This window comes from Hydractinia symbiolongicarpus, chromosome 12 (assembly GCF_029227915.1).
Source record: "Hydractinia symbiolongicarpus strain clone_291-10 chromosome 12, HSymV2.1, whole genome shotgun sequence".
Lineage (NCBI taxonomy): Eukaryota > Metazoa > Cnidaria > Hydrozoa > Anthoathecata > Hydractiniidae > Hydractinia > Hydractinia symbiolongicarpus.
This window is the reverse complement of record NC_079886.1, coordinates 10,798,310-10,869,885: the sequence shown is the minus strand read 5'-3', so window position 1 is coordinate 10,869,885 and position 71,576 is coordinate 10,798,310. Positions and strand designations below refer to the sequence as shown.

Sequence of the window (71,576 nt, the reverse complement as noted above, 5' to 3'; positions counted from 1 at the left end):
TCCCCCAGTCAGTAAGTTGATTCTTCTGCGATTGTAAAATTAATAAATTCAAGAAATACCTGTTTTCCAATCAAAGATTTGAAACTTCTTTCTACTTTCGTCAAACATCAGTAACTCATTTGTTTGTCTTAACAATACCCAAGTATTATTATAAAAAGATGGCGGGTAGTCGCCTAACGGCAAAGTCGTTGCACCGACGACTCGACCTTCAACAAAATCGATTGTTATTACAGATTTTTTATTATGTTCCCAGATAAGCATGTGTTTGTCATCAACGAGATAAAGAAATGTAGGGAACAAGCCCTGCGTCGTTATTTTTCTCGTTTTGTTGTACGTGGTAGTGTCATAAAAAGTGAATATGGGGTCCATGGGAGGTATCGAAACAGCCATGTTCAACTCTGTTGGGTGGACGAACATTTCCCGCTCACCTAAATTCAATTAAAAAAAAGAGAAGAAAAAAGTGAATACAAAGAAAAAGTATGCTTCATATTTTACATTATTAGTTAAATGAGTAACCTTTTCCAACGTAATCTTTAGCCTTCTCAATATCTGTTTTGTTTATATTTTCCGCAGTTATTTCATTAAACTCGATTAAATTGGTATCATATACTAGCATGGCCGTATTATTTTGGTCCATCGAGACGACAATAAGAGTGTCCTGTTGACCACTGATGGCTTGCTTATATTGATTGCCTTGATAACCCTGTTAAAAGAAAAGGCAAATAATTATTTCATGCTGTTTTTAAAGGTATCTGTTACAAAAAGATACGTTTTTCCTTAGCGAGGTTTTGTGGAAGTAACGTTTGGCCTAAAAGATTACGCATATCTTTGCAACAAAGGTTAAACGTGGAGTTTCGCAATTTCAACACAAGGTGGTCACGGAAGTTAAAATTTCAAAATTTCAGAATTTCTGTCCGCAAGAAAAACGTCATGCAACAGGCACACAAAAAGCGTGTAATTTAAAGACGGGCGACCTCGTGGATATTTCCACGGGTTAACGACTAGTCCTTATTAATAATCCCCGTATTTTTTCAGCAATTGTGCAAAATGGTACTACAGTAACGATAGCTGCTGATTTTGTAGCTGCTCCACAAATATGATATAATAAAGAACGGACGAACCCGTGGATTTATCTTTCAAATTCCCTTTTATAGATGGCCTCCACATGTTTAAATTTAAGCAAATTTTAACATTAGAACATTAAGGCTTCAGATGGTTAAAACGTTAAAATATGTAAAAAATATTCAAGTACATTTGTCAACACTAAGAAATACTGAAAGCTTCTTTAAACTTCTTAACTTATTAAAAAAAATTAATTACATTAACAAAATTAAGAACATTTTGGAGCTTCAAAAGGAAAAGTTAAAAACATTTGAAGGCTTCGTTTAAGTTAAGTGTATGCTATAGAATTATTAAGAAAAACACAGCAGTTTACTCACACTTTTCATAGCATGCCTTTCACGACCTGTTTGAACGTTCCAAAAGTTAATCTGAAGCATAGTTGGCCATATTAACTCATCACCGCTCATAGACACATTTGTAACATATAATATCGTGTGTGAGTCCATGCCTTCAAGCTTTTTTACTATGTTCCATGTAACAGGATCATAGATATGCAACCATACCGTTTTATACGTTTCATTTACACTCGAGGGCGAATTTAATAAGACGAACTTGCTTCTGTCTTCAGAGAATGTAAAGAACACTATAGAGCTTGGGCTTTTGATTTTCTTTTTATATTTGTGATCTGCGATTTTCCCAACAAAGAATCGATCTTTCACTTTCCTTGAGTACACGAACTGGTCCGTACCAGCCATGATAATGTCAACCAAAGGGTCCTTTGATTCTGTTGGCTTGTCTTCTATCTTGTGTTTTAAAGCCTAAAAATAAGTTCCTTATTTGCCAGTTCAAAATCTTTTAAAAGTACCAATTTTTTGTTATTTTTCAGATTTAACATAGTTTGAGTATTTCGATCTCCAGGAATACACTTTTGGTGGCATAATACTTACAGTTATATCCTACCCACCTTAAGACTTATTACAACACAGTTTAAAACAGGTCACATACAACACGGTCCATTTTTTTGACGGCCATGTATTGTGGGATAAAAATATCCAAAAGAATTTTACTATTAATTAAAAAACATAACATAAAAACCCATGACAACAATTATAAGTATGCACAGCTAATAACTCTTACAAGAATAAAGTGTAACCTGGAATAAAAAACAAGAACATTTCAAGAACACAACGTAAAAACAATTTTCTGAAATTTTAGAACAACTCATGGAATTTAAGAAATTTAGGTATTTTAGCACCACTAATTAAATTATGCTTTATTCCTCATAGTTGTGAAAATTCCGAGTTCTTTATTATCATGATTTTTTAAATAGTCTTTTTAAAAATTTCGAGTACCAGTGGGTAAGAAGCGGTCACTCGACTAATGCCTTTGTTAATATCTTCAAACATATTGCAATAAATTTAATGACGATAAAAACAGAATTGGGTTAACGAAAAGTTATTTTGATTTGGGTATAGCCTTTCTTATTGAGGTCGGCAAAAAATTGCTGACGTAAATTGCCATCTGCAAACTTGGGCTTTAGGTCGGTACTTCATTTTTTTTTTTTTTGCGATCGCACGCTTTCATAAACGAACAACAGTTAAGAGAGAAAATGAGAAAAAACTTTTGTAAGATATAGTTGCATCTAGCTTAAATATAAACCATGTCGGCGAAAACTTGCCGACGTGAAGCAAGAATATTTGTCAACACGTGGGCATTCGCCTGGGCAACTTCAAACATAATGTTAAAATTTCGATCTAGTAATTTATTTCTAATCAGGATATTACTTCAAAGAAAGAAACTTCGAATGCCGCCGTGAGTTAGAAAGACTAAGGTTCCATTAGAATTTAGTGTATATTGAAAATCGAACTGAGTCAGAAAACAATAATCCAGGTATGGAAAAATGTGACTTCAAGAAGTCTAAAAATCTTAAATGACGAAAACTTACAATAACTTTATCTTTACAATCGAACACAGCAACACCTTCTTCATTCAACATAACAAAATGTTCACCATCTTTCGTCATACCTGCACTTTCACCATAGCTACCAACATGATATTCATTGTAATATATCTCTTCCGTCTGCAGATTTTGAGATATTACCTTGCTATAAGATGTAAAAATGGCGCAGGTGTCATTTTGAAATGGAAATATCATGCTGACAGTGTCTTCACAGTCGATGCAACGAAGCTGACGACCACTGGATAGATCCCAAATCCTATGAATTCAGTTGTTAAAAAATTTTTAAAACCAACCTAACGCTGTGGTTAAAAATAAAAAGTTTAACAAGACTGGGCGTTTATTAGAGGTTATATTAGCTCTAATAAATGCCCAGGCTCTATGAAACGCCCGTCGCCAATAAACGCCCCCTTCTTTAAAAATTAAAAAATAATAGTTAAAACAACAGGACAAAAAAAAGGACAAGTTTACATTCTTCAAGCAATTTCTGAATTAGATTTGTTAAACATACAACAACATAGGTCATAGGTTCATAAAGAAAACACTTTGTGAATTTATAAAAAACATTTTTTTTTAACGAGTGCATATATATTACAGCAAAGAAAAAAATTTAAAAGAATTTAAAAGAAATTTTTTGTTTTATTGGTAACCGAGAGAGCGTTTATTTGAAAATAAAATAATAATACCTGACAGTTGAATCACCACTTGCTGAAATCAAGCGTTTTTTGTCGGCTGTAACCACTGCGTAATTCACTGCTTGTTCGTGTCCAGCCAAACTATGTATGATAGGCCCACCCAGTTCATCATAACAACGTTGCGATGGATACAAACAAGGCGAGTTCGACATTTTTGCTTGTTTCAACAAACTAACAAAATTTTCTGACGAAGTATTGCTAGCTCTTCCAACCAACTGCCCAGCCAACTGATTAGGATCTGCCATCAGTGTTTTTCCAGAAATTTTAAAAAATTCTTCAATGAGTTTAATTTCTCTGTTGTCGGGGAACTGTTGTGTCGCTTCAGCGCAATCTTCAAGGACATACTGATAACCAAACGCTTTTAACTTTTTCCACAAGAAATCAAAGTTAAACAACACCTCATCTTTTAGAGACTTTATATTTTTCGATGCAATCAAATGTCGTGGCAATTCACTCAACTTTCGGTAATTATAAACACCCTCGCTGCCATCTGGATTAACTTGAAAAGAATTCGGTTGCGCAGCAACAAGTCGATCACTTTCACCAGTATCGCCACTTTTGCTAGTAAACGATTTCTTCTTTCCATTGCTCCAAACTCCACGAAAGTATTCACTAAGCAGTACATGATAAGACAGCTGTTCCTTTGGATGTAAATATCTTTCCGTAGCTGTTTCAATAAACTGTCGATGATACCACATGTTCACCAGACTTCCATTAGCACCTCTGGATACAATATAAGAACCCAAATCTGATTTAACCCGCACCCACAGTAATGGCGGAATCCTACGTACAGGTGGAGTCCAGTATTGATAAACATCATTTAATACGTCATCATCGATCGAAAGAAGTTCATCGATTTCAGCGTCAGTTAAACCATGCTTTGATGTAGTGATCAAGCCTAAAGCATGGCTTACCAATGCCTTGCCATGTAATCTTTCAAGTCGAGCAAACAACGAGTTAATAGCGTCTTTTATGTTCGAGTCTAGCGCAGTTTCTTCAGGTTTGGTGTAAGACTTCCAATTAACAGCTTTGTCGAAACATAACTTGAGAAATAATGGCAGTGGACACTTCAAAAAAGCATCCATAACTATCTTCGTTTGTGCTTCAGTCAATTTTTTCGAAGCATCACTTAACCATGCAAATAATATATCATTAGCAGTCGTGACAGGAAGTTTTGGAACTTCAAGAAATGACGTTACTGGTAGAAGATGCTATAACAAGATGCACGAAATCAATCCCATATTTTAACAGGAAGAAATTGAATAAATCTCCGGTTTATAAAAATGCTTTGTCAGTTAATTCCTAATTCTTAAGGTTTATTTTCACCAGAGCAGAAGATCTCTATAAATAGAATGGCGGTAATTGAATTTGCTTTGTTTAAAATGATAGCCGATTTTGTATAAAGAATGCATGACATAGGGATTCCCAGAATATGCACAACAGGCGATAATTAGAGTATATAGGAAGGAAGAGACTGTGGATTTTCCACGGGCTAACAACTAGTCTTTTATAACAACATAAAGTTGACCTATACCTTTAAGTTAAACAAAATTTGATATTTTTCATCTGGTAGCGTTGATATGACGATCTTCACACAAGATGGCAACTCTTTTGGCAACCACTTCATAAGATATGCACCATCATCAGGAGACAGCTGGTCAATCGAGTCGATAAACATGACCACTTCAGTTTCTGATTCTTTGAGTTCTTCTATTAGGTTACCTAAATACTCGATTAACTTCTTTGAGTTCTAAAAAGAATAATGAAAGATTTGTCATTTGGAAAAATTTGGTCTATTCACTTGTCGGGCAGCCTAAAATTTGTTAAACTTTAAAGATGGAGCAATTTTCTAGGCAACAGTCAGCCTAAAGTGAGTGAATGAAAAAAAGAAGGAGAAAAAGACATAACAGGTATTTTTAATGTTGTAAAATTCAAAAGTTTTGTATGAAAAACGTAATTAAAAGGCAGTTTGATTTTTATTGGCGCACCAGCCTAACTAAAAAAGCAAACACGTGAATTTAGTCTTTCAATTAAAAGTCAATAAGCTACAATTAAACAACAGTTGAGTCTGTAAAAATACAAACTTAACCGACATTTAGTCTTTGTCAAATTGTGTTACGTTTAATAAATTCACAGACGCTATTCGTCACATGTGAGTATCAGTACCACGGAAATGGTGACAAGACCTAGTACACAAAAATACACACTCACAGCAGGAACAAAAGCTGCTGATTCACCAGTAGCTCTTTTCAACTGACAACAAATGCTGTGCAATAACTTCGCTAACGTTGACGAATCGGAAGTGGTTCCTAAAAATCTGGTTATTTGGATTCTATCTTCATGATTTTGTTTGGCTAGCAAACCAGCTTTAGCCATAATAGATGTTTTACCACAGCCTGACGGACCGTAAACAATCAAAGGTTTGTTATTCTCTGAAGTCGAGGAAAGATAAGATTCAATTTTCTCTAACACTTCCTCTCGACCATGGAACACTCTACTTTTTTCTTGACATGTGGCAGCCTGCTGACAAATTTCTTTGATCAAATTATCGTCAATATCAAAAGCTTCTCTAGAAAAAAATAATAATGGCTTGGATAAAGCTGGCTATAGTAAAACACATTTATTACCATTTATCAGCCACAATGATTTCATAGCACAATACTCTTTATGGCATAATAAAAAGATAGAATTACTGTGGCTGTATTTTTCTATCGTAAACCTAGAAAATTTCAGCGAGATTCTTATGTTTTATACAAAGCACACTTTGGCACGCCGAAGTCAAAGGCTCGGAACAACAAAAAAGGCAAGAGTAACGGATTATGTTTTCTGATACTGTAAAAGTGCCACGTAAAATGCAAGTGGGGACGAAAGAGAATATGATTTTAATAGAAAAGGTTTGTTGGTAACTGGCAAGGGAGCACCCAAATACTTTGTGATCAAATTTAGAAAACCCTACCTTTCCTTAATCCCATCATCAATCATTTTCACTAAAATCTGTTGGAAATCCTTGCAAAGTAACTTCAAGTAATCATCATGTTGTTTCTGCATTGGATCGATACCAACCTCAGAGTGCCAGTTAACATCGTACACTGATATCTTATCAGAAGTTAACACTTTCGGAATCTTCTCACTCTTTAGCGATTCTAATAAGTCATTTGCTTGTGTATCTAGGTCTGGACCAATCTTATCGATAAAATTTCGCGTGTTATGCTCACTTATGTGATCGTGGATGTCGTTAATATTGCGTTTAAACCAATAGCAATGTTTGAGAGGTTCTTTGGCTTTCAAAATTCCACGGTTGATTTCGTCTTCGGTTACTAAAGAATACCATTTATTAACAAGTAACAAACGAAGGAAGGAATGAACGATCGAACGGCATTTAGTTCTTTTTTTTAAAAAATATTACATCACTTTAAAATCTCACAAGAAACTATGAATAAAAAGAGAGAGATGTCTTAATTTGGCAAATATATCTATAAATAGATTATACTTTAGTCATCAGACAACATTTCCTCGTTGCCAAAAAGAACAAAGCTTTCTGTAGTCCCATAAAGTAACAAGAATTTAAACAATTGTACAAATTACCAGACATAAAATATTTCCACATTGAATTTTTATCTCCCTTTAAAGCTTTCGTTGCAGCTTGCCGGAATACAGCTTGCATCCTTTCAAATGCTGCCCACCAATCAGAGGAGGCCTGTGAACGCTCTTCCTTGGATGCTGTTTGGTTATTGTAATTTGGAAGAAGATCGTTGATTGGCTGCAGCACGTAAGTTAAAGGAATGGTATTGCTATCCAAATAAAACCATTTCTTTATCAATTCGATATCTGCTTCATTTGATATCACTTCCAACATGGAATCAAGTTCGTTTGCAGGTATCTTTGGAGGAAATGGTCTATATCCATACTTTTGCCCAAGTAATGTCTAAAAATAAGAGTGAACTTGAAACAAAATTTTCAATTCAATCTTAAAATACTTAGAAACATATCAGAATCACATTCAACAAACAAACGGTTGTGTTATACAAAACATTCCATGCAGTTTTAAATTGTTAAATTGTTATGAGCGCATTTTTTTAATAATAGCCATCGAAAACAAGTGGTGCTGCCACTAAATGCATGAAATAATAAAAACAAAAGGAATATGGAATTACATATATTTTATTGACCCGACTGCTACCCCAAGAGTAAACCCCTTCTTTAATAGCAATGCCTGAAATATGTATGCCAGGTGAACGTTCCTTGTTTTTTCAAGAGGCTATAAATAGTGCTAAGATATGCTTTACAGAAAGGCTTGCAGCTGTGGGTATGATCTAAACTGTTTCAGAACAAGAATCGATTCTCCGAAGAAGCACAAAGTCGCGAAAAAAGTTAAACAAAATCTCAATAAGAAATTTTGAACTAAAAAAATTGCTAGAAAGACACAGAAATGGTGGTAACACCATCGCGACTTTTTACTTCAGCAATATACAGCAGTATGCAGCATATCCAAGACTAACAAATCAAAAAAACATACTATGAAATTTGGACCAGTAGATAATTTTTGACAAGCTTTAAGTTCTCTCATACACAACTCCGATGTCATGTGATCAGCAGTGGCTTCATCTCGAACTCCCCATCTCATATCGACCACTTGGAAATCATAACCCTGCGACTGACAATATTCTTTAAGTTTGGGGTAAACATTAACCATCAAAGAATTTCGTTCGTGGAAAGTATCTACAAAATCAATACGGTTATGTAACAGCCTATGACAAAAAGAACCACTAGGGAGAGGGGGGTGTACAATGAGCCATGCATTAAAATATTCATAATACAGTATGCAAAAACTATTCATGAAATTAAAAAACTATTTGGCATAGATATTTTTCTAATCAGATCAAATTTTGACTTTTGTTTATAGCCTTCTAATTTGCCTAGACTACTTGGTGGAACAAAACGCAGAGAAGGGTAACATAATATAAAAAATAAAATTAAAAGTTTTAGATCTTAGGTTCATCTTAGAGCATAAGTGAGTATTATTTCTGGAAGTTAAAACCTTGGCAGTTTCGAAATTTAGGAAATAAAATTAAAAAAAATAAAATTATAATTACATACTTCATGACCATAAAGTTTTTCGCAAAAAAAAGAAGTAAAAAGCCTTTTAACATTAACTTGTGGATTTCCCTTGCTTGGGATAGCAGAAGGGTAAAAAATAAGTATATCTAGAAATTGTGGAAAAAACTTTTAAATACAACACTGTAATTTACATTTTACACAAAAGTATATTTCAGATATGTGCACAGAACAAGAAAAAAGGATAATTATCTACATTTTTCTGATTTAAATATTTTCTAGGTGGTTCTACAGGTCTTCCTTAAGTTTTGCTAAAAGTTTTTCCAGGAAGTGACATACAATAAATTAAAACATATAAAGGCAGGTTTTCACTTACACAAAAAAAATGAAAGCGATCACTGAGATTGATACAATGTAGGATTTTTTCAGTTATTTTTTGTCAATCAACATTGAGCAATTCGAACATTTTAATTCAGTTAAAAACCTGCCTTAAAAGCACTTACCCCTGTAAGTGAACTTGAATAAGGGATAAGGAACTTACCAGTGAATGTTGAACTTGTAAATATTCGCACAATGCGAACCAGTGGTGGCAGTTCAAGATTGATATCACCGTTTAGCATGTGCTTAACGAACTCGTTAGGTGAAATATTCTCTTTCACTTCTTCATCATCACTGTTATCACTTTCATTTATGTCATTCCAGTCTTGATTCACAGAATTTTCTAAATTGAACCAAAATTAATTGATGCTTTACATAAAAAAGAAAATTGAAAATCTCAATACTGTAAATTTCAGAAAAAACAAAACCAGAAAAGATGACACTATCTTCGGAAGAAGCCTGGAAGATAACCTAATTGATGAATTTTCAATGTAAACCACTATTTCAACTCCAAAAAATTTCATAAATGGATTTTCTTTTAGTGGGGAAAGCAGGTGTCAGTCTAACCAAATACATGAAATGTATCTTATCTTTGAAATGTCATGAGCTTGGTTGGCAACGATACAGTGATCTTGTCCTTCTTATAATCAATATTTTTACCCGTCCTTCTTCTATTTTTACATTTTGCCAGATGGTATACTTAGCTATAAGAGCTGCATTTATATAAGTTTGATTATAAAATGGAGAAAGTTTTATATGGTGTGATATTGTTACTAATTTTTTCAAAGAAATTAACTTTTGAAAAAGTATTTAATTTATTAAGCTATAAGGCAAACGAGAGGTACTGATATGGAACCTTAGGATACTCCATGAATATTATTATAAATATTTTATATACATCATTAACATTATTTATTCTAACAATCTTGTTACTTTTGAAGAAATTGTCAGTAACCAATGAACGCTCCTTATTACTTATACCAGAACAGGGTAGCTTAGTTAAAAGACATGAGTGATGTCAAAAGCTTTTTTTTTAAATCAATGAACAATGCGGCAGGTGCAAGATTGTCCATAATTTCCAGGGCTCATTCTCTGTACTCTCTGTATAATTTTTAAATAAGGTAATATTTTTTATACTAGCTGAATACCCGTGGGGGAATCCACTGAATCCCTCATTAAACCGATGTAAGGGATACCAAACAAAAACATACAACACAGTAATATGAATTTTTAAAAGTCACAATTTGTATTATTCTAGTTTATAACCACTAGAACAAAACGTCCAAAAAAATAAATATATGCAGCAATAAAAAAATAACAATAAAAGAGAAAAAAACCCTGGGATTGAAGTTGCTCACAATCTGCGTTATATTTGTACCCGCTGAAACAGAACGCTTAAAAATATAAGCATGTCCAGCAACAAATAAAAATGCAAAAAGTTTAACAAAATCGAAGGTGGCTAACAAATCTGTTAAAACTATATACTTGCTTTGCCATACCTGAAATATAAAAGGTAAAATGGTATTCCAGACATTAGAAAAAATCGATAAGTCACACAAATAAGGTTATTGCAAAGTTTCCACAACGTACAGATTCTAATGCATCATACCAAGTTAGCTATTTAATCTATTGCATATAGCAACCTTCCCAATGCGCAAACGTGCAGTGCATGATAACAATGCAGTGTTTTCGAATTGAAGAATCGAATATTATTTTAAACGGTAACGTAACAGATGTAAACATTGATTTAACTTTGTTTACATTAAGATTTATTATAACGACATCAACCACTTCGTAGCGTTAAAAACAGTAACAACGAAAAAATACTTTCTACATTTTATATAAACTCTTCTCTATTATATACACGCTGTATTTTATAAGAATAGTGTTTTTTTTTTGTTTCGGCCTTCATGTTCTTAGCTTTCCCTGCTGTACTTGCCCATTGTTTTGGAGAGAAAAAGGTTCAGTCATACAAATTTTTATATTAAAAGAAACAACCAAGCTTAGACATATTCTTAGGATATTCTGACCCATTGTTTAGAGTATATTCTTACAAAAAATGTTAAATATGTTCAGGCTAAAGACAAAACATATTTAACTTCATATTAAAGGGAAAGTTTAGCTGGAAGCGTGTAAACGGCTTAAAAACGTCGCTTTACATTTTAGATTCTTATAAAAATTGTGTCAAAAGAAAACGCATTTAAGCTCAAGACTCAACAAGGAACTAAAAATTTAAAGGAAAAGCTGAGCTCTGAAAGTTAAAACGGTTAAAAAAAAACGTTACACACCTAAACTTATCTCTTTACCAGATAAACTAAACAACAAACCTGCCTTTCTTTCGCTTTCTCAGTTAGCTAGCGTCTCTGGATAAAAGACCAATCATTTTTTTACTTCGATTATTAAACTTCGCTTCATCCCAAAGAAAACAAATTGAAAATGTATAGCTAGCTACAATTTTCTGATACATTTCCAATCAGTTCTCTTTTTGACGTTATATTATCGTACGTTTTTCTTCCTTATAACAAATATTTCTGGCAACAACATACACTTTTTTTATTCTCGCTCGACATCAACAGTCGCTCTACAATGACAACAGTTTTGTTCTTTACTTGTTAGATTCGAATTATCATTCGAATTCGATAGTTTTTTTAAAAGAAAGCAACTTCGGTCCCAGAACACAAAAAAGATAGAAGAAACAAATAAGCTTTAATCTAACCTCGTGATGAGTAAACCTTGTTTGAAAACACTTTTTTCAGGATTCCTTTAAAAAAGAGACAACTTTCTTCGCTTCGGTTTTCATTTTTCAGTTAATAAACTTTGTTTCTGTGAGATACGGCGCGCACATGGTAAACCGGGGGTAAAACTTAATTATTCTATCTTAAACGACCAGCGGGGCTTTTACAACAAAAAAACAAATAAAACCATTTGAAATTAAAATAAAAATTAGTTTTAATGAGTAAGGAAAAAGAGTTTTATTTTAAAAAAAAAATAAGAAAAGAGAATTTAATATTTATATAGTAACCCCCTGATTTGCGTTTTATTTAACTTGGTAAATTTTAGCGTAACGCCACGTCGTAAGAAAATGACCTGTGATTTGTGTGACGTGGCCTCACCGTGCGCACACACACACAAGGCGTATTAATATATAGATTTCTTATGTTTGAGTATTTCCAGGTGTCCCAAGTGGAAATTAACAAAAAACAGAACTAAATGAAAAGTTGAGCTTTTGAATGTAAACAAATTGTTTTAGTAATTTTGTAGAAAACATTTGAATGGAAATTGACAGCACTGTCCATAACAAGTCACATAGGAATTTCATAGATGCCAGTTGATTTTGTGTTAGTAAAACGCTCTTAGGTTTCTTTACAAAATTATCCCTCCTAGATTTTAAAAAGACTCTTTTTTGTTTTACAAAAACGTATTATTGTTGCCATGCTCTTCTAAAATCAACACCTGCCCAACCCCCTTGCAAATAAGAATTCTGAAAATGATAATTGTCTGTGAGAGAATAGATTGTTTAGGCAATGGGACAAAGCTTTAGGATAAAATTGCAAACTGAAAAATGACATTTACAGTTCGCATCCCAATAATAATGATCCTAACATATCAAATAAATTGAAGCTGGTAAACGTTTCACACTTTACAAGGATCTGTTTGCAAATTTAACAAGCAAGCAGAAAAGATCGAGGAGGTGAGGTTGTGATGTTTATCCGCACAACTCTCCCCCTCTTCATCCATGTGGATACACCCCTTATCATTTATATGTTTTAAAAAATGTCATGATTAACAGAATAGATAAACCAAAAAAATTAAAAGAGTGTCAAAATTAACCTTCATAACCTTCATCTTCAGGTTGTTCTTTCTCCTCCTCCTCCTTCTCCTCCTCCTCTTTTTCTTCATCATCTACTTCTACTTCTTCTTCTTCATCATCATCCTCTTCTTCCTCTTCCACTTCATCATCATCAACATTTCTAACTTCATCTACCTCTTCACATATATCAACAGAGTCACAGGGTGGTTCAATCTCAGATGCTGGCTCTATAATATTAGAATGTTCTGTTGATGAAAAAAATAAAGAAATTCAAATTTGATAATATGGATATGTGAAAATCTAAAAGTGATTTCCAATTATACACAACAAAGTACCTTAAAACAGAGAACAATTTTTTGCCAAAATATGATCCTACAGTAACTAACTGAGAAGCTATCACCGTAAATAAGGTCAACTTAGAAACAAATAAACGAAATATCAAAACGCAAAAAAGTCAAAATAAAGAAAACAATCAATCATTAAAAAATCAGATAATTTTTATGCTTACGATCTGGAACTGAAGGCTGTGATTGTTCACTGTAAGGAAAACATTAAGAATATTATACTCAAATGTTCAGGTCACCACAGGGTATTTAACAGTTGTAAATAGTATAACAGGCCTATCAATAAGGGGAGAGCAATTGCTCTAGCTCACGCAAAGGCTCGCCCAATTCTGAGAAATGAGAAACTAGCTGAGCCATTAATTGCTCCCCCAATTCTAAAAAAGGTTTCCTGCTGAGCAACATTAATTCATCTCACATAGAAATCAATGTTATCTTTCTTATTATTTACAGTAAAAAAGAACTAAAATACATAAAAAAGATAACACAACATAAAGAAAACAGACTTTGTGATAAAATTTGTGTTTATAATCTTATTTTATTTATTCTAATTGCTCACCCAGTTTAAATTATTGTACCCTTGGGGGAGCGATTTATAGCTCTGGTGTTATTTTTTTATTGATAGGCCTGGTATAATGGGTAGAAACACTTTTTCTTTTCAAATCATACTCAGCTTTTTTTCAATTAGAAAATACCAATCCAGTTACAAAATTTTTTACTTTCTTCTACCCTATAATTTTAATTTTATTTTTGATCCTTTAATGAGCTGTATTCCGTCTGTCTGACAAAAAAGCTGTGTTATGGAAACACAAAATGCGATACATAAAGGACATACAAACCCATGGATTTATTAACAGGCTATCAACTTATCTACAAATAATAGCAGTAAAAATCAAAAAAATATAATAAAAACATTAGAAAATACTAAATTAAAAAATAATTTTTTTCAAAGTAAATGGATGTGAGTTTGTGTAAACCAGATCATTTTTTAACTTTCTTGATCAAATGGATTCTCTGTTTCTAAAGAATAGTCTACTTACGAAGACTGTGGTGAACTTTTCTTCTTCATTTTGCCAACAACTGATCCCATTCTTGTTACAAACTTCAGAAATATCTACGTCAACTCCAATTTCCAAACGGTAAATTATTCAAAAAAAACATCTAAAAACTTTAAAAAAGTTTCTCCTCATACTCAAATGCTTCACCTGAATGACATGTTAGTTACATTTTTTTGCTGAAAACCTTCCTTTCACATTGATTTTTTTATCACACAATCAATATTTTAGAACATGAATTCACATAAAGCAAACATAAACCTTCGAGCATCCATAAATTATTAACATAAACAATTTGTTATAACAGATTTAAACTTAGTGTATCACAAACATTAGAATTTGATATTGTTGCTATGTTATGCATAATTTAGTGTTTCTGTTTGCTTATCAAAATGAGGTTTTTTCTGTTTTCATAAAGTGTACAACACCCCATGAAAGGTATTTTGTTAATTTTGAAAACATTATTTTTAATCACTTTAATAAAGGAACAATTCTTTATAAAGCTTTCTGTATGTTTCTAGGGGATTTATGAATAATACAAGAATACAAAATAGGGCGATATTTTAACAATAATTCTAAGAATTATTAAACATACATATAAAAATTTTACCTAGCCATTGTTAAAATTTTTCTTTACAAACCTTATTTGAATTACATAAACAAAACATATTCTATCAATAATAATCATAAAAAAATGTAGTTAAATTTTTTTCTGAATTAATTTTTTTTACCACAAACAATTGAGTTTTTTTGTTCAACCACATTGAACACTCTCTCTTGGCCTGTTGGCAAACATTATCGTGAAATGGGAATAAGTTAGAAGTAGAGTTTTATAAACAGATTTAAAATGTCAGTATTGTAAATGGTTTTACATGTGACAACAGACTGTATATACACTATTTATAACAAACACTTCATTACAAAATACTAATTTGTGCAGGCTTACTAATAACAAAGGTAGAAAATTTTAACAATAAAGTCCCTAGAATTTTGAAGGACATGTGTCAAATTCTAATACACCACAGTCGTACTGTTTTTACTGTAAATCATAAAAACTATACTTCTGTAACTTTAAGTGGGATAGAGAAGCGTTAGTTTGTGGCTTAAAAATGCAGTCCTGTTTGCAAACGGGACATCCTGATTTTAAGTACTAATTTTTAGCACTTATTTAAATATTTTAAGCTGTTCATGTTATAGGCTTACTCTGAAAACATTTCTTTTTTAAAAATTTTTGTTACTTTTTAACTATTTATTTGCAACACAATTATTTAAAATTCTTCAACTTTATCTCTCTTGAGATCGATCATACAAATTTTTAAGCAACGATCTGGTACAGAGGTTCCAAACCAGTGGTGTTTTTTAATTAATGACTATTCACACTTTATTTACATTCCAAAAAATAACGAAACTCCAAATCATAATAAAAAGACTCAGAAAAAGGGTAATTCTGTGAATGTTTCATTAAGAAATTGCTTTAACCATTTTTAAGCATTTTGAAGTAGGATGGTATAGTGGTGTCCCGTTACAAGCAGGACATGCAGCTCTTTGACAGGTTTTACCTTACTGACCTGCCTACTGACCTGCTTATAAAGTCTGCATGTACTATTGCATTTAAGAATGAATGAGGGTGGGATTAAGTTTAAATTTTAAGCTTTTCCGTGTTAAACAACTTTAGCTCTCTACCCATTTTAAAAATTTGCATATCAGTGACTAAAAAACAATATTCATTGCACGAATAAATTTCATATTTCTTAAAAAAGTTATAATAGTACTCACAACATATAGATAACTATATGCTCTTATTTCAGATTTTCTTTTCCAACTAATGCTTCAATGTCACATAATTGTTTAACCCCATTCATTCATCATCATCATTCTCAACCTTTAAGGTCATTTTATGCCATGCATTGTTTAAAACACCACGTAGGTTCCAAATTGGAGCAACAGTTTCTGGTTGGGTGTTACAAGAGCTGTCAACTGCACGGCATAAAATTTCCATTTTGCCATTATGGTTTGGTGGTATTGGAAGGATGCATTCCCAAAGGGCCCAAGAAAAAGTGTCATAAATATCTTGATCCGTCTGATTTATTTTAGCAGTATGCCATGTCTTGCCACCATCTGTAGTTACATCAACACGAACAATTGCATTTCCTCCCCCACTATAAGCATAACCCTTGACTGTAACTTCCTCATCACATTCATTTACTACAGAACCTTCTGGAGGAGAACATATTGCTGACGTAACTGGAAGCTCTTGAATAGCACGGGATTTCGAAAAATCAACATTGTCCCAATCAATATTTGGTGAAAATGGTTTATAATCATTTTGCTGCCAATGGCCTGGATATTCCTTGTCACTCACCACAATTTTCTGCAACCATTTTACGTTACGTGCTCCAACTATACCAGGTGCTAATATCCGAAGTGGAAATCCATGATCTCTTGGTAATGGTTCTCCATTCATTTCATATGCTATTAAAATTGGTGTATTTTTGTTAAAAACTCGATTTGCAGGAATCGAGGCACCATAAGGAGCACCGGTTGGATCTGTATCAGCACCCTCAAAATGAATATGTTTTAAATTTTTATCCTCTGGTTCAACACCAGCTCTAATAAGAACATCTTTAAGAAGCACTCCACCCCATACAGCATTACTTATTGCATTGTGGGACCATGATAGTCCCTTGACTTTCTTAATGGGATTCATTTCACTTCTTCTGTTTCCAGCACACTGTAAAGCTGCTTCTAATGTTACTTTTTTGTATTTACTTTTTAATTCATCAACAGTTAGAACAATGGTTTTCTTTATTCCAAGTCCTTTAACTATCAGCTTATGATCCTTTGAACGTAAGTTTGGTACAGGCAAGTGGTTGCGCACAAAGAATAAATCATTTGGAGTGATTAATTTATCTACTGCCAATATAGGGGGTGTTTCAGCATTAAATGGTTCAGTAGAATTAGCAATCAAAGCTGGATGTCGCTTTGGATCATTTGCAAATGGGCCAGCTTTTGAACTTTCTTCCACAACCCAATCTTCTTTTCTTAATTCACCAATGTGGTACTCTTTTAAAATGTCAAGAACTTCACCATTTTTATGGAATGCATACATTTCCCAATAAGGTTCAACATTCTTGCCAGCAGCTAACATAATGTAATTTGCCCCACCTGGATGATTAGCAACAAATTCAGTAATATCATAAACATCATGGCCAAAAATTACCCAAACACCTGTTTCTTTAGAATTTTTCTTTGCCACCTCTTGTCGTGAGAACAATTTTTGGGGTACTTTTTTCGAGCACGAGGTTGTTGCTCTGTGATCTAAATAGTATTTCAAACCAGAGAGAGACACAGCAGTGGTAAGAAGGAAAGGTAAGAAGTATGTTCTTCTTTTTTTTTGATCTTGTTTATGCTGTTGATAATTCTGTTCAACATGAAGGTATGCTTTTGTTTGATTTTCACTCAAATTTACAAGAGATGCAGACACGTATTTTTCAAATCTATTTCTTGCAGGATTGACACATTGATAAATAGCAGATATGTTTGGGTACTTCTTTCCAATTAATCTTGGCAGCATGATGATATTTGTATTCACCTAAACAAAGCATAAAATTTTATCAAAATTGTACTAATTTTCTAAAGTTAAATGGCCCACAATCTCTTTATTATTTTTGTAGTATAACTTTTCGCTGTGCATTTTGAATGCATAAAAATGTGCTTTTGGATGTAAAGTACCACAAATATTAAAACATTGCTGGGTGTTTTAAAAATCTTAAATTCTTTCTCTTTACAGTGAGTTAATTTTGGGTAGTGGGAAACCTCATTTTGGATTTGATTTGATTTTGGTTAAAATTACTAAAACAAAGTTATATTCCAAGTTTTTATATAAAAATATTTACCTATAATTTGAAACTACTTGTACAAGGTTATGACAAGTACATACAGTTCTTATAGCCACAATATGAAAACACCATGTCAGTGAAATTTGAAATTTTTGTTTAGATTCTATTAGGTCAGGTAAATTTAACCAAATTTAATTGTACAACAAAATGTGTTTATTCCAAAGTCATAATAAAAAAGAAACTGAAAATGTATAATATCTCACAAAGGTGTTCCACAAAATTATATAAAATATTTGTAGAACACATTTGCTTTAAAAACTTAATTACTCATCAAAAACTTAGTCCTCAATCTTCGTTAAACAAAATTTATGACTTTATATGCTGATAGATAATCTATTTCTGAAAATACCATGAAGGTAGCAAATCATATAAAGGAATTATTTAGCAACATGTTAAGTCTATATATAACTAGCCGAAAAGCCAGTGGAAAAACCCACTTAGACAGGATAACATTAAAAATGAACCATTATTTAAATTTTGATGACGTCAGCCGGGATATGTCAAGAGACAAATTATTTTTTCTTGAAAATTTGTTTACTTGTTGCCTTTATTGTGTACAGCTTGAATAGCTGATTAAAATAATGTATAGGATCATTTTTTGGACAAACACCTAAGGATATATAAGGGTTTAAAAATTTTGCTGACATCAGCAAAAACAAACAAATATGCGAAAAAATTATTTTAAGAAATTTGTATACCGGTTGCCTTCATCATATAGATCTCAAAACACTGATCAAGAAAATGTATAGGATCATGTATCTTTGACAAACGGTTGCACAGATATTGAGGTTTGAAGATTTTCTGATGTCCCTTGTGAAACGGATTGGGGGACCCAGGTTTGGAAAGCTTACCCAAATTGGTCCCAGGTGGTCCTTAGTTACCCACACAGTGAAAAATCATTGACGTCACCACCTTGTTTCCAAGTTATTTGGCCTCAAAGTTTTAGGTGCACTGTAATGGCTTCATTAATTTAATATAAGATATTGACGTCAAAGTAGTATTACTGACGTTGCGCCGTAACATCAGAAAATTTAACATATTAGACATGCATTTTTCGGCGGCATCAAAGAAAAATAAGCATATCAACTTTGCCTGTCACAGAGACACGGAACTGGCGTATCATCGAGTCGTCTAATTATTACAATCTTATTCCAATAATAAGGGAGATTTGAGGTGATTTGTAGCCTTTATCAAAGCCAAATACACAAAAAAATTCCTCTTTTTCTGTGGCTTTATTATTTCACCCACAAGCTCAAAATTTATGAGTTGCAGGTAGAACAATAACTTTGTCTTTGGGAGCGTACTTACAAACCCAGCAGAACTGACCAGAAACCCAGCAGAGCCGACAAGGAACCCAGCAGAATGACAAGGAACTTGGAAGAGCCGACAAGGAACACAACAGAACTGAGCACGAACCCACCAGAACCGAGCATGGACCTACCAGAACTGAGCATGGACATACTAATAACTTTTTTTGTTGTGGTGGTTTTGTTAAAAAAAAAATAAAAAATAATTTCTGACATTAAATTTTTGACTTTTGTTTGGGCCAATGAAACTATTTTTGTCTATATTTTTATAATCCTAAAAGAAATAAAAGACAGACTTTTTTTAAAAAAAGATAAAAAAGGAATGCCCATAAGGGATTTAATTATATATAACAAATGATAAACTTCACTCATAAAATTTGATTGCAAACCGACATGCAGATCCTAAGTTATGGGGCTGTCTGCAAAAAATAAGAGGCTTGAGACGAAAAAAATTTTTATGGTAATTGATTTACCTTTTATTCATAATAACTATGTATATATTGGAAAAAGGTAAAAAACAGAAAATTTTAAGCATGTTAAGCCAAACGTAAATATATCATAGTTTCCTGTCAACCACCTACATATGTTTGAGACCCCTCATAAAAATGTTCATTATTTCTGTTCTGCCCAATCTTGGAACGCACCCATCTAAGACTGGCCAGGCTAATCTTCTGACAGTGACAAATGGGTGGCCAGTCTTAAGACTGGACTGCCCAATCTATGGACGCAGATGTCCAATCTTGAACAACTGTGGAAGTCAAAGAGAAAAATGAAAATTTTAGACTGTAAATTGAAATTTTTCTTGGCAAATCAAAAGGCCAAAAAAATATATATACCATGTAAACTATTCAACCATATTAGCTGACTATAGCTAGCTAGCTAAACTTCCCATCCATTAAAGTTACCAGCTAGCTAGCTAATACACCTTTACGATAATTCAATTGTACATGCGCTCCTACGGCTCTCCATCGTTTTACAATACCGGAAAAAAGGAGGTAAAAATCGTGTTTTTATGAGAATTTGTTAGAGGCAAAAGGAAACGTTAATAATAATAAGATACAACTTAAGCGTATTTTCCATTAAAAACAAAATGCATCAAGAAAAGTTATCACGAAAAACGTGTTTTCTCCTTAATAAACTCTTATAAAAGTGTGATGTTTACCTCCTCCGATCGCAAAATAAGCTGTGATGGAGTGTTAGTTTTCCTGAATTATCGTAAAGGTGTATTAACAATATGGTTGAATACGATTTATCTGATTCTTTATATTTAACCATTTTATTTTTAAAATACTGCTGGTTATTTCAACATTACAGGCAAATTCCTTTTTTGTGTACATAACCCAAATATGATTTTTTTATTGTGCCTGAGAATGTTTGTCGGGTCTTGCAAACAACAGAGCTTATGTGTTACATCCTTCTTAAAAAAAAATCTAAAAGGCATCTGAAGATGGGCCAAACATGGTGGTCTCCTGCCCAATCTTGTGACACCCTGCCCAGTCTTAAGAATTGCCGATCAGTCTAAGACTGGGCATATTTATGTCCAAAGTTTTCATAATTTCCAAAGTTTTCATAATTTGTGTAAAAATTTTCATTTTATATAATAAGCTGTTTGTTAGTCATTTTCAAAATTTCTTTATTTAGCTAGCTAACAAAAACCTTTGCTATGCAGCTATGGGGTGTTTTTTTCTTGACAAAGTGTTTAACAAAGGATTCAACATTGCTAGCTAGCTATAGGTTATAGCTAGAGCTAGCTGTAGTTTGTAAAAATGACTTTGCAACAAATGCACTTAAACCAGGTTCATGTAGGGTCCTATGAGCCTAATGGAGCAATTATTAACTTTCTTGTATAGCTATACTTAGCTAGCTAATTGGATCAGCTAGCTAAACCCTACTTGTTGCACAAATTTTGGTGAAACTGCGGTGTAATTTCCCTTGCTCTGAGAATATGTATTAGACAGACAGACGTAAAACTTACGTCTTTTGATAATATAAATATATATAAAAGAAAATAGTGCACCACAAGACTACGAGAAATATACGCTATACCTTGGAAACTGTGCTAAAATTTGCTTAGCTTTGTTGCAACTTTGCAGTTTTAAGCTTCTTGTTTTGGAATTGTGACTACCATTTCGAATTCCGATGCGGTTACCGGATATATGGTTTGTTAGAAAGTAAAGTTTGCCGAATTTTGGCCCTGGGACAGGTTGTTCAAACAATTTTTTTTGCTGTTAATTTAGGTGCAGATAAGTTTTAAAGGGTTCAACTTTCCTCTTATTTTTTGTGGTGAAAATATCCTCTACTTATTGACTTTTTTCAATTAGACATTAAAAAAAATCGACACATTTTCTACTTTTTATCGTTTTTTTTCTTCTATTTTATATGAATCATTACAAACTAACTTCAGCAACACAATCGTCATCTTGAAGATTTTTACTTCCATTCTTCATATAACTATAATATAATTCTCCAGAATCTTTCACAATTCGTCATTTGCGAAATTAAACTCCCGCGAAATTTATTTTTTAAAACCTTGCTTTTAGCAAGATATTTGGTATAATAAGTCCTGTAATACGGAAATACAGTATACTCTTGATAAGTGATACACCGGATAACTAGGACGCCCGCTATATAGCACACTTTTTCTCGTTTTCTTGAACTTGCTTACCCTATTCAAGCAAAAAAAAACTTCGCATACTGGGACCCCGGATAACTAGGACGCCGGCTATATAGTACACTTTTTCTCGGTCCCTTGAGGCAAAAACTTCGAATTCATATTTTTTTCTGGAAACAAAAGACATTGCATTGATTTTAAAAATCATGGTTAATAGTAAAGGCCGGTTTCCACTCATTCGCTTTAGTCGCGCGACTCTAGCAAATAGATATCTGAGGATGAACATAAATTAGTAGCTGATGAAGTCTGTAGTGACACGGAGATAAACATCACTACAGATGGAAATAAAAATCTTGGCAGCTTTATGAACACGAGATCATCATTGGGTTGGTAAATGAATGGATTGTTCAGATAAAGAAGTTGGCTAAAATTGCTCTTTTTCAACCACACGCTGCCTATGCTACTTACATAAGTGGATTTCAACACAAATTTAACTATTTTATCCGGACACTTGGGGATATGAGCAAGTATGTCAAAGTACTGGACGATGTTATCGACAATACACTGATCCCAGCATTGACAGAGGGACATAAATGTACCGAAAACGAGAGAATATTACTGAGTTTACCAATTCGCTATGGTGGTATGGGAATTGTGATATTAGTCGAGTCATTAAAGAGAGAACATAAAAATTCTGTTGAAATGACAAAACAACTAGCAGAAAGAATTAAACTACAGGAAATGTCTTATAAATTTGACGAACAGTTACACAATAATATCAAAAACAAATCCTAAACAGAAACTGATGCAAATAACGAAAAACTGAAAACTCAAAGGTGGCTATATTCATCAACGTCACGACGAATTAATAGATACTTTGGCAAAAATATCTAAAGAGATTTCCAATGATGTAGAAACAGAACCGCATTTACAACAGCTGACTGGAGAAAAATTAAGCAATTATGCAAACTCCACAGATGAAGCTAGACTCGACATTAGCGTTAGAGGATTCTGACAACGAGGTCAACGAGCATTTTTTGTATTTAACCCATTCGCTTTGACATACTTCAATCAGAAACTGCCTAATGCATTCAAATCGAATGAAAACATCAAGAAACGTGCATATGGACAAAGAGTGCTAGAAGTAGAACACGGATCATTTACACCGCTGATTTTCACACCATATGGGGGATCCAGTCGAGAGAAAACATTTTATCTCCACTCTGCCGCATAAAGTAGCGGAAAAAACAAATCTAGAACAAAGTACCGTTACAAACTGGCTTCGGACGAAATTATCATTTTGTTTACTGCGTTCAGCAATACTCTGTATTCGAGGATCAAGAAATACAAAACGAAGGTTGATAAAGTAGATGTTGATTGTCTCGAGATATCAGATGCAACGAGCCGACTTGTCAACTGAGAGATTTTCAAAATTTTTTACGTTTCAATATATTGAAACTCGATTATACTACGCACAATCGCCTGTACTATATCAGTCTGAGAAACGGAGAACTTTGTTTTGCTGTTTAGCTAGCTATTTTCTTGTCACTTGTAACGTTTATAATTCTATATAATATATTAAGATTGACTATCAAAAAAAAAAAAAAAAAAAAAAATTAATCAAAAACTTGTCAACAAATCTATTCTACACATTGGTTGTTTCTTCACGTGTGCAGTCATGCCTGAGCTAGGTCAAAAACTCTATACTCAAGGAAATTGATAAAGGCAAAAGTCTTACATCTGTTGCTATTAAACATGGAATGTCCAAACAAACTGTTTCAAACTGGGTTAAACATAAGAAAAAGATTTACGAAGCTGTTGATTCGAATTCGTCAACAAAGAAGAGGCATAGATTTAAACCGTCAACATACGAACACCTTGATGACGCTTACTACAAATGGCTGGGAAATGCAAGGGCTCAGAACATTCCTGTGTCTGCCTCGGTTTTGAAAACCAAAGCTATTTGTTTTGCGAAAGAGCTAGGATTGACCGACTTTAGTGCATCAGATGGCTTGCTCGATCGCTGGAAGAAAAGAAAAAAACATATCCTTTAAAACAATATCAGGTTCTTTTAACTATATTTCTTAAGTTCTTTGTTTAATACATCTGCATATTCTCGCTGTCCTTTAAACATTAAGATACATGGAACTTTCATGCCTTTCGTGTCTTCTTGGTTGACTGCTTTTCCAGTAACGCGAACTGTACATCCATGGTGTTCATTGGCTTGTAAAAAATAAATAATTGTTTTTGCGAATCTTCCACTAGCATGAAAGGGGAAAAACTCCCTATGTATGTGATCGGAAAATCGCAAAAGCCGAGATGTTTTAAAAACTTAAAGCAATTGCCATGCCGTTATCGTGGCCAGAAGAAGAGTTGGATGGACTCAACGCTCTTTGAAGAATGGGTCAGGGAACTTGATGAAAAAATGGAGAATGACAATCGTAGGATCGCCCTCATCATTGACAACTGCACAGCTCATCCAGAAATCGGGGGGTTAAGAGCAATTGATATTTTTTTCCTTCCTCCTAACACCACCTCCGTCCTTCAGCCAATGGACCAAGGAGTAATCCGTTCTTTGAAAGCAAAGTACACAGTGAAAGTGATCCAAAAGATGATTGAAGCAATTGACAAGAAAAAGGAACTCCCTCAAGTTTCACTGTTGGATGCAATGAAGATGCTGGTGTTGGCTTGGGATGAGGTAACAGAGAAAACCGTTCAAAACTGCTTCAAAAAAGCTGGATTTACTGAGATCGATGAAAACACGCTATCATCCAACGATCCGTTTCGCGCGTTGAATGATACAACCGTCAACTGAGCAGATTGGATGAAAATTACAAAGATTTGTGTGCTAAAGATGTCGCCTCTTTCGATGACGCAGTTTCTGTAACTCAAGGTTTCGATGAAGAAATCTTGTCGGATATTCTGGGAAATGAGGTCGAGGAAATGCAAGACGAAGAGGATAATGGAGCTAGCCCTTTGGAGAAACCAACCACATCTCAATTACACGATGCCATTGATACCTTGATGAACTACTCCATGATGATTGACACGACCGAACTAAAAGCACTTACGATCAAAGTTTCTAGAATTGTTGAAAATGAAGTAATAGTTGGTTCCAGGCAAAGCAAATAGACAGAATTTTTTTCCGTTTAATGTAGTGTAATCTTATGTTATATTGAATGGAATAGAAAAGTAAATGCAATTATCAACATTCCTTATTTATGAATTTAGCCTCAAAGTCCTCTTGTTCGCTAAGTTTTACAAAACATCTCTCGATAACTAGGACAAATTAAGCCTTTGTATGAAAACCGTACTTACAGAGAAATTTGGATAATTCTAAGTTTTACACTTTTGTTCGGTCCCTTGAGTGTCCCACTTATCGAGAGTATACTGTATTTGTTTAGCGATATTCTTAGTGAAAAAAATTATAAAATTTGTAAATTTGACTTAAAAATAACATTACACAACAAGACCTTCTGTAGATAGACAACACGTTGGATTTGCTGTGAATTATTCCAATGGAAATATAAGATACTTTAATACTCTCATTTTAACTGGCAAGCTCTTGTTATATGTATGTATTTATAAAATTTATACGATAAAAATGTATAATTTTTTTTTAATGTCAATAAAAAAGCTTGTTTAGAAACACTTGTAAAAAGTTGTTCTTTCCTGTTTACACAGTAAGTTTTTTTTATCTTACATTTAAACAGTCCATTTAAACTTACCATTTATTTCAGCCTTTGCGGTAGAAGTGGCTAAATTTGCGAGCATTTAATGTTAGCAACCATTGTGCAATTACTAGATTAATTATCAAACAACTTTATAGATTTACGAGCAACAGAAAATGTGAGTACTTTGCAGAAAATTGGGTTAGCAATAAACTAGAATTTCGGCTAAACAAATTGACAAAGAACCACGTGTTTTAAATAAAATAAAGTCATCTCAGTTTAAAAGCGAACTCTTTAGCTAGCGAAGTATTCTTTACCAATTTTCTTCGGATTTTGGATTTCATTATCTTCTGCGCTACGACGGTTGCGATAACACTAACGTGATTGGGATAGATAGATATTTCACATGGGCTAGCTTTGCAAATATCAAGGAATATACCCTGTCTATTATTTCCAGAAGATGTCATAGCTTAGATGGATTGTCTTAGAGTATTTAATGCTTTTTTGTGCTACGAAGACCCAATTAAGGGTTCGCGCTCTACCACACAACTCTCTGCAGCATCCGACGGCCAACTCAGTGTGCCATCTCCCCAATTTCCTCCACATAGCTTGGGTTAACCCGGGGCTATGGTAACATTCACTCGCTCGTATTAAATCACCGTCAAGAGAAATTAAACCCCAGTCTCCCGTACAAAATGATTTATGTCTTGACTTCGTCCCCAGGGCATCTTGTCTCTTTTTGCGACACCGGCGATACAACATGTTTGTATCGCGCCGTCCTGATATTAAAAAGGGAAAACAAGCGCTGGGAACGAGGTTTTTATGCAAATACGTCATTCACAAGGGCGTAGAATAACTAATGCTTAAAATGTTTTTCGGACATAACCGTGCTCCCTAAAGCTCCATTATTCTACGGCTTCTATTTTAACGACCTGGTAACTAACAAGTGGTGTGCTAGCGAATTTGGTTATCATTGTGCATGTTTCACTTCATTCATTTGACAAACTATCCTTAGAAGGTGCGAAAAGAACAATAGCACCTGATAATGAAGATGAAATAATGACGATAGAAACCTTTAAGAAATCAGCGGGAGCGTACTTCATCTTTGAGCGCTACGGATTTCGATGTTCTCTATCAAAAAACTTTCTCTTCCCAACTTAATCCATCAGCATATTACGACGATGCAAAATTTAGTTGCCATGGTCACCCGTTGTCTGTAAAAATGGACGATTCGAGAGGTATTCTTTGTGAAAAAAGATAAAGCGGGGATACGGCTTTGAACTCGTTTTCGGAATTTCTTTTGAAGCAACATTAAAATCGTGGTCGGACAGAACTTAATCTTTCTGATACAAAATCAACTTCTCCCAAACTGAGTGTAGTTGATGCAATGAAAATAAAGCAAAAATGTTATTTTTTGGGTTAAATAAATGAAAAAGACTTTAGTGCATAAACATCTGCTTCGTTCAAAACACAGAACTTTCAGTTTTCTATAATTCTTTGAAATATTTCGACATTTGACCGCTGAGATGTTGAAACGTTCTTGCTAACTTAGCTTGTCGAACAACGAATAACACGTTTAAAGACTGTGTGTAAACTAAAGGAGGAATGGGACAACACGAAACAATTCAGAACTTAAGTCTAAGTTAGCTGACGAGCAAACACTGATGCCCAAAAGTGGCATCTAGATTGAACACTGCCTCAAGCTGGATAGATCTCAATAAATGGCGAAAATGGTTGCTATCGACGTTGCTAAGCAGTTAACTTTGTTTTTATTCGCGAATAAAGCAACAATTTAGCATCAAAGTTTTACTATATACACTCTTTACTTCAGTATTCTCAGATGAATTTGGAACACGCATTCGAAAGCAGCAAAAACTTACCATAATTCGGCCATTTTATTATTAGGGAGAAGAATCAAATCTGAAAGTAAAAAAAAGAGCAAAGACTTGATTCTTCCAAGATTTGTATCGCAAAATCCAAAAAAAAAAGTCTCAAATGAACATTTTCCAATCGGTCACCGTACAAACTAAACAAAAACGCTTTTGTATTAGCGTCTCCGTCACTGCTTTCTGTTCAGCAAAGTTCTGAAAAAATTTATTAAAACATTCCAGTTTGGTTTTGAAAACTGAGATTTTCTAGGCCGGAGAAAACGGATCATTCAAAAATGTCAAAAATCAACATAGCCATGCGTCTTCTACCTGTTTATGTAGAAAGATAATATATTACAAAAATGTTTCAAGGACGGCGGATATCTGTCAAAATCAAATGAAAAGTCGTGGTGTTCAAACAAATGAATTGGTAAAAAATACCTAATAAAAGTAAGCTTTTTATAAATATCAATTTCAGTAAACTTTCTAAGTACGAACGTTAACAAACTACAAAACACATATTATGTGATCTATTATAAAACAAAAATGCCGCCACTGAAAATCAGTGCATTCAATATAAGTCGAAGATGAGAGCAAGCGAGACATACATTTCTTTGTTAAAACTACACCTTAAAGTGTACACGAGAGGTATGTTTCACACAGATATACAATGAGGTGTATATTTTCAGAGTTGAGTGACATAACTTAATACCTCTTCCTCCAAATACGAACAAAAACAAATCAAAAAAAAAAAACAACAACAAAAACAAACTCTCTAATTCTATGGAAAAAATATTTATGACAAAGATTTTTGGTTTGATTGTTATAAAAATATCTACAAAAAATTAGTCACATTTTTTTTTTAAAAAAAATTCTGATATGGAACCGAAGAACTTTTTACTGCAAATTCTCTGGTAAGAAATGATTGTCCAACGCCATTTCTGTCTCTTAGTCACGTTTTGATCGAAATTATCGATAAAAAATTCTCGTTAAGGCAACGTTGGAATTTTATCGGTATTTTTTGCTTTCGCGATATATATAAAAACCACTACGATGAAGAGTGTTACACCAACCATGGTTGAAATGAAGAGCACCAGATTTGCTGAAAAACAAATAAGCAAATCTAAATTTAAAAAATTCACCAAAAAATGATGTCAGAAGAATTGTAACAAAAAAAAACTTCTTTTCCAGGACTCGCTGTCTAGTCTCTGTTTTATTATCGAGAATAGGAGGCAGAGAGCTGCACACGAAGCAATATTTAAAAAAACTCACCCGGTCGTTCGTGATACAACAATTTTTGACCAGGTTTATGTACTGGCTGAGAATCGATACTTTTTTGCACTCTAGCGTGGTGCGTTCTTCGGTTGGTAACCATGACTGGTCCACTGTGAATGTTGAAGGCATCAGCACTCCTCCACAGAGACTGGTGATTACCATAACTACGTTTATTTCGTCGGCGCCGTACATTTTCCTCTAAGCACTCCCGGTTTTTACACCTTTGGTCAGGCGCATTGTTGTCACATATTAAAACATCACATTGCAGGTAAGTAATAGAAGAATCCACGCCAACGAAGGAGAACGACTCGTAGCTCATACGATGGGCATTTGCAGGTGAGGGGTGATCCCTTACTGTGGGGTCTGTTTTACAACTAAAACATTTAAATCGAAAACAGTCGACATATTGTATACTTTAAATCTTAAACAAACGCCGAGGAAGTTTAATTGGTTTTTGCTAATTATAGAAAGAAAAGTAATTTCTTTTTCGTGCAGAAGATTAAATAGGGGGGGGGGGGGGGGGGGGGGGGGGTTTATAAAAGGGGCATTTATTTGAGGGAGACGTAATATACACGGAGAGTTAGTTAGAGACTTTAGGGTATTAGCGGTTCTAAATCGTCCTCATTTCTTTTAAGAAAATACTTATGCTCATAATACCGAAACAAATTAGGTTTTAAATAGTGTATTCTCAAATGTCAGCTGAATGTTGTCTGTTCCAGCGTCAAAATCAAATTGTGCAACGACACGGACAAAATATGTTAAAGATAGACAAATATCAACACGGAAAGAGTACGATGATCATTGCGTTGAATGGCATAACTGAAGGTGATGATTACTTCATCATACCGTAGCAAGAAAATAACGATTTCTCCGTATTTTCCTCTTTATCTGTTGATGTTTTGCGGAACGGGTTAAATAAAATGAAATGTTTTGTTTTTAATTTATGGAAACATTATATGTTATTTCGTCAAAGAAAAACAACAAACAACAGTGCAATGCGAAATATTTGATACCAAGCACATGCGTGAGCGACGCTGTGACACGGTTCACTGTGATAAGCAACAAACACAAATTTTGTACGAAAAAGGTAACCAAAAGCGAAGAGTATAAAAAAGGACCATAAAATGGATATACTCTACGGATATGTATTTAATATATCGGTAGAGATCATTGGCTACCGTATGTATTTCGTGCATCTCTTAACTCGCTACCTATCAAATCTCGCCTACTATTTTGGCTGATACGTAAACAAGCGGTATCTAATATACACATACCCGCTCTTTGTTAGATAATATTTCCTTGGGTCATCGAGCTTATCTGTTGGTGTAACGGAACAGTTTTCAGCGAACACAACCAGTCTTTTATCATCTGTGTCAAGCTTTACTTCAAAATATAACCGATCTTCTACTGTCACTTCGTACGGATAATCACTAGCCACCAAGGGTTTACTGTAAGACTTGTCCTCAAATAGGTTAATGTAAACTCGGAATTCTCCATACCCTTGTTCTTCCTTGATTAACTTCGGCACAACCTCGTTTAGCTGGAAACCCAAGGCCGATACCTTGGATGATGTTGGATACACGCAAGAGAAGGGAACTTTTAATTTCTTGCGACGTGTAATCAAACTTCCAGGCACGGCTCGATCAAAAATCTACAGAGTAAAAGTCTCTTCTCATTCACAATCCTTGATCCAAGAATTAGTTTTATTTAAAACATAATGGTGAGTAAAACAAGCTGGTTCTTATCCCTTGATAAAGACCGTTTCATATTACATAGATGCGGTGCCAGCATTTCCAATATTGCGTAGAATATTGCTAAACGCTGTTCACAATATATTGTTAAATTCTTGTTTTACTTATTCAAATTCTTTTGAGTTGATTTTAATAAAATAACCGAAACCTATTTACGAAACAAAAGAAATTCTTCTGCATTATCTTTTTAAATCAAACTCAGCTTGGTTTTATCAGGGAGGATAGATTTCTTTTCTATCCTCCTCGATTTATTAGAATATTGCGGTCTTCTATATCAGGTTGTTTTCACACTATGCCTACTTTTTGTGGCAATAATCTGCATTTTTTGTCAATACGTTGCAATATATTACTAGCAATACATTGCTGTAATGTAAAACGGTCTTTCATTTGTAAAAAGACTTCATTTGTCACCATCATTTGAAAACAGATCGCGACAATCTTTCTTAAAACGATCACAATTGAATTATCAAAAATAATTATCACGTATTCATTCCAAATCAAAGTTATTAATCCGGTTACAAAAACTTATATAGTTCCAACGTGTAACAAAACTCAACGAGCAAAGCAAATACATACCGTATTCGTGTAAACGATAGCTGAATTCAGGTACCGTCGAGTTGTACCACACCCATAAAGAGGCACATTGAAAATCAAATGCGTTCCATTAGAAACAGGGCGGCAATAATCACTGTCGTCAACGACTTTTAAGCTTTCCCCATCAAAACCAGGTAAGTCCAGCTGATTAATAACTACTGTCATTGTACTGGACAAACACTTGATCCTCATTGGACAGTCCTCAACAACTTCAAGCACATCGACGGTTGGTGGCAGAGTTATCAAAAACGGTATAGAAGGAGATGGGGAACCAGCTGATTTATACCATTTGGTAGTTTTGGCCAGATCAGTTGCTAAAACAATTTTAGTACTTTCAGTAGGTTGAGATTTCGCTGAGGCTTTGGGAACAGTCTCAACAGTGGCATCAGGGCCAAGTGTTGATTCACCAATAGATTTGATTTCAACTTCGTCTGTATTTACTGGTGTGGTCTGTATGTTTTGTGATATAAAAATTTTGCTCTCTGTGTTAGCAGAAACAGTTTTCTCATTGAAATCTGTCATTAGTGAAGTGGTAATTTCAGCAGACGCTTCAGTCTCCCTTGCCACAGATTCGGTGATAACTTTAGATGACTTTGTGGTTGCCAAGACATTCTCAGTTTTTCCCTCGACTGTGGTCTTCGTTAGTTTGATTGTGGTTTCAGCACCAGTTTTAGATGATTTAGATTGTGTGGAAGAGGAAGCACTTGTGATTGGAGGTAATGTTTCGTGGCCCACAGGATCAGTTTGGCCTCCAACATTGGCAACAGTGGTATCAGGGCCAAGTGTTGTTTCAACATCACTTTCGGTTTCAACTTCGTCTGTAGTTGCTGGTGTGGTCTGTATGTTTTGTGATGTAGAAATTTTGCTCTCTGTGTTAGCAGAAACAGTAGTTTCGGGAACAGTCACGTCACCCGTCTTCTCAGTTTGAACCTCAGAAGTAGTCACGTCAGGCGAAAGAGTGGTGGTATCAATTTCACTTGCTTTGGAACCTAACGAAGTTTTCTCATTGGAATCTGTAATTGGAAGAGCAGTAGTTTCAACAGACCCGTCAGTCTCCCCTGCGACAGTTTCGGTGGTAACTTTAGATGACTTTGTGGTTGCCAAGACGTTCTCAGTTTTCTCCTCGACGGTGGTCTTCGTAGGCGCGAATGTAGTTTCAGCACCGGCTACGGATGATTTAGATTGTGTGGAAGAGGAAGCACTTGTGATTGGAGGGGATGTACTGTGGCCCACAGGATCAGTTTGGCCTCCAACATTGGCAACAGTGGTATCAGGGCCAAGTGTTGTTTTAACAACAGAATCGGTTTCAACTTCGTCTGTAGTTGCTGCTGTGGTCTGTATGTTTTGTGATGTGGAAATTTTGTTCTCTGTGTTAGGAGAAACAGTGGTTTCGGGAACAGTCACGTCAACTTTCTTATCAGTTTGAACCTCAGAAGTAGTCATGTCGGGCGAAAGAGTGGTGGTATCAATTTCACTTGATTTTGAAGCTAACGAAGTTTTCTTATTGGAATCAGTAATTGGAAGAGCAGTAGTTTTAACAGACGCGTCAGTCTCCCTTGTGACAGTTTCGGTGGTAGCTTTAGATGACTTTGTGGTTGCCAAGACGTTCTCTGTTTTCTCCTCGACGGTGGTCTTCATGGTCTCGAATGTAGTTTCAGCGTCGGGTACGGATGATTTAGATTGTGTGGAAGAGAAAGCACTTGTGATTGGAGGGGATGTACTGTGGCCCACAGGATCAGTTTGGCCTCCAACATTGGCAACAGTGGTATCAGGGCCAAGTGTTGTTTCAACAACAGACTCGGTTTCAACTTCGTCTGTAGTTGCTGCTGTGGTCTGTATGTTTTGTGATGTGGAAATTTTGTTCTCTGTGTAAGGAAAAACAGTGGTTTCGGGAACAGTCACGTCAACCTTCTTATCAGTTTGAACTTCAGAAGTAGTTACGTCAGGCGAAAGAGTGGTAGTACGAATTTCACTTGCTGTCGAACCTAACGAAGTTTTCTCATCGGAATCTGTAATTGGAGAAGCAGTAGTTTCAGCAGACGCGTCAGTCTCCCTTGCGACAGTTTCGGTGGTAACTTTAAATGACTTTGTGGTTGCCAAGACGTTCTCAGTTTTCTCCTCGACGGTGGTCTTCGTAGGCTCGAATGTAGTTTCAAGACCGGCTACGGATGATTTAGATTGTGTGGAAGAAGAAGCACTTGTGATTGGAGGGGATGTACTGTGGCCCACAGGATCAGTTTGGCCTCCAACATTGGCAACAGTGGTATCTGGGCCAAGTGTTGTTTCAACAACAGATTCGGTTTCAACTTCGTCTGTAGTTGCTGCTGTGGTCTGTATGTTTTGTGATGTGGAAATTTTGTTCTCTGTGTTAAGAGAAACAGTGGTTTTGGGAACAGTAACGTCAACCTCCTTATCAGTTTGAACTGCAGAAGTAGTCACGTCAGGCGAAAGAGTGGTGGTATCAATTTCACTTGCTTTCGACCCTAACGAAGTTTTCTCATCGGAATCTGTAATTGGAGAAGCAGTAGTTTCAGCAGACGCGTCAGTCTCCCTTGCGACAGTTTCGGTGGTAACTTTAGATGACTTTGTGGTTGCCAAGACGTTCTCAGTTTTCTCCTCGACGGTGGTCTTCGCAGGCTCGAATGTAGTTTCAGCACCGGCTACGGATGATTTAGATTGTGTGGAAGAGGAAGCACTTGTGATTGGAGGGGATGTACTGTGGCCCACAGGATCAGTTTGGTCTCCAACATTGGCAACAGTGGTATCAGAGCCAAGTGTTGTTTCAACAACAGATTCGGTTTCAACTTCGTCTGTAGTTGGTGCTGTGGTCTGTATGTTTGGTGATGTGGAAAATTTGTTCTCTGTGTTAGGAGAAACAGTGGTTTCGGGAACAGTAACGTCAACCTCCTTATCAGTTTGAACTGCAGAAGTAGTCACGTCAGGCGAAAGAGTGGTGGTATCAATTTCACTTGCTTTGGAACCTAACGAAGTTTTCTCATTGGAATCTGTAATTGGAAGAGCAGTAGTTTCAACAGACGCGTCAGTCTCACTTGCGACAGTTTCGGTGGTAACTTTAGATGACTTTGTGGTTGCCAAAAGGTTCTCAGTTTTTTCCTCGCCGGTGGTCTCCGTGGGCTCGAATGTAGTTTCAGCGTCGGCTACGGATGATTTAGGTTGTGTGGAAGAGGAAGCACTTTTGATTGGAGGGGATGTACTGTGGCCCACAGGATCAGTTTGGCCTCCAACATTGGCAACAGTGGTATCAGGGCCAAGTGTTGTTTCAACAACAGACTCGGTTTCAACTTCGTCTGTAGTTGCTGCTGTGGTCTGTATGTTTTGTGATGTGGAAATTTTGTTCTCTGTGTTAGGAGAAGCAGTGGTTTCGGGAACAGTCACGTCAACCTCCTTATCAGTTTGAACTGTAGAAGTAATCACGTCAGGGGAAAGAGTGGTGGTATCAATTGCACTTGCTTTGGAACCTAACGAAGTTTTCTCATTGGAATCTGTAATTGGAAGAGCAGTAGTTTCACCAGACGCGTCAGTCTCCCTTGCTACAGTTTCGGTGGTAACTTTAGATGACTTTGTGGTTGCCAAAAGGTTCTCAGTTTTTTCCTCGCCAGTGGTCTTCGTGGGCTCGAATGTAGTTTCAGCGTCGGCTACGGATGATTTAGATTGTGTGGAAGAGGAAGCACTTGTGATTGGAGGGGATGTACTGTGGCCCACAGGATCAGTTTGGCCTCCAACATTGGCAACAGTGGTATCAGGGCCAAGTGTTGTTTCAACAACAGACTCGGTTTCAACTTCGTCTGTAGTTGCTGCTGTGGTCTGTATGTTTTGTGATGTGGAAATTTTGTTCTCTGTGTTAGGAGAAGCAGTGGTTTCGGGAACAGTCACGTCAACCTTCTTATCAGTTTGAACCTTAGAAGTAGTCACGTCAGGCGAAAGAGTGGTGGTATCAATTTCACTTGCTTTGGAACCTAACGAAGTTTTCTCATTGGAATCTGTAATTGGAAGAGCAGTAGTTTCAACAGACGCGTCAGTCTCACTTGCGACAGTTTCGGTGGTAACTTTAGATGACTTTGTGGTTGCCAAAAGGTTCTCAGTTTTTTCCTCGCCGGTGGTCTCCGTGGGCTCGAATGTAGTTTCAGCGTCGGCTACGGATGATTTAGGTTGTGTGGAAGAGGAAGCACTTGTGATTGGAGGGGATGTACTGTGGCCCACAGGATCAGTTTGGCCTCCAACATTGGCAACAGTGGTAGCAGGGCCAAGTGTTGTTTCAACAACAGATTCGGTTTCAACTTCGTCTGTAGTTGCTGCAGTGGTCTGTATGTTTTGTGATGTAGAAATTTTGCTCTCTGTGTTAGCAGAAACAGTGGCTTCGGAAACAGTGACGTCAACCTCCTTATCAGTTTGAACTGCAGAAGTAGTCACGTCAGGGGAAAGAGTGGTGGTATCAATTTCACTTGCTTTGGAACCTAACGAAGTTTTCTCATTGGAATCTGTAATTGGAAGAGCAGTAGTTTCAACAGACGCGTCAGTCTCCCTTGCTACAGTTTCGGTGGTAACTTTAGATGACTTTGTGGTTGCCAAAAGGTTCTCAGTTTTTTCCTCGCCAGTGGCCTTCGTGGGCTCGAATGTAGTTTCAGCGTCGGCTACGGATGATTTAGATTGTGTGGAAGAGGAAGCACTTGTGATTGGAGGGGATGTACTGTGGCCCACAGGATCAGTTTGGCCTCCAACATTGGCAACAGTGGTATCAGGGCCAAGTGTTGTTTCAACAACAGACTCGGTTTCAACTTCGTCTGTAGTTGCTGCTGTGGTCTGTATGTTTTGTGATGTGGAAATTTTGTTCTCTGTGTTAGGAGAAGCAGTGGTTTCGGGAACAGTCACGTCAACCTCCTTATCAGTTTGAACCTCAGAAGTAGTTACGTCAGGCGAAAGAGTGGTAGTACGAATTTCACTTGCTTTCGAACCTAACGAAGTTTTCTCATCGGAATCTGTAATTGGAGAAGCAGTAATTTCAGCAGACGCGTCAGTCTTCCTTGGGACAGTTTGGGTGGTAACTTTAGATGACTTTGTGGTTGCCAAGACGTTCTCAGTTTTCTCCTCGACGGTGGTCTTCGTAGGCTCCATTGTAGTTTCAGCACCGGCTACGGATGATTTAGATTGTGTGGAAGAGGAAGCACTTGTGATTGGAGGGGATGTACTGTGGCCCACAGGATCAGTTTGGCCTCCAACATTGGCAACAGTGGTATCAGGGCCAAGTGTTGTTTCAACAACAGATTCGGTTTCAACTTCGTCTGTAGTTGCTGCTGTGGTCTGTATGTTTGGTGATGTGGAAATTTTGTTCTCTGTGTTAGGAGAAGCAGTGGTTTCGGGAACAGTCACGTCAACCTTCTTATCAGTTTGAACCTCAGAAGTAGTTACGTCAGGCGAAAGAGTGGTAGTACGAATTTCACTTGCTTTCGAACCTAACGAAGTTTTCTCATCGGAATCTGTAATTGGAGAAGCAGTAGTTTCAGCAGACGCGTCAGTCTCCCTTGGGACAGTTTGGGTGGTAACTTTAGATGACTTTGTGGTTGCCAAAAGGTTCTCAGTTTTTTCCTCGCCGGTGGTCTCCGTGGGCTCGAATGTAGTTTCAGCGTCGGCTACGGATGATTTAGGTTGTGTGGAAGAGGAAGCACTTGTGATTGGAGGGGGTGTACTGTGGCTCACAGGATCAGTTTGGCCTCCAACATTGGCAACAGTGGTATCAGGGCCAAGTGTTGTTTCAACAACAGATTCGGTTTCAACTTCGTCTGTAGTTGCTGCAGTGGTCTGTATGTTTTGTGATGTAGAAATTTTGCTCTCTGTGTTAGCAGAAACAGTGGCTTCGAGAACAGTCACGTCAACCTCCTTATCAGTTTGAACTGCAGAAGTAGTCACGTCAGGTGAAAGAGTGGTGGTATCAATTTCACTTGCTTTGGAACCTAACGAAGTTTTCTCATTGGAATCTGTAATTGGAAGAGCAGTAGTTTCAACAGACGCGTCAGTCTCCCTTGCGACAGTTTCGGTGGTAACTTTAGATGATTTTGTGGTTGCCAAAAGGTTCTCAGTTTTTTCCTCACCGGTGGTCTTCATGGGCTCGAATGTAGTTTCAGCACCGGCTACGGATGATTTAGATTGTGTGGAAGAGGAAGCACTTGTGATTGGAGGGGATGTACTGTGGCCCACAGGATCAGTTTGGCCTCCAACATTGGCAACAGTGGTATCAGGGCCAAGTGTTGTTTCAACAACAGATTCGGTTTCAACTTCGTCTGTAGTTGCTGCAGTGGTCTGTATGTTTTGTGATGTAGAAATTTTGCTCTCTGTGTTAGCAGAAACAGTGGCTTCGGGAACAGTCACGTCAACCTCCTTATCAGTTTGAACTGCAGAAGTAGTCACGTCAGGTGAAAGAGTGGTGGTATCAATTTCACTTGCTTTGGAACCTAACGAAGTTTTCTCATTGGAATCTGTAATTGGAAGAGCAGTAGTTTCAACAGACGCGTCAGTCTCCCTTGCGACAGTTTCGGTGGTAACTTTAGATGACTTTGTGGTTGCCAAAAGGTTCTCAGTTTTTTCCTCACCGGTGGTCTTCGTGGGCTCGAATGTAGTTTCAGCACCGGCTACGGATGATTTAGATTGTGTGGAAGAGGAAGCACTTGTGATTGGAGGGGATGTACTGTGGCCTGCAGGATCAGTGTGGCCTCCAACATTGGCAACAGTGGTATCAGGGACAAGTGTTGTTTCAACAACAGATTCGGTTTCAACTTCGTCTGTAGTTGCTGCTGTGGTCTGTATGTTTGGTGATGTGGAAATTTTGTTCTCTGTGTTAGGAGAAACAGTGGTTTCGGGAACAGTAACGTCAACCTCCTTATCAGTTTGAACTGCAGAAGTAGTCACGTCAGGTGAAAGAGTGGTGGTATCAATTTCACTTGCTTTGGAACCTAACGAAGTTTTCTCATCGGAATCTGTAATTGGAGAAGCAGTAGTTTCAGCAGACGCGTTAGTCTCCCTTGGGACAGTTTGGGTGGTAACTTTAGATGACTTTGTGGTTGCCAAGACGTTCTCAGTTTTCTCCTCGACGGTGGTCTTCGTAGGCTCCATTGTAGTTTCAGCACCGGCTACGGATGATTTAGATTGTGTGGAAGAGGAAGCACTTGTGATTGGAGGGGATGTACTGTGGCCCACAGGATCAGTTTGGCCTCCAACATTGGCAACAGTGGTATCAGGGCCAAGTGTTGTTTCAACAACAGATTCGGTTTCAACTTCGTCTGTAGTTGCTGCAGTGGTCTGTATGTTTTGTGATGTAGAAATTTTGCTCTCTGTGTTAGCAGAAACAGTGGATTCGGGAACAGTCACGTCAACCTCCTTATCAGTTTGAACTGCAGAAGTAGTCACGTCAGGTGAAAGAGTGGTGGTATCAATTTCACTTGCTTTGGAACCTAACGAACTTTTCTCATTGGAATCTGTAATTGGAGGAGCAGTAGTTTCAACAGACTCGTCAGTCTCACTTACGACAGTTTCGGTGGTAACTTTAGATGACTTTGTGGTTGCCAAAAGGTTCTCAGTTTTTTCCTCGCCGGTGGTCTCCGTGGGCTCGAATGTAGTTTCAGCGTCGGCTACGGATGATTTAGGTTGTGTGGAAGAGGAAGCACTTGTGATTGGAGGGGGTGTACTGTGGCTCACAGGATCAGTTTGGCCTCCAACATTGGCAACAGTGGTATCAGGGCCAAGTGTTGTTTCAACAACAGATTCGGTTTCAACTTCGTCTGTAGTTGCTGCAGTGGTCTGTATGTTTTGTGATGTAGAAATTTTGCTCTCTGTGTTAGCAGAAACAGTGGCTTCGGGAACAGTCACGTCAACCTCCTTATCAGTTTGAACTGCAGAAGTAGTCACGTCAGGTGAAAGAGTGGTGGTATCAATTTCACTTGCTTTGGAACCTAACGAAGTTTTCTCATTGGAATCTGTAATTGGAAGAGCAGTAGTTTCAACAGACGCGTCAGTCTCCCTTGCGACAGTTTCGGTGGTAACTTTAGATGACTTTGTGGTTGCCAAAAGGTTCTCAGTTTTTTCCTCACCGGTGGTCTTCGTGGGCTCGAATGTAGTTTCAGCACCGGCTACGGATGATTTAGATTGTGTGGAAGAGGAAGCACTTGTGATTGGAGGGGATGTACTGTGGCCCACAGGATCAGTTTGGCCTCCAACATTGGCAACAGTGGTATCAGGGCCAAGTGTTGTTTCAACAACAGATTCGGTTTCAACTTCGTCTGTAGTTGCTGCAGTGGTCTGTATGTTTTGTGATGTAGAAATTTTGCTCTCTGTGTTAGCAGAAACAGTGGCTTCGGGAACAGTCACGTCAACCTCCTTATCAGTTTGAACTGCAGAAGTAGTCACGTCAGGTGAAAGAGTGGTGGTATCAATTTCACTTGCTTTGGAACCTAACGAACTTTTCTCATTGGAATCTGTAATTGGAGGAGCAGTAGTTTCAACAGACTCGTCAGTCTCACTTACGACAGTTTCGGTGGTAACTTTAGATGACTTTGTGGTTGCCAAAAGGTTCTCAGTTTTTTCCTCGCCGGTGGTCTCCGTGGGCTCGAATGTAGTTTCAGCGTCGGCTACGGATGATTTAGGTTGTGTGGAAGAGGAAGCACTTGTGATTGGAGGGGGTGTACTGTGGCTCACAGGATCAGTTTGGCCTCCAACATTGGCAACAGTGGTATCAGGGCCAAGTGTTGTTTCAACAACAGATTCGGTTTCAACTTCGTCTGTAGTTGCTGCAGTGGTCTGTATGTTTTGTGATGTAGAAATTTTGCTCTCTGTGTTAGCAGAAACAGTGGCTTCGGGAACAGTCACGTCAACCTCCTTATCAGTTTGAACTGCAGAAGTAGTCACGTCAGGTGAAAGAGTGGTGGTATCAATTTCACTTGCTTTGGAACCTAACGAAGTTTTCTCATTGGAATCTGTAATTGGAAGAGCAGTAGTTTCAACAGACGCGTCAGTCTCCCTTGCGACAGTTTCGGTGGTAACTTTAGATGACTTTGTGGTTGCCAAAAGGTTCTCAGTTTTTTCCTCACCGGTGGTCTTCGTGGGCTCGAATGTAGTTTCAGCACCGGCTACGGATGATTTAGATTGTGTGGAAGAGGAAGCACTTGTGATTGGAGGGGATGTACTGTGGCCCGCAGGATCAGTGTGGCCTCCAACATTGGCAACAGTGGTATCAGGGACAAGTGTTGTTTCAACAACAGATTCGGTTTCAACTTCGTCTGTAGTTGCTGCTGTGGTCTGTATGTTTGGTGATGTGGAAATTTTGTTCTCTGTGTTAGGAGAAACAGTGGTTTCGGGAACAGTAACGTCAACCTCCTTATCAGTTTGAACTGCAGAAGTAGTCACGTCAGGTGAAAGAGTGGTGGTATCAATTTCACTTGCTTTGGAACCTAACGAAGTTTTCTCATCGGAATCTGTAATTGGAGAAGCAGTAGTTTCAGCAGACGCGTTAGTCTCCCTTGGGACAGTTTGGGTGGTAACTTTAGATGACTTTGTGGTTGCCAAGACGTTCTCAGTTTTCTCCTCGACGGTGGTCTTCGTAGGCTCCATTGTAGTTTCAGCACCGGCTACGGATGATTTAGATTGTGTGGAAGAGGAAGCACTTGTGATTGGAGGGGATGTACTGTGGCCCACAGGATCAGTTTGGCCTCCAACATTGGCAACAGTGGTATCAGGGCCAAGTGTTGTTTCAACAACAGATTCGGTTTCAACTTCGTCTGTAGTTGCTGCAGTGGTCTGTATGTTTTGTGATGTAGAAATTTTGCTCTCTGTGTTAGCAGAAACAGTGGATTCGGGAACAGTCACGTCAACCTCCTTATCAGTTTGAACTGCAGAAGTAGTCACGTCAGGTGAAAGAGTGGTGGTATCAATTTCACTTGCTTTGGAACCTAACGAACTTTTCTCATTGGAATCTGTAATTGGAGGAGCAGTAGTTTCAACAGACTCGTCAGTCTCACTTACGACAGTTTCGGTGGTAACTTTAGATGACTTTGTGGTTGCCAAAAGGTTCTCAGTTTTTTCCTCGCCGGTGGTCTCCGTGGGCTCGAATGTAGTTTCAGCGTCGGCTACGGATGATTTAGGTTGTGTGGAAGAGGAAGCACTTGTGATTGGAGGGGGTGTACTGTGGCTCACAGGATCAGTTTGGCCTCCAACATTGGCAACAGTGGTATCAGGGCCAAGTGTTGTTTCAACAACAGATTCGGTTTCAACTTCGTCTGTAGTTGCTGCAGTGGTCTGTATGTTTTGTGATGTAGAAATTTTGCTCTCTGTGTTAGCAGAAACAGTGGCTTCGGGAACAGTCACGTCAACCTCCTTATCAGTTTGAACTGCAGAAGTAGTCACGTCAGGTGAAAGAGTGGTGGTATCAATTTCACTTGCTTTGGAACCTAACGAAGTTTTCTCATTGGAATCTGTAATTGGAAGAGCAGTAGTTTCAACAGACGCGTCAGTCTCACTTGCGACAGTTTCGGTGGTAACTTTAGATGACTTTGTGGTTGCCAAAAGGTTCTCAGTTTTTTCCTCACCGGTGGTCTTCGTGGGCTCGAATGTAGTTTCAGCACCGGCTACGGATGATTTAGATTGTGTGGAAGAGGAAGCACTTGTGATTGGAGGGGATGTACTGTGGCCCACAGGATCAGTTTGGTCTCCAACATTGGCAACAGTGGTATCAGGGCCAAGTGTTGTTTCAACAACAGATTCGGTTTCAACTTCGTCTGTAGTTGCTGCAGTGGTCTGTATGTTTTGTGATGTAGAAATTTTGCTCTCTGTGTTAGCAGAAACAGTGGCTTCGGGAACAGTCACGTCAACCTCCTTATCAGTTTGAACTGCAGAAGTAGTCACGTCAGGTGAAAGAGTGGTGGTATCAATTTCACTTGCTTTGGAACCTAACGAACTTTTCTCATTGGAATCTGTAATTGGAGGAGCAGTAGTTTCAACAGACTCGTCAGTCTCACTTACGACAGTTTCGGTGGTAACTTTAGATGACTTTGTGGTTGCCAAAAGGTTCTCAGTTTTTTCCTCGCCGGTGGTCTCCGTGGGCTCGAATGTAGTTTCAGCGTCGGCTACGGATGATTTAGGTTGTGTGGAAGAGGAAGCACTTGTGATTGGAGGGGGTGTACTGTGGCTCACAGGATCAGTTTGGCCTCCAACATTGGCAACAGTGGTATCAGGGCCAAGTGTTGTTTCAACAACAGATTCGGTTTCAACTTCGTCTGTAGTTGCTGCAGTGGTCTGTATGTTTTGTGATGTAGAAATTTTGCTCTCTGTGTTAGCAGAAACAGTGGCTTCGGGAACAGTCACGTCAACCTCCTTATCAGTTTGAACTGCAGAAGTAGTCACGTCAGGTGAAAGAGTGGTGGTATCAATTTCACTTGCTTTGGAACCTAACGAAGTTTTCTCATTGGAATCTGTAATTGGAAGAGCAGTAGTTTCAACAGACGCGTCAGTCTCCCTTGCGACAGTTTCGGTGGTAACTTTAGATGACTTTGTGGTTGCCAAAAGGTTCTCAGTTTTTTCCTCACCGGTGGTCTTCGTGGGCTCGAATGTAGTTTCAGCGTCGGCTACGGATGATTTAGGTTGTGTGGAAGAGGAAGCACTTGTGATTGGAGGGGGTGTACTGTGGCTCACAGGATCAGTTTGGCCTCCAACATTGGCAACAGTGGTATCAGGGCCAAGTGTTGTTTCAACAACAGATTCGGTTTCAACTTCGTCTGTAGTTGCTGCAGTGGTCTGTATGTTTTGTGATGTAGAAATTTTGCTCTCTGTGTTAGCAGAAACAGTGGCTTCGGGAACAGTCACGTCAACCTCCTTATCAGTTTGAACTGCAGAAGTAGTCACGTCAGGTGAAAGAGTGGTGGTATCAATTTCACTTGCTTTGGAACCTAACGAAGTTTTCTCATTGGAATCTGTAATTGGAAGAGCAGTAGTTTCAACAGACGCGTCAGTCTCCCTTGCGACAGTTTCGGGGGTAACTTTAGATGACTTTGTGGTTGCCAAGAGGTTCTCAGTTTTTTCTTCGCCGGTGGTCTCCGTGGGCTCGAATGTAGTTTCAGCGTCGGCTACGGATGATTTAGATTGTGTGGAAGAGGAAGCACTTGTGATCGGAGGGGATGTACTGTGGCCCACAGGATAAGTTTGGCCTGCAACATTGGCAACAGTGGTATCAGGGCCAAGTGTTGTTTCAACAACAGATTCGGTTTCAACTTCGTCTGTAGTTGCTGCTGTGGTCTGTATGTATTGCGGTGTAGAAATTTTCCTCTCTGTGTTAGCAGAAACAGTGGTTTCGGGAACAGTGACGTCAACCTTCTTATCAGTTTGAACCTCAGAAGTAGTGACGTCAGGCGAAAGAGTGGTAGTACCAATTTCACTTGCTTTCGAACCTAACGAAGTTTTCTCATTGGAATCTGTAATTGGAAGAGCAGTAGTTTCAACAGACGCGTCAGTCTCCCTTGCGACAGTTTCGGTGGTAACTTTAGATGACTTTGTGGTTGCCAAAAGGTTCTCAGTTTTTTCCTCACCGGTGGTCTTCGTGGGCTCGAATGTAGTTTCAGCACCGGCTACGGATGATTTAGATTGTGTGAAAGAGGAAGCACTTGTGATTGGAGGGGATGTACTGTGGCCCACAGGATCAGTTTGACCTCCAACATTGGCAACAGTGGTATCAGGGCCAAGTGTTGTTTCAACAACAGATTCGGTTTCAACTTCGTCTGTAGTTGCTGCAGTGGTCTGTATGTTTTGTGATGTAGAAATTTTGCTCTCTGTGTTAGCAGAAACTGTGGCTTCGGGAACAGTCACGTCAACCTCCTTATCAGTTTGAACTGCAGAAGTAGTTACGTCAGGTGAAAGAGTGGTGGTATCAATTTCACTTGCTTTGGAACCTAACGAAGTTTTCTCATTGGAATCTGTAATTGGAAGAGCAGTAGTTTCAACAGACGCGTCAGTCTCCCTTGCGACAGTTTCGGTGGTAACTTTAGATGACTTTGTGGTTGCCAAAAGGTTCTCAGTTTTTTCCTCACCGGTGGTCTTCGTGGGCTCGAATGTAGTTTCAGCACCGGCTACGGATGATTTAGATTGTGTGGAAGAGGAAGCACTTGTGATTGGAGGGGATGTACTGTGGCCCACAGGATCAGTTTGGCCTCCAACATTGGCAACAGTGGTATCAGGGCCAAGTGTTGTTTCAACAACAGATTCGGTTTTAACTTCGTCTGTAGTTGCTGCAGTGGTCTGTATGTTTTGTGATGTAGAAATTTTGCTCTCTGTGTTAGCAGAAACAGTGGCTTCGGGAACAGTCAAGTCAACCTTCTTATCAGTTTGAACTGCAGAAGTAGTCACGTCAGGCGAAAGAGTGGTAGTACCAATTTCACTTGCTTTGGAACCTAACGAAGTTTTCTCATTGGAATCTGTAATTGGAGGAGCAGTAGTTTCAACAGACTCGTCAGTCTCCCTTGCGACAGTTTCGGGGGTAACTTTAGATGACTTTGTGGTTGCCAAAAGGTTCTCAGTTTTTTCCTCGCCGGTGGTCTCCGTGGGCTCGAATGTAGTTTCAGCGTCGGCTACGGATGATTTAGGTTGTGTGGAAGAGGAAGCACTTGTGATTGGAGGGGGTGTACTGTGGCTCACAGGATCAGTTTGGCCTCCAACATTGGCAACAGTGGTATCAGGGCCAAGTGTTGTTTCAACAACAGATTCGGTTTCAACTTCGTCTGTAGTTGCTGCAGTGGTCTGTATGTTTTGTGATGTAGAAATTTTGCTCTCTGTGTTAGCAGAAACAGTGGCTTCGGGAACAGTCACGCCAACCTCCTTATCAGTTTGAACTGCAGAAGTAGTCACGTCAGGTGAAAGAGTGGTGGTATCAATTTCACTTGCTTTGGAACCTAACGAAGTTTTCTCATTGGAATCTGTAATTGGAAGAGCAGTAGTTTCAACAGACGCATCAGTCTCCCTTGCGACAGTTTCGGGGGTAACTTTAGATGACTTTGTGGTTGCCATAAGGTTCTCAGTTTTTTCCTCACCGGTGGTCTTCGTGGGCTCGAATGTAGTTTCAGCGTCGGCTACGGATGATTTAGATTGTGTGGAAGAGGAAACACTTGTGATCGGAGGGGATGTACTGTGGCCCACAGGATAAGTTTGGCCTGCAACATTGGCAACAGTGGTATCAGGGCCAAGTGTTGTTTCAACAACAGATTCGGTTTCAACTTCGTCTGTAGTTGCTGCTGTGGTCTGTATGTCTTGCGGTGTAGAAATTTTCCTCTCTGTGTTAGCAGAAACAGTGGTTTCGGGAACAGTGACGTCAACCTTCTTATCAGTTTGAACCTCAGAAGTAGTGACGTCAGGCGAAAGAGTGGTAGTACCAATTTCACTTGCTTTCGAACCTAACGAAGTTTTCTCATTGGAATCTGTAATTGGAGGAGCAGTAGTTTCAACAGACTCGTCAGTCTCACTTGCGACAGTTTCGGTGGTAACTTTAGATGACTTTGTGGTTGCCAAAAGGTTCTCAGTTTTTTCCTCGCCGGTGGTCTCCGTGGGCTCGAATGTAGTTTCAGCGTCGGCTACGGATGATTTAGGTTGTGTGGAAGAGGAAGCACTTGTGATTGGAGGGGGTGTACTGTGGCTCACAGGATCAGTTTGGCCTCCAACATTGGCAACAGTGGTATCAGGGCCAAGTGTTGTTTCAACAACAGATTCGGTTTCAACTTCGTCTGTAGTTGCTGCAGTGGTCTGTATGTTTTGTGATGTAGAAATTTTGCTCTCTGTGTTAGCAGAAACAGTGGCTTCGGGAACAGTCACGCCAACCTCCTTATCAGTTTGAACTGCAGAAGTAGTCACGTCAGGTGAAAGAGTGGTGGTATCAATTTCACTTGCTTTGGAACCTAACGAAGTTTTCTCATTGTAATCTGTAATTGGAAGAGCAGTAGTTTCAACAGACGCGTCAGTCTCCCTTGCGACAGTTTCGGGGGTAACTTTAGATGACTTTGTGGTTGCCAAGAGGTTCTCAGTTTTTTCTTCGCCGGTGGTCTTCGTAGGCTCGAATGTAGTTTCAGCGTCGGCTACGGATGATTTAGATTGTGTGGAAGAGGAAGCACTTGAGATCGGAGGGGATGTACTGTGGCTCACAGGATAAGTTTGGCCTGCAACATTGGCAACAGTGGTATCAGGGCCAAGTGTTGTTTCAACAACAGATTCGGTTTCAACTTCGTCTGTAGTTGCTGCTGTGGTCTGTATGTTTGGTGATGTGGAAATTTTGTTCTCTGTGTTAGGAGAAACAGTGGTTTCGGGAACAGTGACGTCAACCTTCTTATCAGTTTGAACCTCAGAAGTAGTCACGTCAGGCGAAAGAGTGGTGGTATCAATTTCACTTGCTTTCGAACCTAACGAAGTTTTCTCATTGGAATCTGTAATTGGAAGAGCAGTAGTTTCAACAGACGCGTCAGTCTCCCTTGCGGCAGTTTCGGTGGTAGTTAAAGTACTTTCAGTGACATATTTTTTTGTACTAACTTCGGTGGTAGGACTTTGTGGCTGTGTGAACGCTGTAAAAGATGTAGAAAAAGATTAAAACTGTTTTCTTTTAAAGAAATGATATACATTAAAAGCGAAAACTTTTAGACAAAAAAACTTTCGGATTGTTTTTTTTTCCGAAATTTTTTCCGTCCAAAATTTGTGTTTGCCGAAAGTTTTCTTGTCCAAAAATTTTTAGTTTTTTTAATCTTTTAAAAAAAGGAGAAGTGTAAGAAATTATATATAAGAAATTCAGAAATTCAATAAAAACTGCAGTGTTAGAACTTATTATTTTTGCTATTTTCACATTTGTCTGAGGCTCTATCAATAAAGTTGGATCCTGAAAGTCCTTTTTTAGATCTTGATTGAATATATGTACACTATAAATACTTTTAGACTTCATTTTTTGTCATTTCCCGTAATCATTGCTTAGGAAATTTGGTTAAAATTTTTGTTGAAAATACTTACCCATACATTTTTTGAATTTATAAATCGTGTGCGAAAAATTTTCTGTGAAATAAAATATTGTGTCGAAAAGTTTTTCCGCCGGAAATTGTAGTTCTTAATGTATGTTTTTATAAGTAGGAGAGAATGTGAGCTGCTCTATTAAAAGGGACGAGATATTTACTGTCGTATATTTTTTTGCATATTTTGCACTGAGTTGGTAGATCATTACACACATATAATTATTCGTATTACCTCTACATTTGTAGTGTCTTGGTAAATTTTCACAAGCGTTATCACAGCCACCATTGACTTCAAGACATTCGTTAAGATCTAGAAAACAATAACATTGACATGTTATATATTTTTAAAGACCTGAAAGATTAGAACTTTTTCTAAAATATTTAGACAAAATTTCTTACTGCGACAGTAGAAAGAGGTTAGCTAAAAGATCTAAAATACTCTAAAAATCACCTAAGGGAATTAAATGACGCGAGAAATAATTTTCGCAAAGTTGGCAACTCCTAATATTTCGCAGCAATTAAATTTCGCGAATTTCGCGAAAAAGGAATTGAAAAAGGACATTTTGCTTCTAAATTTATGCTATTTTTTGACATTTTTTTGAGACATATCGCTTGAGACATATCGCTAATATCTTATACGCAGTTCTAGGTAAATCAGAAGAAAAAGCTTGGTGTAAATCGTTTTTTATAAGGAAGAAAAGATCCAAATTTCGCGGAATTAATTTTCACGAATAGAGAGTTTTCAAATAAATTGACACAAACTCGCAAAATTCGTGAAAAATTAATTCCCGCGAAAATTATTTTTCTTAGGTAGATTATTGCACTGATTTATTTTACGACGTGAAATTATTTAGGTTCAAATAGAAATGTACTCAAAATTTGAAAATACCTTCACATGTTTTGCCATCCCTTTTCAACCGATAGCCTTCGTGACATCCACATTGGTAGGCGTATGGAGAAGAATTGCAGACTTGTGAACAACCTCCATTACGAATTAAGCACGAATCATGCACTATCGTTTGAAAAAAACACAAATTTCATATATACATCATTGAAAGAAAAACATTAAAATCAAATTTTCAGCAGGGCTCGTTTTATATGTCCTTTGGAAATATAGGTTGAAAATTTGAATAATAAAGTACGAAACTGCAGTTGACAAGGATTTAAGTACATTATGAATAAATATTATAAAAACTCGTCCTTACACGGTGTGACCTTAAAGTCTCTCCCTGCCATAAATACTAATCGATGACACCACAAACCAACATAATTATCTGTCGGCGAATCAGCCCCGTCACCAGTGAGTTTTAATGATTTTATAAAGATGCCATTAATATAAAGTTTCACATTAACTCCGTCGACAACAGATTTTAAGTTTAACCAATCACCTGACTGGTACTTAAATTTGATACGCGGACTACTTTCCGAACCATCTGAACTGATATATAGAAACTGGTTCACCCAAAGAAAATATCCCCATGCTTGAGTTACCATCCTGAAAGAAAGCCCGTCACCCATCTTTTAGTAAAATTCACTCGCATAACCTCCATAAAAAAACAAAAAATTAACTTACTTTGAAGAACGTGTGCTTCCCAACTTATATTTGAACACGTGACCACAAGCACCATAACCAGAATGATTAGATGTCGACACGGGTTTTATTTGCGTTTCGATGACTATGTAATAATAAGAAAGAGTTAGAAACCGTGTAAACCTATTAATTTAGAGGGACACTAAAGACAGAAGTATGACGATTTAAACCCAATTTTTATGATTTGGGTGAGGGGGAGGACATAAAAAACAGATTTATATCTGTGTTGACGTCAGCAATTTTTGTGTACAAAGAATATTGGAATGAGAATAAATTATTCATAACATGAACCCCCGGTTTTGCAAAAATTTTGGATGCCACTTGCCAGGAACATACAAAGTGTACGTGGGGAAATTTGAATTTTACGTCGGTATGCCCTTCCCATCATTCAATCTTTGATTAGATGCAGTGTTAACAAAGTGGGCGTTAGTAAAATAATTTCTACTCAGGGCGTTGAGTTACAGTGTCAATTGGTTATTTAGTATTTTTATATCTAAGTAGAGAATTACATTTTTACTTAAAAGTAAAAAGGTTGCTCCCTTTTTTGATATATTTATCAATATAAGCAAGCAAGTTTAAAAGTTGCTTAACAACATATTTTTTGAATTAAACCAAAAATTCACAGCAACATAACTTTAATTTAATAAAATTTTACTCTTAATAAAACGACCTTCCTCCAAGCGCTAGTTGTTTTGGTTGACTGCTTAATAAAAACGTGTATACAGCATACCAGACAGAGCAAGGGAAAGCAATATGGCGAATATAAACAAATTTAAGAAATCATACACAAAAAATGTCAGAAAATGTTGAAAATGAACATACTGTAACGAGAGCGTTGTATTGGCTGAGACCATATACGAGCAGGTCCGTAATGCCATACTTCATCATCCACATCAGGTAGGTAGCCAGTAAACATGTTATCTTCATCCTGCCAAATACCAAATGATGAAGGAAACCAGTTGGTAGCAGTTTTTCTAACTTGTGAAAAAGGCTCTTCTAAAGAGAGGATTATAGAAGAATTATTGTAAAAATTAGGGTTAACAGATGTTACAAACAAAGTGTTTATTACAAGCTAACGGTGTAACAGCAGCGAAAAAACCAACCTGAAACTTTTCTCGTGAAGTCCAATAGTTTCTTAAGTGTGTTTACTGAATCAGCAGCGTTGGAAGTTTCAACAAAAAATATTTTCTTTTCGCTACCGGCAATTTTTCGCAGCAAGTCATAGTCATAGACATCACCATAAACTATGATGAATACATTCCCGCCTAATTTCCTTAACTTTTCTGCTTCTCTAAATACTTCTGCTCGATTTGAAGTTTGGATGCCATCTGTGAATAGCAAGACGACCTTCTTAGCGTTTTTCCTACCACCATTTTGTGGAGAAAACAAGTTATACGTCACTTCATTCAGCGCCTTATCAATTCTACTACTTCCACCTAGATATTGAAATCCATCGATTTTTCCTACAAGTTTTTCATGAGTGTAACTATCTTTTAAGAGAACTGGGGTTGAAGTATTTAAAGAGCTTATCCCAATCCCTAATCTGATACCACTTGTTGAGAGAGTAATTCTCTGTGAGAATGATTTAACAAGATCTTTTTGCATTTGGAAATAATGTTTTGATGCATCTGAATCATCCAGAATAATTGCAACATCCAATGGCGACTCAATTATCATCTTCCTTTCCGCTAAATAAAATCAGTAATCAACAAATTATTAGGAAGCTTCTTAGTGAAACTGTTTTTAAAAATGGTAGCTGAGTTACGATCTAGTTTTCTTATCGTGCAAAACATGTAAACTTCTAAGCTTTATCCATGCAGATTCTATCATTTGTATAGTTCTCACATTTCGCTTTAGTTGAATTTAGAAAATAAACTCCCTTGCATTTTTCAGCATAACAGCATAAAAACACTTACCCACAATGTCGCATGTTTTTTGTGATATGGATGTGATAAATGCGTCAGAATTTAATTGGTCATATGTTGGTGCATGAAAGACATTCTTGTCGCTCTGCACCAAAGCATGAAGATTATTTTTATGAACGTCTTCTCCAATAGCAATAACAAATGTCTTAAAAGAAGAAAGAATAAGCTGCAAAATGAATAGTAAAAGATTTAAAATTGAACTACCGAGTAATCAAACGATGTTTGTAAAAAGAAAGAAGAATAGAAAGACAAGAAGAGGTCCAAACATTTTCATTACATATTCAATTTCCACTTTTTTCTCTTTAATTTTCAATAGTCAATTAAGTAAACTATTGTCAAATTTATTTCTCTGTCAAAAACCTTACAATCAGATGCAACTCTCCACACGAGAAGGACCACCAGTCATCAGTGATTACCAGTGACTACGACTGGCTAGAAACGACAACAAGTTATCACGAGTACATATTAATAGCGATCACAAGTGACTACATATGACAATCGACCACGTCTGCATATCACTAGCGACCACCAATGACTACAAGTGATCACGAGTGGCTACAAACGATAACAAGTGATTACGAGTAAATATTACTTGTGGCTAAAAGTGATCACGAATGACTAAGAGTTATTCCGATGACAAAAGTGAAAGAATATTTTAGCCTTAATTCTGGTGCTATTCCAATGCAATGGGGTGGTACTTTCTCTCATTGTTGAAGTAAATATTGTTTCTACCTTTTTTTATAAATTTTTCTGCCACCCTTTGACATTGATAGCTACCAGTATTCATTAGTATTTACTTGGATGCACTTGCAGTCACTCTTGGAAGTACCTGTGTGAAGTTTTACACCTGACGAAAACGTTTTACATAGAAAAATTATGTATGATACCTCGCCCCCTAAAGATATGATCTGATCGATAGATTTCTCCAGGGATAGAGTCACACTTGATGATGTTTGAAGTCCATCAGTTAAAATGTATAGCACGGTTACAACATTAGGACGCGAAGCAGAATCTGATTTCATTAGATCTTCATGCACTTTTCTCATTGCTTTATCTATACGTGTCTGCCCATTGGGTAAAGGTAATGAACGCACTGCTAGTTTAAACGAATCAACATCGTAGTGCTCATCAAATCCAATTACAGTATTGCTATCATCACTAAAAGAGATCGCGCCAACATGGCTACCTTCTTTCGATATATTAAAATGATCAAGGAGACGCACAATGACATCAAGCAAATCAGAATAGTGACTCGCAATACTTCCTGAAGCATCAATTACAAAACCAATGTTTAATGTTGTTGGACATTTTGCAGATAAGGTTAAATTCCTTTGAGTTTCAGCTATGGATAAGAGGTAAATATTCTTATTAATGATTAACGATACACCCAGGTGGATAACACAAAATAATATTTAAGACATAAAACACAGGAGAAAATTATTATTATCTTTACAATATACACTTTATTTATTATAACCTTGGCTATAAGACTCAGAGAAGTCAAGAATTAAGAAATCAGACATTAAATCCGATTCAGGCTTCACACTTTTGATATGTTGTTTTCTCTGGTAGCCCCTAGGCTTCGCTATTGTTTTTTCAAAAATCTTCATTATTTTTCGCTAACTATTTTTTGTGTTTAAACTCCAGTTATCTGCTACATCAAGGTTAGTAACCTTGAGACTTGTTGGAAGTAAAATTTAATTATTTTTAATATGGAACGTTATTTCGATATCTCAAGTTGAGTGATCACAATTTATGGTCGTTGGACGGCATGTCGTTACTTTGCCATCGCTACGACGCCAATTCACGTCCCTCGAGTTAATGTTATTAAGTGTCCTTACTTTTCCTTAAAAATTCTACTGTCTGCATGATTGACAACGTTTTATTTTACTTATTCATTACTCTTACTTAATTTAAATAAAACTTTCAAACTGTTATTATTACTATGAAACTTTCGAGGCTAAACCACCGACAATAAACAATTTCGGCCTAAATCAGCCTTTCCGTCGCTAGGATGATCTCGCCTCCGATAAACAATAAAAAATGAAAAAAACACGTACATATTCCTGAAAGGACAACTTTTCCCATGTTGTCTTGAAATTTTGAATTCACAACATCTTTAATCTCATTGACATAAAACGCTCTATTAGCAGCGACAAGACCGATTTCAGCATTGATCTTGCCAACAGACACCAGATAGACCAGTACACCAGCTTGTTTCAGTAACTGTAAATACTTGAATACGGATTTGCTATGCTCTTCTGATAACGCCAACCCATCTGAACAAACTAGCAACACCCTAGAAAGTTCACAAAACTATTTTGCATTTTTTTAAAAACCTTTGCGAGAAGCCGATTTCGCGGACTTTCCGCAACTCTCAATTTTTAAAGGTTATGGTAAATGAAACACTGAGCAACATACAAGATAAATAACATATAAAAAGGTTAGCTACCTACCTAGGGACACGTGTTCTAGCACCATACGCACTCGTAAACAAACTTTTATATGCAAAGTCTAATGCAACATCAAGCCTGGCTTGACGGCTGGCTTTTATAAATTCATTGTTCTTTACTAATAATGAAAGATGCTCAGAATTCGTAGCATCGTTGAACTTAAATCGTACAATAGGTTCTGTGGAGTATTCGAGTAAGGCAAATTGCGTGTGTGTTGGAGATACATAAAAATATGACGTAAAGTGTTTAAGTAGTGTAACTTGTGATTTCACTTCCAATGTTGTATCAAGTAAGAATCCGATATCAGCTGCAACATTGTAACCATTTGATGTCACTAAATTATATGCATACAAGAATATATATGCAAGTTCAATGCCTCAAGATAGACTTTAAACGTCGATTTTTTGGCAGATCTTTAATTTTACAAAGCTTGGTCGTCGCGAAATATTTAAGACATTTTTTTTGAAGCAACACGTTTATACGATTAATTTTTATTAAGTCGATTCGCAATTCAAAATTTAGACATTTTAAAGGAAACGGTGAATATCGAAAAAGGACAAAGAAACCGTTCTAGATGCTTTCATTGGTACGAGTCTTTCTCCATTAGTAAACACAATTGAAATTTTTCATTCCCTTCATTATACTATGTGCTAAGTTAAAGTATTATTAAATCATCGATTAAGTATGAGTCACTGCTAAGAGATGAAGATATTAACGCAATCTTGAGCTCCGGTCAAATTTAATGTCAAAATACTTACAAACTGTGCGTGGCGTCAATGCAACATAACAGACTACCACTAAGGCAAGTTTAGTCATAAGCATGGTGAAAAGAATTCTCGCCAAAAACTAAAGCATTTATTTAGACGCTTTACTTAATTAGCTAGATAACTTATAAACATGAAAGAATTTTTAACATTGTGTTTTTGTTCTCATGGTTTTGTTGTTGTTACAAATGTCTGTCGCAGTAATGCAAACAAAAAAAAAAGAATGCTATAAAGAAAATAACTTAAACATTTCCTGCCCATGAAAAGGTAACACTTAATACTTGATAAACTGAAGTAAAATTTTACAATGTTTATATTGTAAACTGTCTCTGCTTTGATTTTAAGCAAGTAAAAAGAATAATTAGCTATGGAGAAGGAAGTCTAAAATACACAGTAAATAAAAATGATTTATTTTTCGCCAAACAAATGTACATCATGTCTCCTGCTTTACGTTATTGTTGAAATAACTGAAAACCACATTTTTAGACCACTTCAAAGCGACTCCTATTTTTTGATAAAGACTTGATTACACAAACACAATAAACGTGTCTTGTTGAGACAAAAAATAATTTCACAACAGTATGTCACAAAAAAAAGTATTTTTACCTTTTCCAGAATACGAACAAACAGATGTTGATATTTTTTGAATAAATTCTTCCTTGTTTAAATGTGAAGAATCTTTAGCTTGAAAAATATCTTCCAACTTATTTTGAGAAGGAATGTATGCTTCCCTCGTTATAAGATTTTCCAGGTCTGGTAAGTGCACGTCGCTTCCTATGGCAACTATGAACGGCTTCACATCTAAGATTAAATACAAGTATTTGTTATTGAAACATTTTTTGTAAGAAACCAAGGACTAAACCTTAGGTTTCAGTCATAATTGAAAACAGTTAAAAGTTAAGCAAGCATGGCTTAAAGCTTAATAATCACACTGAAGGTCTTTAAAATAATGTCTTTTTTAATAAATAATAAGTGTCTAGCTGAAATCTTGTTAAAGAGCCTTTTTATTAACCTTAAGGCTGAAAAAAATTTACCTCACAAAATTAGACTTAATATAATATCTCGGCCATTTTTTGCTTTTTAAAGTAATGATCCATTTTGTCAAATTCGATTCATATGCATATGATACACAATCAAATTTTTCGAATTTGACAAACTGAATTCAACAAAATGGATCGTCTAACAGCCACTCAAGGCAATCCCTTTAAAAAATTCAAAGCACTAAACTCTTCAATTTTAAACCACTTACCTTTTTGAACCAATCTGTTCATTACAAGTTTTGGGTTGACATAACCAGCAGTTTGTGTTTGGGCACCATCTGTTTGTAAAATTAAAAATTTTGGCACACCAGGGCGAGCATGTTTAAGAATTTTTTGTTCCACTTGTAGCAACGCTAAGTCAATTCTCGTTGCACCACGTGGGTAATTGATCTAAAAGAAAACAAAAAATAAAAACAAATCAACAAGAAGATTTAGTGAGCAGTTGTTAAACCACAACCAGTAGAAAAATGTTTTTTCATTAAATGTGAAAGGAAAATCCATAAAGTTCATTTAAAAATTCCACAGTTTTCCTTCATCAAATCTAATTTCTAACCTATCTCCTGCTAGCTTTTAGAAATCAATGGATACACTAATTATACAGTATGCTACAATGGTTGAGTAAGTTATTCACAATTTGCAGTTTGTGAACTACAATATATTTTTTACAAAGAAATTTACAATTCAGCATTTGTGAAAACAACATTTCATTTTTTAATTGTTTCAAATCACATGGGTAGTAGTCCCTATTATAATTTCAATTCACCGCAGTGATTTTTAGTTGTACGACACAATTTTATTTGAACTTAGTGTGAAATACTAAATATTTTAACTCACATTATGTATGGCTTCATTAAAATCATTGTTATCATAATAGTCATTTAGTTTTACACTGACAAATGAATTTGTACTGATCACAACAACACTTGCATGTAAGCCATATTCTGAAACTCCACCAAGATGCTTAACAATATTGCTAACTAGCTCTACTTGTTTATTAAATTCTTGTCCTACACTGGCAGATCCATCAATAAGAAAGACAACATCCGCTGGATAGTTGCAATGTGTTTTGTTGACTGCTTTTTGTCCAAATACTAAAAAAAAATATTAAGAAATAACATAAAATTTACAGTAAATGGAGATAGCTAAACACATTAATAATATCCATCAATATTGCAGCATATAAATAGGGTTAAATTTCACTCTAAATTTCTAAATTTCAGATTCATTATTAGAAAGATATTAATATTATCAAGTTGTATTTTTCGTTTCAATAAAGTTGTCCACAGTTTCATGAATGATAACATAAATTTTCGAAAGAAAACCAAACAACAGTATACATAAATTTCCAAATTATATTTTTTGATGAAATTTTTGTTCGACTTCTTTGCATTTCTCTGGTGCGCTGTATTTACTCTAATTAGTGCATTGAATGTTCCCCTTATTGATCAAAAATATTTAATTAGTGTTCAAGTGATGAACTGCCTGCTATTTTCAAAAAGGGACTCACTAAAATGGTATGAAAAAAATCCACATGGGAAATATAAAATGAAGCTAAAAATAACACTAAAAACTAGTTAGTATAAGTATTTTTAAATATGAAGGCAATTTACAAAGTTTGAAAATTCTAAATTAAATGTTTTATATTTTCTTCTCTTTTTTTTTACTATAATTTGCAGAAAAACCTATTATATAAATTCTGCAGTTTCTTTGTCTGTCTGTAACAGGCAAAGTGGATATGTTAATTTTCATTTGGTTTATCCCAGAACATGTCAAGATTTTCAATATTATTGATAATACAATACAATATGCTGTTGGAAAATATTACCCTAGGAACTGGAGAAATGTTCCTGCATAATTTTAATTTATTCTTAGAAAAAAAATTTAAAAACTCAGTTTTTAGTGAGACTTAGTATGTTTTACTTTTTTAAGTATGTAGTGAGATTTAAGGTGACGGTATACCTTTGAGTATGGTTTTTTAAATCACGAAAACCAGGGCAATGAGGTATTCAAGATAGCAAAGCAAATGAAGAAGACTAATCAAGATGTTGTAGGTGAGAAGTGTATACGTAATGATGAAGGTGTTTTGGCTAGCACAGAGGAGGAGAAAAGGGTAGCTTGGAAGAATCATTATCAGAGGTTGCTTAACACTGAGTTTGATTGGGACGAGGATAATTTGTCTGATGATGATGTTGTAGAAGGGCCAGCTATGCAGATCAAGACAGAATGAGTAGTGGAGGCTATTAGGAAACTAAAGGTTGGCAAGGCTGCAGGAGTATCAGGTATTGTTGCAGAGATGGTAAAAGCATCTGGATATATTGGAGTTGAGCTTATTACAAGTCTTGCTAACCAGATTATAAAGGATAGTGCTATTCCGAGTGAGTGGCAGTCGAGTGTAATAGTGAATTTTTTTAGGGGCAAGGGTGATGCATTAGAAAGGGGTAACTATAGAGGTTTGAAGTTGGTTGATCAAGTAATGAAAGTTATTGAAAGAGTGATTGACAAGTTACTTAGAGAAAGAATTGATATAGATAAGATGCAATTTGGTTTTGTTTCAGGGCGTGACACTACAGATGCAATATTTTTACTCAGACAGCTTCAGGAAAAGTATTTAGAAAAGAGAAAGAATCTCTATTTTGCCTTTGTAAATTTAGAGAAAGCTTTTGATAGAGTGCCACGTAAAGTTATTTGGTGGGCTATGAGAAAATTAGGTGTGGATGAGTGGCTAGTTACGATGGTACAGTCTATGTACAGCAATGCTAGAAGTCGTGTCAGGATTAACGATTCACTTAGTGATGAATTTAGTGTAAATGTTGGTGTACATCAGGGTTCTGTACTTAGTCCTTTGTTGTTTATTCTAGTCTTAGAAGCGCTGTCAATGGAGTTCAGAACAGGTTGTCCATGGGAGTTATTGTATGCAGATGATTTGGTTCTCATAGCAGAGTCGATGGAAGAATTAGTTGAAAAGTTTGAGAAGTGGAAGAAAGGACTAGAAGAGAAAGGGCTAAAGGTAAACACAGCAAAGTCTAAAGTCATGATTAGTAGCATTGCAGCCAAGTGTGACCTTGTAGTTGAAAAGTGGCCTTGTGGAGTTTGCAGGAAAGGGGTTGGTAGTAACTCAATTTTTTGTCAGACTTGCAAGCATTGGGTACATAAGAAGTGCAGTAAAATTAGTGGAAGGTTAAGAGCTGACATTCAGTTTGTATGCAAGCGTTGCAAAGGTGAGATTATAGAGAATGAAGTATTTCCAGCTTTAATGTTGTACAACAGTGGCTCGTTAGAGATAGTTGAGAGCTTCTGTTACTTAGGTGATATGTTGGGCAGTGAAGGGGGTGTTGGAAGAAGTGTTACTTGCAGGATATGTTCTGCTTGGAAAAAGTTCAGAGAGTTACTTCCTTTGTTGACTAGCAGAGCCCTGTCAATTGAGGTAAAAGGTAGGTTGTATGAGGCCTGTGTAAGAAGTGTTATGTTGTACGGTAGTGAGACATGGGCAGTGAAGCAGGAAGATCTTGACCGTTTAGAAAGGAATGATATGAGAATGGTTAGGTGGATGTGCGCCAGTCTGAGAGACAGAAAGAGTTCACATGAGCTAAGAAGCAGGCTAAGTCTCCGTAGAATTAAAGATGTTATCCAGATAAGAAGATTGAATTGGCTGGGGAACTTGGAAAGAATGGAGGAGGATAATTGGGTAAGAAAGTGTAGAGACTTGATAGTTCCTGGGGCAAAGCCCAGAGGCAGACCAAGAAAGACTTGGCATGAGTTTAGATCTAACACAGTCTAGATCAGATTGGAAGAGGGTCATTAATATACCCCGTCCAACCCATGCTAGCAGGGAAAACGGACGTTAAGCCGAGAATGATGATGATGATGATGATGATGATGATTGTGTCAGCTGGGGATTAATCAAAGTTTATTCATTCATACATCACCAAAATGCATTTTTAGGTGATGTATGAAACAAATACCTATCAAATAATATAAAAATGATTTGAAACTTTTTACCTTGTAAAAATTGATTGTCCTATAGATGGTTGTGAATGTTTACAAAGTTCGGTATAACGTATGCATCCAGACAGGCAAGAAAAGAAGGACTACAGATCACATATATAGACCAAATTGACTATTTACACTAATTTATAGATTTTTGAGAATATAAGGTTATAAATGCACAGAAAATATTTTTTGTTAACTATATGTTAAATAATCTGTTTAAGAGCAGAATTTACAAATTTTAGTGTCAATCTTATTTCTTTGCTGTCTGTTGTTAATTTTTTTTGCCTGTGCACAAATCAAAACATTACATCCCGCTGTCTCTCATCTATATAGAGAGGTTATACTCTACATTCTCATCACAATAAAAAATAAGCAGTTATTACATGGTATTTCCTAACCAAAGAAAAAGTTTTTTTCCTCATGTTATGAATCATTTCAGACTTCAGGGAAAAATTCTTGATCTAAATAGGGAAATTATTTACTACAAGTTTCCACAGTCCTAGCACGGTTGGACCAATGAATTTAGCTATAAAGATTTAGAAAACATTTATGGAGGCCTTTTAAATTCTGATAAGCGGTTCTCGTGCCATTGCAACAGAAGATTCTCCATTGGTTCAGCTCTTAATTTCCTGTTAGTAACAGGGGAGAATGGGTTTGTTATGAAGTATAATAATTTCCAAAAACCTTTATGTATCATTACTGAAAATCTTTGAATATATCGCATTCATTGTTTGGGTTCAATCAGAAATAATGATAATTCAATTGTACATGTGTTCTTAAGGCTCTCCGTCGTTTTACAATATCGGAAGAAAGGAGGTAAAAAACATGTTTTCATAACAGTTTGTTAGAGACGAAAGAATGTTTTCTCCAGTTTTTTAACTTCCTATCTTTCAATTTCTTTCAAGTTTTCAGGAAACGTTAATAAAAATAATAAGATACAACCTATGTGTACCTTTCATTAAAAACAAAACGCTGAAAGAAAAGTTATCACAAAAGAATGTGTTTTCTCATTATAAATGTGTGATGTTTACCTCCTTCAATCGCAAAATAAACTGTGATGAAGTATTAGCTTTCCTGAATTATTGTAATGGTGTATTTCAAAAAATAATTTTGTTATATAGAACAAACAGCCTGCTACCTAACTAGATGCACCTCTTTATTCTAGTTGGTTGCACCCTCATAGCTGGCTGTTTCGCTACGGTCAAACCGCGGACAAAATTAAAATGGCTTCCACAATTTTTTTTAAAAAATTGTATTTTTATCATTTTTTAAATTATTGTAACTTTTTTTGTAATATTTTAATTTTACTGAAATAAAAAATATTAAAACGGTCTACCTTTCTTCTTTATAATAAAATAAATATGTTTCATATGTGTGGTAGGTACTTCGAGTACTTTAATCGAACAGAACACATAAAATTCGAAAAATATTATTTTTCCGCAAAAAGCATGCCATCTATCCAACCTAGTGGCAACGCCGCGGTGATAGCTACAGACCTAAAATTTGGAACAGGGAGCCTGGGGACGTGGTAGTATCGGCCTGTTGCGAGCACCGTCCGTCTCGCAAACTATAAACCACTTAAATTTTAAGTTAAAGTCTTATTCTAGCGCTAAAAAAGAGCGGATAAAGTTTGAAAAGTGGTGCACGGCAATACAATGTAATATCATCCCTTTTTTGTTCCAATAAGTAAGTATCTATAGATATAATAGATCCAGACTGTTGCCATCAAATGATTTGTTAGGTATGGTTTTTGTTACAGAATGATGGAAATACCGTGTTTATCGCGTCCTCGATAGCCCGAAATAGAGATACGGTTCTGAGTGCGGAAAAAAGTAATAATGGCAGAATAATCGAGACAGCGTTGCTATATACAAACGCACGCTGTTAATATAATTCTTTTCAAGCGGGACGGCAGATCAAAACCAGCTAAGTGATTCTTCTTTTTCATTGGGAATATCCCTGGTTAATTCCTTGAACTTTGAAGGTGCCTGTTTTTTTTAAATTGTTTTAAGTATTTAGTTACGTGTTATTCTCGCTGTTTCTTTCGTCTGTTGTTTATATTGTTATTGTTGTGTTTTCTTTTTGTGTGTGTGAAGTTTGTAATTTTTTTCCCTTCAAAGTTCTTTTTAACTAACTACTGGGTATGGGATCTCAACAGAAGGAATACTTGAATTCCATTGGGTGGAAGGATTCCTGGATTTTTAAGGAAAATTTTCCTTCTGTAACTAGGGTGGGGGATCCAAAAAAAATTACAAATGGTGTAATTTTTGCTTTGCTAAATAAATTTAGCCAGAGTTTTTTAGTTTTGTATAGTTTTGTACAGTTTTTGCTCCCAGTAGGTTTTGATTTGCCTTCTTTTAATACATTTAAATGTTTGGCTAAGATGTGTAAAAAAAACATGTCAAAAACAGATTCAAAAATCAGAAACAAAGATTTGCCTTTTTTCCCGACCGTACAACTGTCGCGCGCGCCAAATCCACCATCTCCTGATCCCTTCGCTAATGAAAGAATCAGATATGAAACAAGGCTTCAAGATTTGTTAAATAGGAATCAGCAGTTATCTGCTGAAAATGGCCAGTTGGTGGTAAAAATTGAAGACTTAACGTCTCGGTTAAGTAAAGTTGAAGCTGAGTTTCAGACTTTTCGGGATAGGAATGAGACCTTGCAGTCTCATTTAGGCCAGGTTAGTGGCACTTTGAAGGATAAGGACGTGTATCTCACGGAAATTTCTAATAAGTTAGCATCCACGCAAAAAAAGTTCGCGACGGCCTCAAAAACTATCAAAGGTCTACGTCAGTCTACTTTTCAGGCTAAAGCTTCTTTGTGTCGTTGTAGTGGGAGAGATGACCACGATCTCATTTTTGTTAAGTCATATGAGGCCGAAAATTCCTCCATATTTGAAGGTATTTTTTTAACAAAAGATGGAGGTCCCCTTAAACATAAGACTACTTTTGTCAACTTAGGCAGGCGTGGTAAGTCCAACTCAGAATTGTCACAACGCGAGCTGCGTAGGAGATCCAACCTGTGCATGCGCGTGCTTAGTTTCGTTTCAGGTGATGGGAAGGTGGAAGAAGTTTCGATGCTTTTGATGAATCTGTTGCAGAAGATCCCGTCTCTTGCACATATAGCTGCAGAGATGTCAGGTAATATCAAACCTCTGTCTCCCTCTGATGCTGTCCAACTAAGGTGCCTTTTAAGGATGCCCACTGCTGCATTTCGTAGGTTAAGGTGTGTTTTAACAAATCTTGGTGCTCCTATTTTGCCATCTGAGCCCAAGATGAGAGTTGAGCAAGTGAAAACTTGGCCGAGGATCGCACTGGTGGTTTAAGAAAAACTGGTAAGTATCATGAATCTATTGTGGGTGATGTCATTTTTCCTATTACGGATCTAAGCAGAGTCGTTCCACCCGTTTTGCATATTGTATTAGGCATCACCCTTAAGCTGTATGAGCTGTTGTTGAAGTGTGTGCGCAGGTTGGATGCATGCGACGATATGCCCAGCGATAGGTCAGATAATATTGAATGGGTGACGAAAAGCGTAGAGCTGCGGGAGAGCGAACAATCCTTAAGGCAATTAGGGGGTGAATACGTAGACCTGGCCAATTTGACAGACAGGTTAAGTGCAGGGCTAAGACATGATTTTGGTGAACTTGAAAACATCTCTAAAAACTCCTCAGGAAAAAAAAGGTTTGCAGTAAATAAAGATTTTGGATCGTGCGCTGCAGAGGTTTGCTTAATAACAAGGTTTGATACTGATGTTAATTGGGTATTATGTGACACATGTGAAAAATGGTCACATCAAGTTTGTGAATTGTTTGGGGAATCTGAAGAGATAACTCTTGAGAGATTTACGTGCCTAAAATGTTCAGGAATAGGTCGATTAGATCTTCATTCACATTTGGAAAAGAGAATTGATGATCTAAGGGAACGCCGTGTTACTCTTGACGATTCCATTTTAGAATTGGAACTTAGGTGTAAGGTCCTTCAGACTAAGTGTGAAGAAACCATGGGACATCGGGAGAAGCAACTTCTCCAATGCCTTGATGACATCAAGGTTGCACGACAAGCATACCATGGTAATGTATTTGTTGGCAATCATTGCAAAGTTGTTCTGAGAAATCATGCTCGACTTTGTGAGGTGATTGCTGACAATGCAGATCTTCACGAACGATTTCTCTGTGTGTTTGGTTTGTTTAGTCAGATTCAACCACTTCTTTTTTGTAAACGATTTTTAACCGATCCCGAAATAGATGCCTTAGAGAGATTTTGTAATTCATTTGGTGAGGCCTTTCCAAAACACTTTCCTGAGGAGACTATTACACGCAAACTACATGAGTTAGTTTTTGATGTGCCACGATTTGCAAAAATGCATCGGACTTTGGGACTTTTGAGTGAAGAGGAGGGTGAGAGCTTGCACAACTCAGTCAATAAGGAAGTAAGACAGTTGTACGGGGTTCGAGATCAGGACCTGAAGCTAACGTTGTTACTGCAACGTCAGGAATTGTGGAGCAAGGCCAATAGGAAGCTTCAGATAGGGGTAGAGCGTGTGTGTGTTCCTTGCAAGGGGAACGGACAGAAAAGTTTTTATAGGAAGGGTAAGTGTCCTTATTGTGGCCACTGTAAATAATAAATGTGTAAATTTATGTTCCTGTTTATATTTTATTTAAATGTATATACTATATATATATAAATTAAGAGAGTTAATATATATCTATTTATATATCATGAAAGATAGTTACAATGATGTAGTTCTTATTCCCTTTAGTTCCATTAAACAAGTTCAGTTCCTTTTACAAAGTTTAGAATTAGTATTATGATCATCAAAGTATTCTGCACAAGGTAACACTATAAATCCATTGTCTGGCTCACTGTTGCTTTTGTACTTGCAAATACTGTCTCTTTATAATCTAGAAATAATTAGACTCTTATTTTATATTTAGATTTCTGCATGGAAGACTTCAAAGATTAAATTATTACAATGTATATATATTTAGATTGTATAGATTAAAAAAATATTTTATTTACAAAATAGTTCTGTAAATTTTAGAAAAAATATATATTTTGTACACTATACAAGACTAGTACTTTTTCGGACAATTTCGGGCATGTTATATTTTTAACTTAGAAACTTAAAAATGCCTCAGGATTAAAACAATTAGTTCTTTTCACCTGTTAAATTAAGCTTTTCAATTAAATTTGTATGAAAAATAGCGTTTTTCACGTATTTGGTCCCAAAACGTCAATTCGGACAGTTTTGGACAGATCATAATTTCATTAAAGGCACTCTAGACTAGAAACAATAAGCTTTCCAAACCCAGCAAACGAACTTATAACAGTAACCGTGGTCCTAAATGGTTTTTTTGCAAAGATTTCTGATAATTTGCCCAAAAAGGCCCAAAATATCAATTCGGACACTTTCGGACACATCATAATTTCATTTAGTACACTTTAGAATGTCTCAGGGCTAGAAACGATAAGGATTCTCGCCAAATTGAACCGACCTTTAAGTTGAAATATGGCACTGTTAGCTGTTTTTCGTACATTTAGCTTATTTGGACCCAAAAAATACCTTTGGACGATTTCGGACAGTATAAAAATTTAATTACTTTTATCCTGAATATTCCCTCTAACCTATGGATCGTAAAAAACATCTTATCCTGGCCTAATTTTCCAGATATTGTGGAAGAAGTCTCTTTAAGTTCCGATTTTGGGGACGTTTTTTGACATTTTGGCCCAAATTAAGCAATTTCGGACAAGTGTCCGAAAAAAAAAATTTATTGTTAATATGGACAATTTAACCAAGATTGATATCCTTTTTACAGAATGTAAAAATCTTATTTCGTTCTTGAGATATCCTGTTTTTGCTGACGGGGTATATTGTTTTTTTCCGCAGGCCATTTTTGTCCGCGCTGAAACAGCCGTGGCTAAATACTAGTAGACTTGTAGCTACATAAAGCTCTCATACCTGCCTCAGATTTAAAATTGTGATGTTATTTCCACACCAGATATGCCCAGTAGGCTAAAGAACGTGTCATTGCTGGAAGTGGTATATACATTTTACACTCCACTACAAAGACTGTAGTGGAAACTATTGAAAAGATTAAAAATACTTTCGATTTTGTTTTCCAGTTATTTAGTCTCGATTTGTTAAATGATTATGAGCGAGTTACGGTTTTGACCAACCTCATCCTCAGGCCTATTACTGGAGTTTTCCTTTAAAATAAATGCCCATTTGTTGTTATTAGGCGCCCTTAATTAAACACCTACGATTATTTTTCTCTAAACGCCCCCTCTTTATTCGCCTTTTCTAATAAAAACCTTTTATATGTCGTATTTTACCGGTTACGATTATTATAACAATATGATGGTTCACCTGCTTGATAATTATTGGGGACAAAGTTTTTTTTTATGATGATTTAGTAGAAAAGAATTATGTGGAAAAAAAACGCCAACTCTTTTGAACGTCCTCCCAACTAGACGCCTTTTTAAGCTGCAGCACTTACAGGATTCGACTTATCGTATATATGGAGATATATTAATACAATTTTGGACATGAATTAGTGTACGGAGTAAAAACGGTGGCTGGTGTTTAAAATTCAACCTATAAATATTTTGTCAAGGATTGTAGAACAAACTTTCTTTGAGGTGATGTAACTCAAATATTCTTCCCAGTCGAAATATCACTTTCAATAGGAAATCATAAGTCAATAGTTTTCTAGGGCGTTGCCATAATGGTATAGGAGAAAATCAACCTCGTTCTCGCTTTTTAATATCCAAGACGGCGCAAAGAACAAAAAAGCGAAAAATTGCCTTGGGAACGAGGTTGAGAGAAAATATGCCGCTTGGCGGTCCCTTTTATCTAAAAGAACAGAATATCTCTATTCTCCGACGGTAGTTTTAAGTTAAAATTTAAGCCCAAAATTTCTCTCTTTCCTTTTAACCATAGGTGATACCACGTGATATTTTCCGATCCTAGAGAGTGTAGGTATATTATTTACTACGTAATCGACAAATATCATATTCTTGTAAGTGGCTGTTCTTTGGCTATTTCATTGAAGTGGGCAAACAGAATCACCCTGCCAAGTCTCAGGAGAATGAAAGCAAGCAGTGAAAAATTTTGGTTGCAGATGTGTAGGCCAAGAAAGGGTTGGGAGTAGGCTACTGACAGTTTCTGCCATGTCCGTTATGTTAATTCTGACATCTTGATATGGTCAACAAGAAAGTATATGCCCTGGGAGCAATGTTAAAATCAAAACATTTTTTTGCTTTCCATCATGTGGAGCAACAATTTTTAGTTCGATTTGCTTAAGAAAAATTTATTTTATTAATAACTAAGTATAAATGTTTTGTGTGAAAAGATTTTCACTTTATTGTTTCCATAGTGCGAAATGAAATATTTTAGTTCTGTCTATACTATGAGTAAGCGTCAATTGCAATCACACACAAATACAAAATCAAATTAAGTGTCTTATACAGACTCAAAATGTAACCGCCATTATACAAATATTATTGGTATCCAAGGCAACAAAAAAACTAGGCTGTCAGAAACACAAATTCATAACAACTTTTTTTATTTCATCGTGTTTTAAGAAAAGAAGAATTTCCACGTCCAAAATTCAGTGTCATGTGTTTGTCAATGAGAATTTGACTGTGGAGAACAATGTCTGATCACACTCATCTCTAGACCTCCAGACATCTTTTTTGCTTGTGTTTTTGAGTTGTGTGAAAATAACGGAATCGTTTTTAACGGAATCTTTAACTAGAGCTGTAACTCCTATTTTGAAAAGACGAAATTTTGAATACAAATCAACTTACTACTTTTGTAATATTCCTGCTACAAATACGAAGCTTGACGAGGAGATTACAATCATAAACATATTATCGCAAATGACGGTTTTCTGACTAAGTTTTTTGTCGCTATTCTTCAAAGTGACCCTGCCCCTTCAAATACGAAGAAAGGTACACTTATAGTAAATATAATTGCTCTGCACGCAATTTATTGCATTGATTCTCATCCTCTTCTATGCAATTTCATACTGATCAAAAGTTTTTTCATGATTGAACAAGATAAAAATATTCTAGGCTAAAGAATTGAACAAAATAAAAACAGATCAAGCTAAAGCCAAATTACCTCGTTCTTATTTTTATAAAAAAGTGTAACATCTCGCTTTGGTATGGTTTGTTCTCATAGCAAAAACAAAGAAACAAAAAACAAAAATAATTAAAAAAAAAAGTAAAAAAAAGAAGATAGAAAAAATTTTTAAAAATATGTTTCTTGCGAATGACAATATGTTGAAAATTTGAAACAAGTTGTTTTTGTTTCTGTTCTCAGACATAATGACTGTGAAGATCACGTTAAAACACGAAGATATAAACACAAGTTCAGGATGTTTGCCTAACTTACATAAAAAAGGATTTAACACAAACATGAAAAAGTAAATATGTTCATGACTGGTGAAAGTAGGTGGAATATAGCGCGATTATCACAAAGCCCATAGCGTTTTGTGGTTTTTTCCTAGACGGATCAAGAATTATCCATTATTAAAGAAAAAATGGTTTTATTATTCACCAGTTGTGAAATATGCCACGAATTTTCCCGTCAACATAAATATTTACTCAGACAGAGGTCTAGCATAAATCTGCGCGCAGCCATTTTGAACAGAGACTAGTCATTTTTCCGTGGAAAAACACAGCTTCGCCGTCCTATATATTCCGGTCCTCAGATTATCACCCGTCGTACAATTCTGTGTATTGCTATTTTGTGCATCCTCAGTTCAAAACGATTTATTTTAAATTTTAAATTCAGACCACGGGTATTATTGATAAACTAGTCGTTAACCCGTGGAAAAATCCACGGGGTCGCCCGTCCTTGAAATTTACCCGTGGCAACAAAGGGGATAATAATATATCGCATTTGATATTCGTGTTTCCGTAGCACGATTTTCTAACTCAGCGGGGGGTCCGCGCAAAGACAGACAGACGACGGCTATTATTATAGAGATACTATTACTAAAGAGAGATACGTTATGAAGAGAGATTCTTAACTAATTTCATTTCTTGATAGAAATATTTGTAGCAAAATGCAGAATTACCAAGAGACAGATTTCCTCATGCCACAGTAGTTCTAGTTCCAGAGCTCCAAAAACACAAAGGATGGGCGACGCAGGTTGTTTGAATGGCGTAACATTTGCTGTGCAACAAGAACTTTTTATTAGGAAGGATTAAAATACCAAATATATAATGACGTCATTGAGATTAGAACTGACGTCATACCTGTCACTACACTATCTTAAATTCAATGCATTCCACAAGTCTTCCAAGTATAAGGCTATGGTATCCACATGCAATACGAGAGAAAAAGTGATTATATGTGATATGTGTCTTCTAAGTTGTGACCCTAATTTAATCTTACAAACTAATTTCTATCGACAAGCACTTTTCTTAGGTGGTTCTAATATGTCATTGGCTGCTGAAGAAACCACTGTTGAGGAGATTGCCTCATGCAGCATGTATATTATATACGTCTTAGTGGCCTTGCTTCGTTTCTAGTAATAAATAATAAAGATCGCCTTAAACGAAGGGTTATCAATTCTCAAAAGGCAAATTCTTAACAAGAAATTCTGATCGTATTTCATCACAAAAATTTGATACAGGAGATGTCCTACGATGCATTCTATAATCTCCGCGATTAGTGAACAATTACAAACTAGGAGTGTATGTGAGCATGTTAAGCTCTTTGACAGTGCAAAACATTGATACATATTTAAACAAGATATCAAATGTCAACAGCGGACATTGGAATATGTATGTGCAGAAAACATAGAAAGGTTTAAAATGTAATATAAAATTTTACAAATTAAAGACATCGTTTAGGTTTAAAAACAGGGTTTTAGTCGGAGAATTAAGTTGCTCTACCACGGCTAACGTTGGGTGTCAGGTGAAGAAAAAAATATTTACTCTACAAAAATTTAGTCACCAACCCTTGTAATTAGTTATTTTTTCCCACAGTTTCTTTTTACCTGAGAAGGTAAACAGAAAACCTTTTTAGCAGCACAATCAGGATTGTATCTGTAAATAATGAAATAATAATAATTGTAATAAGAATAATAATAATAAGTAAAAATAGATAAATAAATACTTTTTATTTGTTTTGATGGCGAAAATTTAATTTTTTTGCTTAACAACACATTATAGATTATAACTCATTTCTTAAGGTCTAATTACGCCCTACCCTACTTTTACGACAGATCGTAGCTATGTGTACCAATATACCTTTTCTGCTGTGAACAATGTCACTGACACATCTTTTTATAAGAACAGGGATAGTGCAAGTTTTTAAAATAAATGATCATTTATTTAAACTCCGTTAAAGAAATTATCTGGCTTTAAGCAACGTTATGTTGAGAAGTACAAAGCTATATACTTTTGAAGGTAAGTTAATTATACGATAGCTGAAAAACAGGGAAAATATTCTTGATCGGTTACAAGAACAGGTACGACAACTTATTCATCAAGAATAACTTTCCCAAAACATGCGTTTGAAATCTCAAGTTAACCTTAACAGAATTCTGGTACGCGAGGCTAATTTAATTTATTTAATTATTTATATTTGTTATTATAAATATCTTATATGTGTTTTAAAGGAATGTCAGATGGAAATCAATTCATTGCTTGTTTATCGGGTCGTTTCATGACAAGAAAGAATATCTGTCAAATGCAAATATTGATTTTTTCAGATAGCTGCGCAGTTATGAGATCAGTCTATTATTTTGAACACACTAGGAGTTCAAAATTCGCAGACAGAACATCTCAAAATATAATATCCCTAGCTAGATCTAAAAATTTTTGAGGTCAATGATTAAGTCGAAATCATCAAAATGTTCATCTTTGAAGTAATAGTGTTCATTTCTATTTATCTTTTATCGTCCCACTTTTTAATTTTGATGGCGTTATTACATTTCATCATCGCTGAAAGAAGACATTCGCATCAAACCTTTTCCATTGTTTAAATGTGTAAATAACAATGAAATAATACAATACACGTATGCGACATCTTGACATGTGGTCTTTCAAAAACCTAACAACAAAACCGGGGGTATATATTCTCCAATAAATAATAAAAAATGAAAATAAAAATTCTTACCTAAAAAGCTGCTAAAAAAACAACTTAGCGCAATTTGAAGTTTGAACTTTTCCATCTTGAAAAGAATATGTCGAACTTGGTGTGCAATTGTTAAATTCTTCTTTTTTCACTCAAATAAATACTTACAAATATATAATGTATGCAAAATAGACAGATAAATATCCTCTATGCTTTTATGATTTCGTATTTGCTATGACTTGGTAGCATATAATTGTGTTGATGTCCAGGTACTTGAATGCGGAGTAAATATTTTATCGATAAATTGTCTAAACCAAAATAATACTACTTCAAAACCAAGTAGTACTCTTTCTTCCTCACTTAGGTTTCTACCATCAAGCATCCAACAAAAATGCGTCTATATCTCTGTTGTCTTTTTTCTCGGGATGACATGCTCAGTTGAATCATGCAATGAGAAAAAGCCACGAAATATTTGAGTTAACACTCCGACTAGGTTAAATATACATCAGGGGGTCGTGTCATCGTTTATATGTTTTTCACAGTTCCACATAGCGCAAGAAAATAAACCATGGGTTTGTCGTTTATTGAAATTAAACAAAAAACGAACTTTCCCAAACAGTTGAACAAAAACGTCTTTGATTGTTATAATAATAAACACAAAATAAATGAGAATACATAAGAATTAAAAATAAACAAATTAAAAGAGATTAAAAACTAAGTGAAAATAATAATAAAAATGGAAGTATGTAATGTTGACATGCGCTCAACCCCAGCATGAACCACTACAGGTGATTGGGCTGAAAAAATGTTTTTAATTTTCTTTATTTGAAAAGCATAAAAATGTCCCCCCCCTCCTAAAAGCTGTAAAACAGGTGGGTTATGACAATTTCAGAGTCTTGGGTTTTTAAAAGTGTTTAGGGATAATATAAATCAAAGTTGTTTGCTGTTGCGAAACACCTACTACAGCGGGCTCCTGTATACGCCAAACAATTTGGTTACCGGCAGGAAAAATCCCTCTTCTTCCAAATGCGTCCGGAATTTAAACTGTCAAGAATGAAAAGAAAATGAATTGAATTGAATAATACATTTCTTTTTCTAACTAACCGTATTTTTAAGCAGTTTTTTAAATTTTTTTACCAGTTTTTATACAATGGAATATGCTGGTCCGATGACGGCAACAGACTTATTTATCGTATCTGTCTGCTATAGTTAAATACACATTTTTTGTTTTGTTTTTAATAAAAATAAGTGCTTTTTGTTCTAGAATCCACTGTTCTTAATCATCACCAGGAGTTTAATATTGTTTAAGTATCGGATACACATTATGCTGTTAGAATTCTTGACTTTAAAATTCACCA

The 71,576-nt window shown here is 36.3% G+C and overlaps 4 protein-coding genes and 1 long non-coding RNA gene across 9 annotated transcripts in view; 2 read left to right on the top strand and 3 right to left on the bottom strand.

Moving 5' to 3' along the window:
• LOC130621165 (NACHT domain- and WD repeat-containing protein 1-like) overlaps positions 1–14,549 on the bottom strand; it is a 17,086-nt gene extending 2,537 nt beyond the window's left edge. Inside the window, exons 1-14 of one of the 3 annotated variants that reach the window (XM_057436480.1) lie at positions 14,340–14,549; positions 13,467–13,495; positions 12,979–13,185; positions 9,311–9,490; positions 8,231–8,433; positions 7,300–7,639; positions 6,671–7,031; positions 5,926–6,283; positions 5,249–5,464; positions 3,706–4,925; positions 3,008–3,278; positions 1,440–1,880; positions 517–703; positions 60–428 (exon numbers count right to left, since the gene is read on the bottom strand). In XM_057436480.1, the coding sequence (XP_057292463.1) occupies positions 60–428; positions 517–703; positions 1,440–1,880; positions 3,008–3,278; positions 3,706–4,925; positions 5,249–5,464; positions 5,926–6,283; positions 6,671–7,031; positions 7,300–7,639; positions 8,231–8,433; positions 9,311–9,490; positions 12,979–13,185; positions 13,467–13,495; positions 14,340–14,389 (4,432 nt within the window). In that variant the 5' untranslated portion in view covers positions 14,390–14,549. The remainder of the gene's footprint in view (positions 1–59; positions 429–516; positions 704–1,439; positions 1,881–3,007; positions 3,279–3,705; positions 4,926–5,248; positions 5,465–5,925; positions 6,284–6,670; positions 7,032–7,299; positions 7,640–8,230; positions 8,434–9,310; positions 9,491–12,978; positions 13,186–13,466; positions 13,496–14,339) is intronic. The other 2 variants (XM_057436481.1, XM_057436482.1) reach the window with 2 other exon arrangements.
• A 1,532-nt stretch (positions 14,550–16,081) lies between these two features.
• LOC130621166 (sulfite oxidase-like) lies at positions 16,082–21,712 on the bottom strand. The gene is made up of 2 exons (XM_057436483.1): positions 21,607–21,712; positions 16,082–17,946 (listed from the first exon to the last, which is right to left on the bottom strand). Exon 2 carries the CDS (start codon positions 17,926–17,928, stop codon positions 16,213–16,215), a length of 1,716 nt encoding a protein of 571 aa, XP_057292466.1. The 5' UTR covers positions 17,929–17,946; positions 21,607–21,712; the 3' UTR covers positions 16,082–16,212.
• A 2,836-nt stretch (positions 21,713–24,548) lies between these two features.
• Positions 24,549–25,303, top strand: LOC130621242 (tigger transposable element-derived protein 4-like). Its single transcript, XM_057436552.1, has 2 exons — positions 24,549–24,957; positions 25,026–25,303. The coding sequence occupies exons 1-2, from the start codon at positions 24,549–24,551 to the stop codon at positions 25,301–25,303; spliced, it is 687 nt and encodes a 228-aa protein (XP_057292535.1).
• Positions 25,304–28,123: 2,820 nt separating this feature from the next.
• On the bottom strand, positions 28,124–70,644 carry LOC130622008 (mucin-17-like). 3 transcript variants are annotated; one of them, XM_057437403.1, is made up of 19 exons: positions 70,261–70,644; positions 55,963–56,219; positions 55,338–55,518; positions 54,695–54,889; positions 53,328–53,658; positions 52,932–53,170; positions 51,759–52,213; positions 50,863–51,016; positions 50,050–50,634; positions 49,769–49,942; positions 48,929–49,031; positions 48,561–48,850; positions 48,245–48,367; positions 47,588–47,665; positions 35,729–46,920; positions 31,313–35,230; positions 30,260–30,636; positions 28,983–29,359; positions 28,124–28,812 (listed from the first exon to the last, which is right to left on the bottom strand). In XM_057437403.1, the coding sequence occupies exons 1-19, from the start codon at positions 70,313–70,315 to the stop codon at positions 28,700–28,702; spliced, it is 19,197 nt and encodes a 6,398-aa protein (XP_057293386.1). In that variant the 5' UTR covers positions 70,316–70,644; the 3' UTR covers positions 28,124–28,699. The 3 variants fall into 3 exon arrangements, with proteins under 3 accessions (XP_057293386.1, XP_057293384.1, XP_057293385.1); XM_057437401.1 differs by having other exon boundaries at positions 31,313–46,920; XM_057437402.1 differs by lacking the exon at positions 70,261–70,644 and adding an exon at positions 60,455–60,582 and having other exon boundaries at positions 31,313–46,920.
• Positions 61,022–64,193, top strand: LOC130622014 (uncharacterized). The gene is made up of 3 exons (XR_008980979.1): positions 61,022–61,102; positions 63,883–63,956; positions 64,058–64,193. It is a non-coding gene; the product is annotated as an uncharacterized LOC130622014 (long non-coding RNA).
• Positions 70,645–71,576: the final 932 nt, after the last annotated feature.

Bases quoted from the DNA above. Each gene is read 5' to 3' on its own strand.
- LOC130621166 (XM_057436483.1), bottom strand. From the start codon at position 17,928: ATGCTGCCAAGATTAATTGGAAAGAAGTACCCAAACATATCTGCTATT.
- LOC130621242 (XM_057436552.1), top strand. From the start codon at position 24,549: ATGGACTCAACGCTCTTTGAAGAATGGGTCAGGGAACTTGATGAAAAA. The intron at 24,958-25,025 runs GCGCGTTGAATG...TGTGTGCTAAAG, and splicing joins ATCATCCAACGATCCGTTTC to ATGTCGCCTCTTTCGATGAC.
- LOC130622008 (XM_057437401.1), bottom strand. From the start codon at position 70,315: ATGGAAAAGTTCAAACTTCAAATTGCGCTAAGTTGTTTTTTTAGCAGC. The intron at 50,635-50,862 runs GTAAGTGTTTTT...GATTTTATTTAG, and splicing joins AAAAACATGCGACATTGTGG to CGGAAAGGAAGATGATAATT. The intron at 49,943-50,049 runs GTTGGTTTTTTC...TCCTCTCTTTAG, and splicing joins CTTCACGAGAAAAGTTTCAG to AAGAGCCTTTTTCACAAGTT.